This window comes from Gymnoscopelus microlampas, assembly GCF_963454915.1.
Source record: "Gymnoscopelus microlampas genome assembly, chromosome: 14".
Classification (NCBI taxonomy): Eukaryota; Metazoa; Chordata; class Actinopteri; order Myctophiformes; family Myctophidae; genus Gymnoscopelus; species Gymnoscopelus microlampas.
Genome location: NC_139951.1, coordinates 9,407,730 through 9,479,818, shown reverse-complemented (window position 1 = coordinate 9,479,818; position 72,089 = coordinate 9,407,730). Strand labels below are relative to the sequence as shown.

Below are 72,089 nucleotides of genomic sequence, written 5' to 3'. Positions count from 1 at the left end.
TGACCCAGTGACCCATGTGGGATTTTTAGACCAATAGAGATATAAGAAAGGGAAAAATTCACCAGCAACATGTCATCCTTCACTGAAATAGCAAACATCAGCCTGATGATATACTGTATCGGTCGGGCTCTAGTTTAAATACATTTTCTTCCGTACTTAGAGCTGATTATTTTACTATATAACATATAGAAATATATACATGATAAAATAAATGTATACATATCTTTTTTAGCGGCGCTAGCCGCGGATATTAGCCCTCTATACCTGGCTTTTGTGTCAACGTTCTGATTGGTCAGGCTCGCCAAGGTTCTGATTGGTCAGGTCCGTCAACGTTCTGATTGGTCAGGCTCGCCAAGGTTCTGATTGGTCAGGTCCGTCAACGTTCTGATTGGTCAGGCTCGCCAAGGTTCTGATTGGTCAGGTCCGTCAACGTTCTGATTGGTCAGGCTCGCCAAGGTTCTGATTGGTCAGGTCCGTCAACGTTCTGATTGGTCAGGCTCGCCAAGGTTCTGATTGGTCAGGTCCGTCAACGTTCTGATTGGTCAGGCTCGCCAAGGTTCTGATTGGTCAGGTCCGTCAACGTTCTGATTGGTCAGGTCCGTCAACGTTCTGATTGGTCACTATTCATGACATCACTATGTTACTATTCATGACATCACTATGATGTCAAAATTAGATGGTTTATATAAACTGTAAAAGTCCGGAACATAAACACTCTGGGTACGGCTTATAAATTGTATAGATTATTTCATAACACATACATATCTTTCTGGTACCACATTTATACACACGCACACACAAAGTTTATTTTTTAGGTACCCACTCTATCAGCTATGACAGATCAGTTTTTGCCACTTACCTTGGAATGCATTTGGTGATTCGCTTCCAATGGCACTATTTAGTGCCACTGGAAGCCTTGAAATAAACAGAGATTTAATATTGTTTCTCTAGTAGAAACACATATCTATGACAAAATATATCAAAGGCGCCGCTACCTTCACACAGGTGTGATTTTTTAAAGAAACAAATAGAAAAACAAAGAGAAAACAAAGGTGTTAGTCATCAGCAGATACATCAAGATATCAGAAAGGCCCAAATCAACATGAACCAGACAGACGTCCCTGTCTCTGCTCCACCACCCAGAGATGTTCCAGGATGAAAGGAGTGAAACATCAGTGAAGGCTGATGACCCTGCAGCACCATGGCACTGGAGGAGGTGTGTCAGGCAGCAATGCCCAGCAAGTGGTCCTACTTGTGCTTACATCTAATTTATTATTATTATTATATACACCAACCAATGTAGACATATGTTCTTATCAACCCATTAAGACCTGAGGCCGATTCTATAAATGTCTTCTAAATCCTAACAGTTTTCTGACAAAGAATGTCATGTCAAGGAACCCCCAAAATTATATTATATTTGACCAAATACCGCCAGCTCAAAATATTTTGTTTCCAGGGACCCCCCTGATTCGACAGAATCAATAAACCGAGAAGAACAACAATGCACATGACATAGTGTAAGCTTGTAGATCCACAATTTTGGCATGTGACCCTGGCGTGCATTAAAGGATAAATCAAGCCTAAAGTTTCATCTATGAAACATCTTCATCTCCCACACTCATCACATCAGTGTCTGCCTAGCTGGGAGCTATACTCATGGTGTCATATCCTGAAGAGGGCGCTGTTGGACCAGGTCTCTTCAGCCAATCAGAGACCTTGGCAGGTGACCAGCAGTATAAACTTAAGACAACAGACAGCAAGACATTTACAATGATAATAAAAACACACCTGGATGTGAAAACCCTGCAGCCCAGCACAACATCTCTACATGTCTCTGTTCCTCACATATGAACCATGATGTCATTTTGACCTTTGACCCTTTACACCCAAAAGTTCATCATCTCTTTCAAGGCAGCCTACTGCCAAAATGATTTGGAAAATAGCAGAGCTTGTGGAACCACTGTTATAATTGGGGTGTTGTATTAATAATAAGAATCTACAAAGTTAATAGTAACTTAAGTTTTCAAATATTTGTAGTCGGGTAAGGTGTTGAAGAATTAAGTAAAGTAAAATAACCAAAAAAATACAAATAAATAACCTCAAAATGTATCTTAAGTACAGTACTTGAGTAAATATAATTGTTATTGATGTTACTTTCCACCTTTGATCTTGACCTACCACAGATGGTTCCTATATAGTAGGCACAGGGCAGCAGGAGAAGATTCATCTCTGGAGAGAACCAACAGGAGCCAGCTCATACCACAGTCACTGTTACTGCTGTTAATGCTGTCACTGCTGTTGCTGCTGTTGCTGCTCACACTGATGTCACAGCAGTCACAGTTGCAGACACGGTCACCAAGGTCATTAAGAGAATGATCTGTTCATAAGGGATGGATAATGACACATGGTACAGTACTTGTATTTCTACCACAGTCTAGTCCACTGGTTCTATTAACATGGTTAATAATGTTGTCACGGGGGTCCCGCTCCTCAGAGCACAGGTCTCAGCCAGGTCAGGTAGGTTATTGTGGGCCAGCAATGTTGATGGAATATGATGAATCGGACAGATCTGTCTTGAACACATGACTATAGAGATACCTATTTGCGTGATGTTTGGACAAAATCTGTATAGGAGTAATAGAAAAACATTTTGAAGAAAATGGGCCTCCTGGTGGCGCTATAATAGGGCAATGTTAAAAGGGTGGCAATCGGACGCTGCGTTCATGATTTGAGACATTTTGTTCAAAACGGGCCACTCCTGCTCACTTTAGATGTCAATCTTGGTCAATCAGGATGGAATATGAAAAATCAAACAGATTTGTCTTGAACACATAACTAGTGATCATGTGTACCGATTTGTGTGAAATTTGGATAAAATCTGAATGATTAATATCACTTTTTTTTTTTTTTACATAAGTCGGCCTCCTGGTGGCGCTATAAAAGGCAGAGTGAAAATGTTTTTCCTAGGCCTCAATGGAGTGTACGTGCACAGTTTCGCTGCGTCCGCCCAACGGTGCCGGAGATTAGCTGCTCACAGACGGACGGACGGGAGGACAGACAGACGGATGGACAGACGGACGGACAGGAAAAACATAGAGACAAAAATACTTTTCAGGTCCCTACTCTTTTGGATACAACCTCAGGATATAAGTGACCAGGTTTAGTATCCTACTATAATTCTAGTAACCTCTGTAGTGGTGAGTACGTGAGTGAAGATACCCGGTTCTCCTCACTGGCTGGACCAATTGCTCTGATTTTGCACAAAGCCATTGACCATTACCATCTGAACACAACTGTGAAGCCCGTTTTTCAATTTCATCAAATCTCAGCTTCTTATTAGCGTTTTTGTGTCAAACACCGTCGCATGGTTACGGGGCTGCCCAGCTATGGGACGAACTGCCTCCCGGATTGCCAGATCATGTGAGCATATCCCCCCATGGATGCGTCGACCGGGTATGGTCTAGTTGTAATAATTACCCCATGTCAATATAATATTGGGAATACAGTATGAGTTTAAAAATATAAACACTGTGTTGTCTTGTCTGCAACCATACATTAATTATTTTATTAGTTTATTAGTTATTAGTACTTTCTGGGACTCATTCCACATACACACAAGCACAATAACAACATGGGACGGAGTGTGGGGACACACAAGGATCCTCTAAGCCAGTGGTTCTCAACCTTTTTAGGCAGCAACCCCCCTCAACAATCATATTTGAACTGGGGACCCCCCACCCTGACAAGTACTTGGAATTGTAGTTGTTGAGGCATTTCATTTAGTTTGACCCGCTTCCACAGATAAATATTGTGAAAATAGCCGATCTACAAGCTCACAACTCCTCGCAATGCGAGACAAAAAATCATGTGTGGACCCCCCTAGTGGTCCCGACCGACAGGTTGAGAACCACTGCAGCACCGTCGGAGGTGCGACAGGCAGCAACAATGCTTTAATAACAGAAATACCCACCTGTGCTTACACCGGACATTACACTTCTGCACCGGAGCTCCCGGAGATTGTAAATATTAATGAATAAATATAAGCAATCGTAGCAGAATACAGTACTTACTGAATGAAATCCTTGTGGTGATGTTGTCATATTTGTAGAATGGTGTAACTTTTTCCTCCGCTAACAAATGCTCCTTGGTTCCACAGAAGTAGAGACCAAGGTCAGAATCAGCAACATTTTCTATCAGCAGATCATAGGGTTCAGTGGATTTGTTATACTTTAGATTAGAAGGGGGATTTTGTTCATTAATTTCAAGAGTAGGTTGGTTTTTATGAGAGCAGTTCCTGAACCACACTATGTCAGCTCCAGGTGATTTTCTGCAATCACAGGAGAGAGTGATGTTGTCTCCTGGTCTGACTGTCAACTCCACTTCTAATCCAAAGACCCTGATAGAGCTGTTATTTTTCCTTATCAACCATATGTATAGATACTTATGCATGGCAAAAACATCACATCAGTATGTATATAAGTACCGGTAACTTTCATCAAAGGCGACAAGAAAAAACCAGACTCAGGACACAGGCAGCCATTGGATGTAATGAAAGTCTATTATTCAGAGAGAGAGTAATGGAAGGTTACAGTATCAGCAGGTTCACGCATCATCGGTCGTCGCCTCTCTCTGCCGTTAAACAGAGAAAGCCCTGGACTTTAACAGCGTCCAGTAACATAAACATATGACATCATTGAAGATACATCGAGCGTCCAGCCGTCAGAGGTGTTATCCTGCTATTGGTGGATAGTGATGATTACGTCGTCGTCAGATGAGGATGATGATGGTAGATGATGAAGATGATGAAGATGGTGTGACAGTTTATCTTTGAATAAACAGCGTCCACATGTCTCGAATAACACGTTGACCCCAGGTCTGACCTGTCACTGGTCAGTGATGACTTCAGTGGCGCTGAAGGAATTGTTAGCGCAGAGGAGAACATCGAGATACAGTGTTCTTAAAACAAAGATAACCACAGAGAGGCCTGTAACTGTTTGACCTCGCATAGACAGAGACAGGAGAAAATAGGAGACATGACAGAATTAGGCCAATATGAGCAGCTATTATATTAATTTGACATTTAAAGCAGGTATATGACACTAGACAAATTATGATCAATCAAAATGACTCTATCAGACCCCATCCTGACTGATGCAATAAGCAGTTAAATAAACTGCATCATAAAGTTCCACAAAGTGTAACACAGTCAATGAAGATGCAACCCATTCAAAATAATACACTAAAAAAATAACAACCTAAGAATGATAATACTTTACTTTATAATGATAATAATTCATATCAAAACACAATAAAAAGACTTAAAGGTTACCTAGAAGAGCTAAAATCAGATGCAGCTTTGCCATGTCTGATGGTGAAATGAAGTTGACAGTGACTAAAGCTCTTTGACACTGATGTCAAATATGTTAAGCAGATAGACTTCTACTAGCCTAAAGGATAAACAAAAAGTTATTGGTCAGCTGAGTGAAATGTTTTCATGGTGTTGGTTCTTTTCTGTGACACTTGAGCTGTATGACGCCTTGTCACATTTTGTGGTCAGTGTTTTAACATGCAATAAAAGAAACCAAAACTGTCCTCCCCTCCCTACTGTAACTCAATACCACATGTTCGTTTGTACATAGAAATATGGTCCAAATGAGAGCCTGACCAAAAAGACCACACATTTCATGATTTATTCAAGAAGGTCAGACTTTTCTGCTCAGGGTTTTCTGCTCAACAGTCTCAACTATCATTTCTACTCATGAAAGTCTAAATATTTAGTCCTGCTGCCCTTTCTGACCTTTTTGGGAATGAGATCTATACTCGGCAGTTTTTCAAGACTGGTGGTGAGATCTACATTCACCAGACAGTCACATGGTTTGAGGTTTGTCCGTAAGTGTCTTTCCAAGTTCCCTTTCTTCACGTCTTCTTCTTTCATATATCGTCACATGGTCAGCTCAGTGTCGTGCAGCCATGAGCTCGTCTCTGGTCTTACGTCGAAGAGGCCGGCTTGGTCATATTCTGCAGTCTGCTCAGACACGCTGCAATCACACGCTGCGCTATGTGCCAAGCCCCACTTCTTCATACATGATTTGAGATGATATCTTCACTATCACCGATGAGACAAATACGTACTTAAAATAATAACAGTACTTGATCGAGTTTCATGTAAAGTACATACAACGATTCAGTTCATTATAGTTTTTCATTTAATAGTCAAGGAAAAAGGGTGTTTTTTTTCCATTAAGTATCTTTCCAAGTCCCCTTTCTTCACCATTGCTGCACAGGTGTTGCTGATTAAACAAAAATATTCTCCAACAAATAGTAGTAGCTTAAATGCCTACTAAACAGGTAACGCACCTATATACATTTATATGCTGCCAGCCGCCAGGGTCATTTCTGGGTTAATTCACACTGTACCCCTGATATGATTTGTTGGGGTTTACATTCAAACCAGCAAACCTGAGCATGATTGGACGATGGACTCTATGAATGGATTTGGGTTTTCAAATTGCTCCATGATCTACCAAAAAGACCCTCAAGATCAAACGGTTAATCTTAAATTGCCCACTCCTGCCCTAGAACAACTGGTTGCAGGTTAGCCTGGCATGGCCAGACAAATATCACTGCGTAGATATTAGTTGGAATCTCTGTTTGGAACCTGCATTTCCAAGGCGCAAATTAAAAAAAATGCCTCAGGTGATAAACCCGCCCCATATTTGCATACTGGGCCCTGATTGGTCCCTCACAACTTCGGAGGGAGAGAAATCAGATCTCTGTTGAGAGGGGCCAGACCTAATCTGCAGAGGGCATTTTTTTTTTGCAATGGCAGATTCGTCTCGAACCAGGCTAGTTACAGGTCAGGTCACTTCAGTCAGGCTGGATGAACATACAGGTTGTACTGTTCATCCAGCCTAGTTGAACATGTGTCAGACTTTAAGCACAGCTCATGTCATTATTGTTAACCCTGTTGACCCTATGGGCATGAGGCAGTCTCAGCATCAGGATCTGGCCCTGACTTCTGCTAACAGCTGAGTCCTTTGTAATGAGAGGGTAGGGCGTAGGGCTCCCCCTGTTGGCAGAAGCTTGGCTAGGTCAGTTTAAGAAGAAAATTCAAAACTCAAAAGTATTCAGATGACCCAAAAGGTAAAAACTAACTCATCAACATTCACAAACACTGGTTTATCACATGGCCAACACCTCTATTTCATGCAATTTGTTTGTTTGATTGATTGATTGAATACTTTATTAACATGGTTATTAACAGTACAGGTAGTACAGTCAAAGGTTATGCTAAAAGGACAATTGTCTCAATTCATCAGTAATACATAATACATACAGTATACAATACAATACAAAGGTCATAAGGTATATTTTTATAGAGAAAGGTGGGGGCGGGGGTCAGAGGATTCTACTCTCAAGGTGTTCAAGGAGTTAAACCATGTACACTTGTATTTTAAGGACTTTTAAGGAATAATTTTAGGTTAGTTTTGAGTTTGTATAGGGAATTGAGAACCTTTATGTCTTTTGGTACTGTAGGTCATTCCAATGCCTCCAAGCTTGGTACTCAGCATCAAGGGTTGGAATGGGGGGGTAAGTCCCTGCAACATACGAGCGTCAAGTCCAGGGGATGTACTTGGACATCCAGCTGCCTCATGCTAAAGAAACAGGAGATAGGCTCCTAATCCTGCCCTATGGGCTCTGCAAGGCTTACTTACCCGGGGATGTGTGCATCCAACCCAAACTATTTGCGATAAAAATGCATGAGAACGGCCACATAACTGCATACATGTCCCTGTCTTTAAAAGCGTTTACACTGTATTGACTATACATGCCTACATGAACAACAACACAGAATATCATCCTGCTGCTTGCCATTCCTTCCCAGGTGTCCAAATAACTTTGCACCATTGAGCCAGCTCTCTCTCTCTCTCTCTCTCTGCCAGTGTTGTGTCTGTAAGCCCGAGACTATATATATATTTTTCCAGGTTGACTGTTTTATTCTTACAAAAGTACAAAAATACACTTACAAACAAATCCATACAAATATACATACATCCCAGACTCTTCAGAATAAATATTCACATCTTTATCAATTCATTTATGGCAATAAAAAGACCAATCTATTATTAAAAGTGTAGAAAGTGCCAAGGTGTTACTTTTCTTCTATTTTTATCTAGAGTACGAGCCCTTTTAAGGCTGGTCAGAATCTGGTTAAAAAACACGTTATGTGGAATTATTTGAACTTGACCTAATGACATTTTACATCGTGTTTTCCAAAGTTTTGCCACAACTACACACATGATCCACCAAAAAAATCATGTTTTTCCTTGTCCATTGTCTCTCTGAAGATACCAAATCTGCAAGAATTGTTACTTATTTCAGCATTAAAACCAATTCCCACCATACTGGCCCATACTTTTCTAGATCTATCACATTCAAACAAGAAGTGTTGTAAGGTTTCGGGGTAAGAGCAATTGGGTATAGGACATTCAGTTGTGTTGACTCTGTTACACCATCTCAGTATATGTCTAACTGGAAGCTTATTTTGGGAAATAAGAAAAGCTCTATCTTGCATTTCATATGATATATTTCTTGCATAGATGTTCTTCACACATGTGTCATTTTCTTCCTCATTTAACCCTTCATATTGAGTCATACCTCCATTTACTTCCTCATTAATCATAGAATATAACATTTTACTTGATAATGTGCTCCAGTCAATATTCAAGTGTTCATATTTCTTTATAAAATCACCATAGAGCAATTTGTAGTCAGGTATACCATTCCGACTTCTACCGTATCTTTTTTTCCATGAATTTGGATCCCCAACCCAGATTGCTCTCCTCTTAATGCCATCAGCTATATTTTTGATCTTTCTCTTGGTGATTTCATAGTTGGTTCCCCAGATGAAGTTCACACACATTTTATTCATTTTTGTTAAAAATGTTCTTGGGGGGGGGAATATCGTACCCAAGAACATAAGAGTTGATATTAAGTAGCATTTCTGTATTTCCACTTTGGACCTATAAGAGGCTTTCATTCTATCATATTTACTTATTTCTTCTTTTAATTTTATGATTCTCTTCTCCCAATTTTTTTCACAACATTTTTCCTTATTTATATAAAGACCCAAGACTTTGATTTCATCTTTTACAATTACGTTAATTTCTGGTTTATTTTCATCAATACCCATCCAAACTCCTTCTGTTTTATCTTGATTGAGTTTGGCTCCAGCTACTTCTTCATATAATTCAAAGTGTTTGTTTACAAAATTCATTTCAGCTTGGTTTCTTATTATGATAGATACATCATCTGCGTAGGCCAAAGCTGTTACTGTCTGACCTGCACTGATGGTTATTCCTTGTATATTCACGTCTCTATTTATTCTTTTTATTAGTGGATTAATAGCGAGAATGTACAAGGCTGCACTGACCGGACAGCCTTGCTTAACTCCCTTCTCAATTTCAAATGGGTCTGTTAGGACTCCATTGACATTGATTTTCACTGTAGATCTTGCATATAGCAGTTTAACCATATCTATAAAACTATTTGGAATACCATATTTTTTCATCACTAACCAGAGGTAATCACGGGAAATCAAGTCAAAGGCTTGTTTTTGATCCAGTCCTATAATATAAAAGTCTTTCACAGCATCCGAAGTTATAATGTCTCTAAATATACAGAGGTTATCCCACATCACTCTACCTTTTATAGCGCATGTTTGCTCTTGTTCAATAATTTGGTCTAAAATGTTCATCAATCTATTCATTATTACTTTGGCCAATATTTTGTAATCTGTATTCATCAAAGTCAAGTGTCTATAGTTATCTAAATTGCTTCTATCTCCTTTTTTGTGTAACATTGTCATCACTCCTAGGTAAAAAGAGTCACTCAATCTGCCTTCTTTAATCCCTTCGTTGAAGGCTGCAGTAAGGGTAATAAGTATTGGTTCAAAGAGTAACAAATAGAGTTCAGCTGACAGACCATCAGGCCCAGGACTTTTATTTACGCTAAGTTGTTTTATGGCAATTTTTACTTCTTCTTTTGTAATTTCACCTAATAATGCTACTGTTTTCTCCTTAGACAAAGGTTGAATATCTTCTAAAAATTCTGATATTTTATCAAAATTGGTCTCAGATCTTTTATATTTCTCAGAACACATTTCTTGTATCACTCTTCTTTTCTCTTTTTCCTCGGAGACTACACAGCCTTCTTTGTCTAAAACTGATTCGAGGAAACGTTTTTCCCTTCTTTTTTTACATAACGTCAGAGCTTTAGGAACCAGAACTCCTGAATCAGAAGTAGTGTTAAACCCCGCCTCCTTTTTTATATTGAACAAAAACTCATTATTATAGCTGTTCAATTCTTTTTTTAGGTCATGTAGATCTTTCTGTTCGTTCTCACTCAATATGTTTTTTTAATTTTAGAACTAAGACTTGTTTTGTTAGCTGATCATATCTATGATTTCGTTCAATGTTAATCTCTTTAGACATACATTTAAAATAGTCGCAAATTCTACATTTCATTATTTCCCACAGTTCTATATAAGACTTTGTAAAACATTTCAATTCAAACATTTCCTGATTTCTTTTTCAAGATCCTTTGTGAGTTCAACATTTTCTAGGCATTTAACATTCAATTTCCAGTAACCTCTTTTTTCGTTTTTCCCAACTGAAAGCAAGGACACAATTATCAAATGATCAGATGTATCTGTAAGAATAGTATTATAGTTAATAGGGTTAACTATATATCGTTTTTGAAGTATACATTCTGTCAATTCTTGTTTTACAAGAGCTGTCAAATCTAGTGAAGCCTTCACCATTTGGGTTACGTTTACGAAATATATCTACTAAATCCACATTGTGTGTTACTTCTTTCAAACATTTTCCTTCTGGGCTAAGTCTAAAAGGTGTATTTGAGATTTTGTCATTGCTTTCAGTAGTAGTATTAAAGTCTCCACAAACAATCACATGGTGTCCTGTAAACGTTATCTCTTGTAGTTTCCTGAAGAGTTGCATTTTCTCGTTTGCTTTCTGAGATGTATATACATTAATTATCCTTATTTTAATTCCGTTAATAACACAATCAACCATTAAAAGTCTACCTGGTATTATGTCTCTCCTTTTATGGATCTGAACATCTTTTGATTTAAATAAAATACCTACTCCATCTGCCAAATCATTACCAATAGAAATAATTGCTTTCTCCCAAAGACTAATCACATCATTTACATCTTCACTTTTCAGTCTCAATTCTTGAATGCATAATATATCAAAGTTTGTTCCTAATAGATAATTTATTTTTTCTTCTCTATATTTCTTTGACTGTATACCTCGTAAATTCCATGATCCTACAAAAAAAGCAGTCATAGTAAAAGTGTGTGGAGTCTACTACACAGACGGACTACTTGGGAGCTTTCTTTCGTGGTCGAGATGTACCTATCTCATGTTGCGCTCGCGCTGTGTTAATAGCTGGGTGGTCTTCAGAGGAGTCAAGGGGTAGAGATCTTTTGCGTGTAGTCGAGGGGGTACTGGTTGATGGTCCTCGACGATGTGTTAGTGCAGGTGAAAAAGGTGTTGCATCTGGGAGTTTATAAAAAGTTATGGAGGGGTCTCTGTCATCGTAGTCCTGTTCATCCACTTGTTCGGCCCAGCTACGGGCTTGCTGGTGTGAATGTGAATTAGAATCGTTTCCATGATTTTGTGCCTCTTCCATGTTACTTTCCTGCGCTCTGATGATGTTATCTTCTTCTCGTGCGTCTTCCAGTGCTGTCGTTTCTCTCCTCTCGTCTTCAGATGCTGTCGATTCTCTCCTCTCCTCTTCCAGCGCTGCCGGTTCCTCCGCCTCGGTCACGCCGGGGTGCGGCGTCGCTGCAGCAGGTAGTACGTCTCTCTCTCTCGGTGGTAAAGGTGCCCGTTGTTCTGTCATCTGGGCGAGTGGGTTTTCATTTGGAGCTGCTGGGCTTGTGGTCGGAATATCACCCTTGTTGGTCTGTGTTCTGTTTCTTTTGGCTTTGTTTGCATAGGAATCTGGACACTCAGAGAATATATGTCCTTCCATTCCGCACAGATTACACACCGGGCTGTTTTGGCAGGTTAAAGCTGTGTGCCCAAAAGAGCCACACTTCCTGCATTTAATCTGTGGGCATAAACGGGCTTGATGATTTGGATCTTGACATATATAACATTGGGGCTCTTGGCCTGCATACGTGATGGTCGCACGAAATGGGCCGAGAGTTAAACAGTTCGGTATTGTTATAAACTGTCCGTCGTCATCTCGTCGTTGTTTAATGCGATATTTTCGCACCCCGTACCAGAATCCAAACTTATCACGAGGCTTAAAGACTGGTTGTTGAATTACTCCATATCGTTGTAAAAAGCAGTCCACGTCCTCATCATGCACTCGCCCAGAGTTTAACTTCACATTGTCTTCTCGTCCAGTTCAATCGATGAGTCGATATTCCACATTTTCCATTTATTTTCAGTTGACGCCAGCCTTTGTGCTTCTAAGAATCTCCTCAGGCTTGATTCAGTAGTAAAGCAAACCTCAAATTCCGTTTTGTTTGGCATACCAATAAACGAGTGGATGTCCTGCACTCGAATGCCAGAGCTAAGCAACAGGTGTTCTGCTACATAGTCCCGGTTGGGTGGATTCTCTGCTCCTGTATATCTTAATTTCACCCACCAATTCTGGAAACGGGCAGCATATCTATTGTTATAGGTAGCCATGGTGGATTAAACGTTTGCGTTTAGATTCTGACCATGTCTGAGGCTGAGTCTGTGCTCAATTGTTTGGGGAGCGGCTCCTCACGGCTCCGCTACCTCCTCCCCCGCTACTCTACAAGCTCTACAAGCTCGCTTGTAGATCTCAGACTACTGAGATCTACAAGACTATAGGTCCAGAACTACAGTATAACCCTTGACACCCGCTGCACATTTTGAATGTGCCATTTTGTAATCCATGTTTTACCTAGCATTAAAATTGATGTACAAGCATTTACATGCAATTAGGCCTACCTGTAGATGTCATGACAGTTAGGGTAATGGCATAATGTTTTAGTCAAATATCAGCGCCTTTTAAAGTCTTTTCTCAAGTTTTGACTAAGGAAATCAGTTGAACTGAACTGTTAGTCAACTGTAAAGTGGGGACAAGCTCTGTTATCTCCCACAGGCACTCTTCAGTCCATAGTATTAAGGATAACTTGTTACAAGTCACCCGTTTCACAGTAGTAGAGTGGAATGCCAGCTAATCTCTGAAGATGTCACGGGCTGAGTCAGGGCAGGATTGTAGGACTCAAGTGCAGGAGAGACAGAAGCCAACAGGCCGGTTTAAAGTATTTATTAACTAAAAGAACAGGAATACAAACTAAAAGGAGCAGAAACCAAGGCATACTACATGTAACAATAGACACAATGAACAAGCAAGGACACAGGTGAACTCAACAGACAATCAACACTGGGATAGGCTGAGGGACTAAGAGGACACAGGAGGAGAACATGACTAATCAACAGGGAGGTGAGACAAGACAGGTAACAATAACTAAGCAGAACAGGAAACAAGACTACAAAATAATAAGGTACAGAACAAAAGCAGGGCAACAACAACAGAGTAACAGAATAACAAGACTAGATACAGAACAGAACAAAGGCCTAATAAGTCCAAGACCTTATAAGGGCAGGAAGGTCTAAATAATAAAGTCAGAGTCCACGGCCCGCGGAGCGGAGCGGACCGCGACAGAAGATCCATATAATGTAGTTGCCTTGGGTTTAAAGCAGCCAGCACGCCACTGAGCTCACTACTGCAGTCTCCAAAACGTGCATCCATCAGTCCTTGCACAATATCGATATGTTAACACAGTATAATAATCTCATTGACTCCGTCTTTTCATCTGTCGCTCTGTGACTGTCCAAACGTTTCATAGACTGCAAATGCACAAAGGTTCTTGTCGGGTGTGCGCCTTCTCTTGCTTGGACAGCTGGGACCTCCTGTCACGGGCAACGTACATTGTACAGTAAGTGTAGATTAAACAAGGACGTATTTATGATTTTCTTCAAAGGACCAGGAGAGCATCTGGGGTAAGTTTCAGTGACACCTGCATACAAACAGCTTACACTATACAGATATATTTGGTCACACTTCATAACACAAAACGGGAGTAGAATGGCAGGACCTGTTGCTAGTTTGACTCTTCTGGGGCCGACTGCTTGATCATTGATGCTCTCTGATTAATTAACGTGACTTTCAACACTTGTTTAGTCAGAAATATATGTTTTTAATATAGTTCAGTATAGTGTTCAAAATGGTACATTTTGAGGCATTAGCAGCCATTTTATAAATGGGCATACAGCAGATTTGGATTCAGCACCCCTTAATACCCCTACACCAGGTTTAAACCCTAAAACATGCATGCCCTAAAACATGCATGCCTTCAGCACTTAGGGCACGGTCACACCGCACTTTAATTCTACTTATGAGGGTGGATTCTGCCAATGCTTTTCAATGGGTAAATGGCAAATAAATGGTAAATGGTGCATTTATATAGCGCTTCTATCCGAAGCGCTTTACATTGATAGTGCCATTAACCCATTCACACACACATTCATACACCGATGGCGGAGGAAACCATGCAAGGCACCAACCTGCTCATCGGGAGCAATTAGGGGTTCAGCATCTTGCTCAAGGACACTTCGACACTAACTCTAGGGGAGCGCCCCAGTCCGGGATCGAACTGGGAACCTTGCGGTTTTCCAGCTCACACTACCCGGCCACTCTACCCCTGAGCCACTGCCGCCCCTATGGGAATGGTGTGGTTTGATGGTCCTGCACATCTTTCTGTGTGTCGCGCACACCTTGCGTTTATGCGTTCTATACGCCATGTCTACTTGAAGCAGATAAATGCTCGAGACAGATGCTGCTTTACCCCCTCTGTCCAATCAGGTGAGTCGAAGGTGGACAGTGCCAAGACTCAGGAAGCGACATGGTGCTTTTGGCGCGATTGAGCAACTGCGGGCTACGGGGAGGGTCCTGAAAGTGAGTGACAGGTGCATCATTGGTTATTGCGAGATAATGTGCTGCAAGCTACTCCGTTTTTTAGAATGCGCTGGCCGCACTCACAACCTGAGTTAATCAGCCGGCAGCCATAGTTTGGTGTGACCGTGCCCTTAAAGCACATTTTCTGAAATTCTGCCTAGACTAAAACGGCTAAAAAGCGTTTTTGTTAGGGTCATACTTAGGCCATTTTCAAAACTTTCCCCTCATACAATTCCTTGAAACTTCTTTACTGTCATTCATACTCAGCTGAGTTTGGTTTTGTACAAGCTCACAATGCGTTGCGATGCAATGCATTGTGAGCTTGTAGATCTGCTAATCACAAAAGATTTTTTATGCATTTGAAAACTTGAAATGGGACATTTTGTATAATGAGCACTGTTACTTTTGGTACTTTAAGTACATTTTGATGCCAATACTTTTGTACTTTTACTCAAGTACATTTTGAATTCCAAACTTTTCCTTGTAACAGAGTATCTCTACATTGCAGTATTGATACTTTTACTCAAGTAAAAAATGTTTAGTACTTATTCCACCACTGACCATGAGATTTCCCAGAATTCCTCACATAGTTTTCTCCCAGGAAATCCATCATGAGCGACTCCTCATACTTGAGAAGGGCGTTGAACAGGGCCTCTTTTAATGCAGTGCTGGTCATACAGTCAATGACCTTCCTCATGCATTCTTCCGTTGGCTTCGTACCGCAGACGGAGGCCATTTCTGGATGGAACCCCATAGCACGCAGATCATCAAGGATGGGCCCCACGTTCTTGACTTTACCGACTAAATCCGCCCGCTTCTTCTTAAAGAACTGCTCTATTTCTTTATGCAAATCAAAAGATCAAATCAAATCAAATGTATAGCACATTTACAACAGCTCAAAGCCGACCAAAGTGCTGAACATGGTTAAAATAAGGTAATTAGACACAAAGAAGCATCAACAAAGGATATATACACAGGGCCAAAAACAAAAGAAAAACAAAAGAGAAACAAAACAATGCAAAGTTGGGACAGAGCAGGATAGCTAGGTGCGACTAAAAGCAAGAGAGAATAAATTAGTTTTTAGTACATTTTTAAAAGCCCCAATCGACTGGGCAGATCTAATGGGGAGGGGCAACGAATTCCAGAGCCTGGGGCCCGCAGCCGCAAAAGCACGGTCACCCCTACTCCTCAAATTGGTCATATGAGGGACCAGCAGTAGCTTATCCGCAGACCTCAAGGCCCTGGTTGGAATATGGGGCTCAATTAGGTCAGAGAGATAGGAGGGGGACAGGCCGTGAATGGTTTTAAATACAAATAAAAGAACCTTAAATTCTATTCTAAAATGAACAGGGAGCCAATGAAGAGTGGCCAGGACTGGTGTTATTTGGTCGCGTTTTTTAGTGCCGGTGAGGAGGCGGGCGGCTGCGTTCTGGACCAGCTGTAGGCGCCTAAGTGAAGCCTGATCAATGCCAGTGTAGAGTGAGTTGCAGTAGTCTAATCTGGAGGTGATAAAGGCATGTATGACCATCTCCATCTGTTTTTGTGGGAGATACGCTTTGACTTTAGCTATGAGTCTTAACTGGAAGAAGCTTGACTTGACGACAGAGCTGATATGTTTGTCAAGTTTAAAATTGTTGTCAAAAATAAAACCTAGATTTTTGGCAGAGGAATGGATATTTGAATTTAAAATGCCCAGGGAGTTGGAGGGTGGGACAGGATGGTGGCCAAAAATTAAGATTTCTGTTTTATTTTCATTGAGGGTGAGAAAATTGGTGTCCATCCAGGCCTTAACATCGTGGAAACAGGTGAGAAATGGGTGGAATGGATCATTGGAGTCGGTTTTTAGCGGAAAATAGATCTGTACGTCATCTGCATAGCAATGAAAGGGCATATTGTGCTTTGCAAAAATTGATCCTAGCGGTAGTACGTAAAGGAGGAATAAAATCGGACCTAGTATGGAGCCTTGGGGCACTCCACAAGAGAGGGGAGTCGCAGGTGACGCAAATTCCCCTATGTGCACGGAGAAGGTTCTATCTGAGAGGTAGGACTGGAACCAAGTGAGGACAGTGCCGGAGATGCCAACAAGGTGTTCAAGGCGTGATAATAAAATATTGTGGTCTACCGTGTCAAAGGCCGCCGAAAGGTCGAGGAGCACCAGTGCAGCAGGGGACCTGTTATCAGCAGTTAAAATTAGGTCATTAAAAACTCTAAGAAGGGCTGTCTCTGTGCTGTGGCCAGGTTTAAAGCCAGACTGGACCTTTTCATGGAGACCATGAGATAATAAAAATGACTGAAGTTGTGAGTACACGACTTTCTCAAGGACTTTGGATAAAAAGGGGAGCTGTGAAATGGGCCTAAAGTTGGAGAGGATGGAAACGTCGAGATTTTTCTTCTTCAGTAGTGGGTGTACAACAGCATGTTTAAAGGCGGGGGGGACAAAACCAGATGTGAGGCAAGAATTTATTAGTAAGAGGACACTAGGACCAACCGCACCAAAAACCTCTTTGAGAAGGCGGGGGGGAATGCAGTCAGAGGGACAATTTGACGGGCGTAGGAGCATGACTATGTCAGTAAGGGCAGAGAGTGAAATAGGCTCAAACTGAGAGAGAGTTGCAGGACAAGGAGAAGAGGTGGGATCTAAGGCTGTGAGTGAATGTGCTGCCCTAAGGTCAGAAATTTTGTCAATAAAAAAGTTTTGAAACTTGATGCAGAGGGCGATGGATGGGACAATGGGAGGGGCTTCGCGGGGGTTAGTGAGGGAGTTGAAAATATTAAAGAGAACCTGGGGTTTATGGCTGTTAGTGGAGACAAGATTGGAGATGTAGGATGATTTTGCAACTTTTACTGCTCTCTGGTAGTCGAGGGGCGGCAGTGGCTCAGGGGTAGAGTGGCCGGGTAGAGTGAACTGGAAAACCGCAAGGTTCCCAGTTCGATCCCGGGCTGGGGCGCTCCCCTAGAGTTAGTGTCGAAGTGTCCTTGAGCAAGACGCTGAACCCCTAATTGCTCCCGATGAGCAGGTTGGTGCCTTGCATGGTTTCCTCCGCCATTGGTGTATGAATGTGTGTGTGAATGGGTTAATGGCACAATCAATGTAAAGCGCTTCGGATAGAAGCGCTATATAAATGCACCATTTACCATTTAGTCGAGGAGGGAGCCCCGTAAAATGTCCAAGGAGACGTGGAGCCTGTCTTTGCGCCATTTTCGCTCTGCACACCTGCTGAGGCGTCTGAGGGCGCGGGTTGAGTCATTTAACCAGGGCTCGTGTGGTGATTTAGTACGTTTGTTGTGGCGAAAGGGAGCAATAGAATCCAGAATATCAGTACAGGTGGAGTTGAGAAGGGCGAGAAGAGCTTCAGCACTGAGAGCACAGGGAGAGGCCAGGGTGTTAAGCAATGATTGGTTGAAGATAAGGGAGAACTGGGGGGCAGTTAAGGGGTTAATGGAGCGTGTGCGGCGTGCAGGGGGACCAGCATTAACCACTGAGCAAGGGATGGAGGTGGTGAATAATATAGGAAAGTGGTCTGAGATGCATGGAATAGGAAAAACGTCAAAAACAGAGATAGTGAGGCCAAAAGACAGAACAAGGCCCAGTGTGTGGCCCTTTTCATGAGTGGGGCCGGTAATAGATCTGGTGAGATTAAAAGACTCAATGAGATTTAAAAAGTCTTTAACTAGGGGACGAGATTCACAACAGACATGAATATTCATGTCCCCGCAAATTATGATGTGATCGTACTTTATCATTATCCCGGATAGAAAGTCTCCAAATTCATTAATAAAATCCTTGGATTTTGGGGGGCGATAGACCAGGGCAAAGAGCACGGGGGAGGATAGATTCAGCTCAAACAGTTGGAGTTCAAAGCTGGAATAGCCTATAGCTGGAGTCAATCGACATGATAGATGGGATTTATAGACAGTAGCTAGGCCACCACCTATGCCTAGGGGCCTCGGGGAATTAAAAAAAGGAGCAATGGGGGGGAGGAGATCAGGAAAGAGTGTGCAGTCACCAGGCTGAACCCATGTTTCTGTGAGAAACAAAAAATCAAGGGAGCGGGCGGTGAAAAGGTCGTTCAGCCAACTGGTTTTAAGATTCAGGGATCTCGTATTAAAGAGAGCCATCGTGAGATTAGTGAAGTCTGGACTGGGGGGTGAAATAGACCGTCTCAGGGGTCTGAGAAGGGCGTGATCCACGCAACGTCTAGTACTGGTGTGTATGGGTTGTCTGGAGGTGATTAGAATTGGGATGTGTGATAGATGAGTATCAGGGTTTACAGAAGCAGAAATAGCCATGAGATTACAAATGGGAGATGAGATTTGTGGTCCGAGCCCAGAAGCCAGTGGACTGGAGAGCGGGGCGGAACTAAAGTGCTGGGAGCAAGGACCAGGGGGATGTCAATAGCTGACGGACTGGTCAGTAGTCAGGGCTGTGTAGTGACGTACATTGAGAGCTAGATTAGCAGCTAACGTTAAACTTCCATATTTATTTGGATGGAGACCACCGTAGTTAAAAAAGGAGGCGTGGCCCCAAAACAAGTTAAAATTATCTACGAAATTAAGATCATGGAGCCGACACAGCCTGATGAGCCAAGTGTTTAGACTGGCGATACGGCTGAAGCGCTCGTCGCTACCAGTGAGCGTTGGAATGGGGCCGGAAATAAAAAATATCATTCCACTACTAGTTAAAAAATCAATGAGGCGTAAAAAGTGTTGTTTTGTCACCTCGGAAGTGTGACGGGCTGAATCGTTCGTGCCAATATGCACCAGGACCTTTGTGATGGACGATGGGATTGAATTGAGGACACCAGGGAGTTTTTCCAAGAGAATCGGGACGGTCGCTCCGGGAAAACAGCGCGTAATTGCATTGGGAAAGTGGATGTGTTTAATGATGGAGTCGCCGACAATTAGCAGTGAAGGGGGAATAAGTGGAGGAATAATGACTGGAGTAACTATGATGTCATTATTAGATAGCATACTGTAATACATGTCTTAAGATTGGTTGAAGCTGAAGGAAATAAATCAATACATTTAAATGAAAATATACTGTGTAGGAACAGTGAAGAGAATGGATCTGTACCTTCAACAGAAAGGCTGCTGTTCATTTCAACAGAAAGGCTGCTGTGGCAGCTGTTCATTCTCTTTTGCTCAGATGGTCCTGTGGATGACAGAAGTGAAAGCCTTATTGCAGTATGTACTAATTGATATTTCATAGTTAAATATTAAACTATATGAAATAATTATAGTTATTAAAGTAGTAGCTGAATGAATGATTATAGATAATTCTGATAATTCAGTTTAATAATGTCCTTGGGTATTAATCAGATTATTATCTCTGCCAGGCCGGAGATTATTGTTTTCGCCCATCTGTTTGTGTGTCTGTGTGTCTGCTTGTGTGTCTGTGAACGGTTAATATCTGGCACAGCTGGACCAATCAATAATCAAAATTCTATCATAAACAAATGCATTATTTTCAATTCATTGGTTATCCACAGTATTCTCACCAGAATGAGGTGTATTGTTCCATGGGCCATTTGGTATTTTAACCCGGCGTTCCCACACAATTTCAGGGTTCTGGGACTGTTTGTTTCCTGAACCTTTCATTTCAGTCAGCCTCATTTGCAGGCATTTACATTTGTCTGTCAACGTCACCACAAATTTGGGGGCACAACAGTTGTTGTGATCCTCATAGAATTCTGCTTCCTGTGTCAAACAAATAGACATACGTGTTTTTATTAACATATTAAATAAATAACTATTATATTCTACAGGGGCCCCAGCAGCTAAACTCTGTCTGTATTTCTCTCAGAATTAAGAACTGCAGAAAACATGAGTAGAGCTATACTGTTTTGTTTGGAAGCACAACAATGACTTGCTTGCATTTAATGATATTGACATCGCAGTATAGCGAATAGCGATAACAGAAATGTCTCTATTATCGTGGCCCGCTGACATCATATGCTATATTATAAGTGGCTGACCCCCCCCCCCCCCCCCCCCCCCCGTGGCTAATTTCCCCACAACGTGCCTGACTGTAGTAAAAGTGATACCCTAGCCCCCTGGACCATGGCCTGAGGTTCGCAATCGGTAGCAGGGAGGAGGCACTGGGGTCGCGTTGGTCCCGAGGAAGACTAAGCGAGTACATCCCATCATGATTACCGACCTCGACTACGTAGATGACATTGCTCTGGTTGCAGACTCAGTAGGGAAAGGAAAATAACTACTGGCAATAGTAAAGGAGTCCTACAGGAAGATTGGCCCCAAAATCAATGCCAAGTTACATTATTGGAGGATTTTACATTGTCGGCTGCTACGTAACTTTATCTTCAACATAGAGAATACAGTCATTTATTTTACCTTAGGTTCCAATTCATATTCTGGATGAACAGTCAGGCAGTAGTTCTGTTCAGGGATCAGTTTACACTGCGGAGACACGCTGATTAAAGTTTCTTTAAGACGACACATCGACTCCCTGTCAGCTATAACCTAGAGAAGATTGATCACATTTAGGGTAGGGGACATTCACATTAATTAATGTTCATTTGTTTTTGTGTTTATATTCCCCTAAATTAGTATTTTTTTATTTATTTTTTTATGTTCAGAACAGCTCACCTCCTTGATGGCAACTTGAGCCGTCAGCATCAACACATTAATAGTGGATTCCTCATCATCAGGGTCATACTGGTACAGCAGATACACCAGAGCTCTAACAGGGTTGATGGGAGCATCCTTGTCCTTGACCAGACCACATTCACAGAACCCCATGATGTTGATTATAACGTGCGTCTCTGTTAACATGTTGGGCCGTATGAATGTCACACGTCCCTTTTTGGTTATGTGAGCGACATGAAATAACTGCTGCCTGTACTCTATGGGGGGGGAGACAAATAAAAAGATTTGTTTTGGATTAGCAACCATTAACCAGGGCTTGTGTTAGACTGCCAATAAACTCTGTGCATAACTGTAGATCCCTTTTCCAGAAGGTGGCATTCCCATTTCTTGTTCCGGTTCAGTTTACCGTCGTTTAATTTGATTGGCTCAGCAGCAGATTTGAACAGAAAACCCATATGACACCTCCATGTGTTCAAATCTGCTGCTGAGCCAATCAGCAGCAACTGTGAACTGTGATCCTCTTTACAAAGTTTAACTGTAGCCCTTACGTTCTCTGACAGAAAAATATATGACTTACTTGAGAGTATATCTAAGAATTCACAGTGAGGGAGGTGCAGTTGATAGGCAGAGCCTCTCACACAGGTAATCTGATAGAGCGGCCCAGCAGGCCTCTTTCCTGTGTGATGTAGAAAGCCTGGGTTCCAGTGAGCTGTCTTATAGAGCACCTCTCCCTCCCCCTCCATCCCAAACACCAAGTTTGTCTCCTTGCAATGGAACAGGCCAGCCTGGTGGTGGCATCTGAACCGGAACAGGACATAATTGAAAAGGAGTTTTAAGTGATTTTATTGTAAGAAATAAAGATTTTTTTTGTAAATAAGAAAGAAAGAAAGAAAGAAAGAAAGAAAGAAAGAAAGAAAGAAAGAAAGAAATATATTAGTGTAATAATAATAATAATAATAATAATAAAAAAGCTGAAGCTCTCATCTACATTATAAGATGAACATTAGGGGGAAAAAATGGTTGATACCGGTATCTTTTCTCTCTCTCGTCTTCACAGATTTCTGGTGCAAATTCTGTAATGGGCTTAAAATAGAAAACAATAAAGATATTGATTAGTTATAATTGTTAATTGTTAAATATTGCAACATTGTAATCTTAGGGGGGGGGGGGGTCGAAGTAAAGGTTGCTCCTCAAAATAAAGCGTACCTCTAAAACCAAGTGAGGTGAGCTGAGAGACCGAGTGAATCCTCTATGAGTCTTTTCTCTCTCCTTACTGGTGATGTCAATAACACTGTGGGAACGAGGCAGGGGTCTGTGGTCTCCTCTGTGTTTCAAAGAGGCCCCAGGACAATGACTGGATTCCTGAGCATTAGATTCTTGGATGCAAGGATAATATAGACAAATGAGATTGGGGTTTGGGACAGATAGTCAACATTTTTGTTTTTATCACTGTGTGCGTGTGCGTGTGCGTGTGCGTGCGTGCGTGCGTGCGTGCGTGCGAGCTAAATGCCAGCCGCTCCTCCATACCATCACAGAGCTAGATTATAGGTACAATCTACTTGTCTTTATCTTTGGCAGCCTAGGACATGTACATACTGTAGGTTGGTTGTAAGAGGCGTCCAACAACTTGGGATGCCAAAAAAGTAGCTAAACGGCTTGAAAAATCTGGTGCAACCTCTTATATCATTGGTAGCCGCCAAATATCCCAAGACTTAGAGTCCATTGTATAATTGATTAAGTGTGTGTGTATGTGTATGTGTGTGTGTGTGTGTGTGTGTGTGTGTGTGTGTGTGCGTGCGTGCGTGCGTGCGTGCGTGCGTGTGTGTTTACCTTCCTCACCACTTTCTATCTTCATCATCTCCACCCACTGCACCAAGGCGTCTGTGAAGAAAAAATCGCACCCTGTGTGAAGGAAGCGGTGCCTTTGATGAGTGGCCTCCTGGTGGCGCTATAATAGGGCGGGGCTTCAGCAATTAATGCTCGTCCCTATTGGTGGTGTAAGTCCACAAACCAAATTCGGACTGGGTGGCATGCTGCTAACTGGAGTTATGGCTGTTTGTAGCCCAGCCAATGACAATACAGAGGGGGTGGGGCTTCAGCAATTAAAGAATGTCCCTATTGGTGGTCTAAGTTCACGTGGTAAATGTGTATTTGGTAGCATGCTGCAAAGTGGACTTATGGCTGTTTAAAGCCCAGCCAATAGGAATACAGAGGGGGCGGGGCTTACTACATTTCAGTTCGTCCCTATTGGTGGTCTGAGTCCACGTACCAAATTTGTACTCAGTAGCATGCTGTGAACTGGAGTTATGGCTGTTTAAAGCCCAGCCAATGGGAAGACAGAGGGGGCGGGGCTTATGTAATTACAGTTGGTCCCTATTGGTGGTATTAGTTGGACTTGGTGGCATATGCTGCAAACTGGAGTTATAGCTGTTTAAAGCCAGTGGCCTCCTGGTGGCGCTATAATAGGGCGGGGCGGGGCTTCAGCAATCAATGCTCGTCCCTATTGGTGGTCTAAGTCCACATACCAAATTTGGACTTGCTGGCATGCTGCGAACTGGAGTTATAGCTATGTAAAGCGCTGTTTAAAGCCAGTGGCCTCCTGGTGGCGCTATAATAGGGCGGGGCGGGGCTTCAGCAATCAATGCTCGTCCCAATTGGTGGTGTAAGTCCACATACCAAATTTGGACTTGCTGGCATGCGAACTGGAGTTATAGCTGTGTAAAGCGCTGTTTAAAGCCAGTGGCCTCCTGGTGGCGCTATAATAGGGCGGGGCGGGGCTTCAGCAATCAATGCTCGTCCCAATTGGTGGTGTAAGTCCACATACCAAATTTGGACTTGCTGGCATGCTGCCAACTGGAGTTATAGCTGTTTAAAGCCCGTGCTCAAACGGACATCCGGGCTCAAACGGACATAACGGACAAACGGACATACGGACGGACATAGTCAAGTGTAGTGGCCTCCTGGTGGCGCTATAATAGGGCAGGGCGGGGCTGCAGCAATCAATGCTCATCCCAATTGGTGGTGTAAGTCCACATACCAAATTTGGACTTGCTGCCATGCTGCGAACTGGAGTTATAGCAACGGACATCCGGGCTCAAACGGACATACGGACGGACATAGTCAGGTGTAGAGCGGCTGGCACCGCTAAAAATCCCACCCTGTGTGAAGGAAGCGGTGCCTTTGATGAGTGGCCTCCTGGTGGCGCTATAATAGGGCGGGGCGGGGCTTCAGCAATTAATGCTCGTCCCTATTGGTGGTGTAAGTCCACATACCAAATTTGGACTTGGTGGCATGCTGCAAACTGGAGTTATGGCTGTTTGTAGCCCAGCCAATGACAATACAGAGGGGGCGGGGCTTCAGCAATTACAGCTTGTCCCTATTGGTGGTCTAAGTTCACGTGGTAAATGTGTATTTGGTAGCATGCTGCAAAGTGGACTTATGGCTGTTTAAAGCCCAGCCAATAGGAAGACAGAGGGGGCGGGGCTTACTACATTTCAGTTCGTCCCTATTGGTGGTCTGAGTCCACGTACCAAATTTGTACTCAGTAGCATGCTGTGAACTGGAGTTCTGGCTGTTTAAAGCCCAGCCAATGGGAAGACAGAGGGGGCGGGGCTTATGTAATTACAGTTGGTCCCTATTGGTGGTATTAGTTGGACTTGGTGGCATATGCTGCAAGCTGGAGTTATAGCTGTTTAAAGCCAGTGGCCTCCTGGTGGCGCTATAATAGGGCGGGGCGGGGCTTCAGCAATCAATGCTCGTCCCTATTGGTGGTCTAAGTCCACATACCAAATTGGGACTTGCTGGCATGCTGCGAACTGGAGTTATAGCTGTGTAAAGCGCTGTTTAAAGCCAGTGGCCTCCTGGTGGCGCTATAATAGGGCGGGGCGGGGCTTCAGCAATCAATGCTCGTCCCAATTGGTGGTGTAAGTCCACATACCAAATTTGGACTTGCTGGCATGCTGCGAACTGGAGTTATAGCTGTTTAAAGCCCGTGCTGAAACGGACACAGTGGCCTCCTGGTGGCGCTATAATAGGGCGGGGCGGGGCTTCAGCAATCAATGCTCGTCCCAATTAGTGGTGTAAGTCCACATACCAAATTTGGACTTGCTGGCATGCTGCGAACTGGAGTTATAGCTGTTTAAAGCCCGTGCTGAAACGGACATAACGGACAAACGGACATACGGACGGACATAGTCAAGAGTAGAGCGGCTGGCACCGCTAAAAATGTTAGCGAGAAATGCATATTGACATGTCGGGAGTCGGCCGGGCGCTCAATAGCACAACATGCAAAGGCTCTCTCTCCTAATTCTCAACAAATCTCTGTGATTCTAATTTTCCTATAATCAGCAGAAGTGAGAGTGTCAATTCCTTGTGTCAACTGTGTTTATATAAGATGATAGATGATGATCAAAGCAGACAATGATTTGTGCCTTCCATCGCACGATGCCATTCGTTACGTTCAGTTTCATTAATCCACTGCCCAGGAAATAATGAACGGATCACAATAATATAAAATTATCTATAATCAGCAACATGTGGGTGATAATTATGTCGATCAAATATGGTTTTATTCAAAGGCAATCAAAGGCTACAGCGTATGAAGCAAATGTCAGATATAGTGTCCAATGCTTTCGGAGTTAAGAAGAGTATAGATTAATCCAGAACACAAGCAGATTGCTGTAATTTAAAGTTCTCTACAACCAGCAATGTGTGAGTGATAATTCTGTGTATCAAATATAAATTTATTCCAAGGCAACGTCTCTCTTTCAATGGCAGAGAGCAGATTTTGAGAGGAATGAGCAACCAGGTCTATGAAAACAAGCCCAAAAGAAGCAACTATAGGCCACATGAGCACTTCAAACATATATGTCAGCTATTTTAAAATAATAAATCGCAATGGCTCGCAATGGCTTAATAAGCAGACCTGGCAACACTGGCAGAGAGGGAGAGAGCATACGGTTGCATTGGGGATAATGGCTTGCACAGTCTTCTCTTAAAGGGACTACACCATGAATTTTAACTTGTCCTTTTTTGTGTGTTTTTTGTCTCCCCTACCTCTTCTATCCCCAAAAATACCCCAGTTTGAGCACTCAGGCTTTCACAGCATATTTGGGGTTTTACTATGTAAAACAGGCCAAACTGATTTGCCCCCGCACGTGACGTCACAAGCGATACAATCCTTCCCGTTTCTCAGTTCCAACATAAAACATAAAACAAATAAAGATATATATTATTTTTTCTTTTTGTACTTTGCCAAATCAGGACAATGTGGTATTGCAGGTGAAAGTGCTTTATAAGCCAGAGAGAAGTTAGTTGGAATGAGTATATCTGAGGCTTGATTTAGACTCAAACCCGTTGAAAAACGTTTGAGGGACATAAACAATATGATATTAAATATACATATATTTGTTTAAATTCATGGTGTAGATCATTTAACTCATCCAGTACCATTGACGTGTTTTACGTGTTTTTTCCAAAGGCTCAACGTGCCAAAGACGTGTTTGACAAGTTTTGGTGTTTTCGGTGTTTTCAGTGTTTTTCCATCAGATGGCGCTGTTTTGCAAACCAGCGATCACCATCTGAGTCCTTCAGAGGCACAGAGGCAGCAAACCACGTGATCACAAAAAAAAACACCACGTCGACTTCCTGTTGTTGTGGGGGAAAACCACCCCTCATTCAACTGCCCATATCTATGGAATGGATGATCGTGGCTGGACATTTTTTTTCTCCCCGAGTGCACAAGACCCCCCTAGTTCCTAGTTTGATTTCAGGATCAAATACACAGGTCAGAGATAAATTAAGGTTTTACCTGTTGTTTGGGTAATTTGAGGTTCTTCCACACCAGAGGCATCTGAGAGAAAAACATATTTGGTCATTTGATGATCGTGTTCAGCTACAGTATAACATACCCAGAGTAACTTTTCCCTCTCACTAGCAGCTGTGTGATTAGTAGCCTGAACCAGAACCCGTGAGGTGGGGTCCCAAGAAGCTCTTATCATTGTGAAGGGAGGACTGCTCAAAAAATGTCTCAAAAGACAAATATCCCTTTTTTTAAATCAAACTAATACTTGTTTGTGATAACATACAACCAATCATGGCAATGTAAGGCGTATCCAGAACAACAAACAACAAACAACAGTCATACTCTAAATGACTTTTCAAGAGCATTGTCACAGAAAAAAATCCCAATGTTGGAATAAAAGTTTTGCTAGAGTCATGGCACACTACAGTCATCGCGATCATGGTGTTGGTGGTTAAAAAACTCAATCCAATTAAACAAACAAGCATACACGTACAGTACATAGGTGGAGAGTCCACTGTACTCCACAGACAGTCAGAGGCACTCTGCTAACACTCCTGATTTTAGAAGGAGACTCCTGAGTTTTCTCTCTCCTTCTTGGCTCCTGAATTGAAATGTATCCTGAATTTGTCCTGTTTTTTGGGCAATCAAACTCCCTGTTAAAATGAATACAGGAAATTACATAGCCTATACTGTGTAAAAAGTTTCTGGGAGAGGACCCCCCCCCATGGGCTCTGGTGGGCTGTGCTGGGCTCTGTTAGGTTGCCGTGCCCTCTTTTAGCCAGTGGATGTGTAAAGTGCATCCGTTCTTTCTTAGGCGATGACCATCCCTGCTACAAAGTTTTGTGGCGTTATGTGAAGCCATTTGGGAGTTGGGTGTATTTTAGCGATTGACCACGCCCATTGCCCCGACCCCTTATGGCCGAGGGGCATGGGAAGTTAATTTGGTTCATCATCAGCCCATGCTACACCCTTCCACCAAGTTTCATAAAAGTTGGCGCAGTAGTTTTTCCGTAATCCTGCTTACAAACAGACGCTCAGACAAACAAGTGGTGGTGAAACCATATCTTCTTTGGCGGAGGAATAAAAAAAACTGGGACCCTTATTTCACTGGCATCCGGTGGATTCTTATTGGGGACACATTGAACTTTGAAAAAATGCTGGATGCCAACTTTTACTCAAAAATGCCTACATGGTTACAGAATTTTCCATTTTCGGCCCTGTCTACACTTTCTTTTCTGTATGAACTCTAGACTCAGACCGGATCAGTAAACTGATCTCAGTCTATATTGTTCAGTAGGGAGCACTGCCATGCCCATCCCAGTGAAACAGCTGATATGACTTTACAAACGGCTTTCAATAGACTTTACATTTTTGTATTTAACAGGGTCCCCACACATTTTTAGCAATGAATTTCCAAAACTTTTCCAAAACTTTTCCAGAATATTTAGCCCAATTTCCAGGCCTATATACCCTTCGCTAGGGGTCTTGTGGTTAACTGATGTTCCCCGGGGCCAGTCGTCCTGACAATCCAATGACCTTCAAAAATATCTCAAGTTTTCAAATAGCAGCAAGCTAAATTATTTCTGTGTGCACTTTTCAGGCCATGACCCCCCAAAATAAGGCCTAACAAAAAAATATGTTGGTTTCCGGTTGGCGACCGACCCTATTAAATACGTGCGACCCAGATGATTTTATTGGCATTTGGAGTGACAATAAAAAAAAAAAAAAAATTAAGTCAAAATCCGACCGAGTCGATCAAAAACGTCTTCCAAAAAATATATTTGGTGCGACCACATTCGCGAAGTTTAATCAAAGTTTTCTTTCGTCTAAAATATCATGTGCGCAAATGTTTTGTTTTACTATTCATGCGTCATTGCGTCATCGCGAGGACACGGCGGCGCACACAACAACAGCACATGCACGTCCTCCTCCAGCCATGGACCTGTGTACAGTGTCTGTCGTCTGCCCGTGCAAACCACCTCCTAAAATAATTCGATTGACTACTAAAACGTTTGCAGACATAATTAAGGAGGTGAAACAGTGCCGATGTCATGACCGAGCGGATACATGGACCCACATCTCAGTTGCAAAGAAAAATCACCTGTTCAATTTTGTAGCAAATCGCACTTTCTGCGTTTGATGCAGCTAAGCTACAATCGCTAGACCCATTGAAAGGGTTTAAGAGGAGTGGAGAGAGTTGTAAGCACATTACTCAAACCTGGTGTCTTTGATGGTTTTTATTTACTATACAAACATTACAAACATAATCTAGTCTACAACTTAGTTATCAGTTAGCAACGGTTAGCTCTTTAGGCACCGGTTAGTGGATAAATAACCAACGGTTAGTTTATCAACTAGTGGTTAGTTAACCTACGGTTAGGTAATAAAACCTGAGAGAGAGAGAATAAGCACATAACACACAGAGTATTAAGGATATGACTTCACATCAGACGCACACATCACAAGTACAAAATTACAATGTTACTCACTATTGGTCTCTCCACTCTCTTCCAGGATCTCAGTAAGTTACTTTAAAACCCATATTTCAGAGCAACCCACGGCACAGTTCCTTCCGAATCTGAGGTCCTGTGCTCAGGCAGCCTATTATATCAACTTCACACATAAGGTCCGCCTTTAGGGCATATCTTAAGCAACAGGAAGTTCTGGTTACCCACAAGGCATTACTCTTGGTACTGTACTGCTTCTTGCCACACAAAGCCTTTGTCCCTTATCCACCCTATTTACTTCGTCTCACACCTTCCCCCGCTGGTATGCAAGGAGAACCCTTTGAGGCTGCTTGCTTAGCAGGGGGTCTATGGGCTTGCTAGACTCAACTTGAAGGGACATTAAATTACTCCAACAGGACAGTTGAACTAAAGTACATTACTATATCATTAATAATAATCCACAATTATCTTTCATAATCATAGATTATTCCACACCTGCCACCTGTGTGTCTGATCTAGGATCCAGGACACACACAGTACATTCCTCGTGAGCTTTTTGGCTCTTTAGATAACGGCTCGGTAAAACAATTGTTTAGTATGGCTCTCTGTAAACTGCTCTGATCCCATACTCATACAGATTACATTTCAACACACATTTCATAAGTGGCTCCAAACCCATATTTTGAAACAATTAACAGTTCAACTTAATGTTCTCAATTTGTTTGAAATACTTTTTGGACATTGTGGCTAATATTTGATCTCAAATTGACTTTACTTCATAGTAAATCATGACCAATTTAATTTAGCAACAATTCTTTTCCACTAGTTTATCCCTGAGATTTTTCCTAAATCCCAGGACAAATTAACTTTAATTGTAGTTATTATCTACATGCAAGCATGAACCCTCCAAGGCCCATTTGTTTGACACCCACGTGTCTTGTCTTTTCTTCTCTCCTCCCACTAAGTCAATGTCCTATTTTAGGGCATGTTGCCATGGTAACTGACATTGTAATTTGGGCAAAAGGGTTAAAAGATTATTAAAATAGTTGATCTACAATTTCACCTTAAGAAACCTTAACTTAAACTTCAAGCGCACATACAAAAATGCTTCTTATACAATCAACAAATAATAATTCAAACGGTTTGGTTACTCAGATCATGAGTCAAACATCAGTAAAGAATACATTTTGTTGGGCGGAAGAACCTTCCAACCATTGTTTGCATTTTGGACTTAGTGGCATAGTTTTGGAAGTTACAAGTAGCTTAATACATTTCATTATGCGTTAAGTTATTTCTTCTGTGGTAATATTGCAAATCCTAGAAATGATACATTCATTTACAAAGTATATCTCGAAAATTCCTATGTACACAGTCGCTCAAATAAGACATTTCGATTTTTTAGACACCGCGCTGGCCTCTTTTCGCTTCTCGTCCGCACTGCTCCCTTACTTTGAGGGTGGCAGCGCAAGTGTCAGTTCGTTCGCCAGTGTCACGTTGCTGGCACCACCAGCCGCCAGTGGGACTGCTTTTTTAGCAGCTCCCTCCTGGGGCCTCTTCTCAGCTGTTGCCAAGAAAGAGCGTGGGGCTTTGCTCCCCTCCGCAGAGGGTGAAGAAGGCTTATCTTTTATCTTCACCTTCTTTTTTCTAATTATTCCAGCCCCACCAGGACGAAGCATTCTCTCTGCCTGGATCCTGGCGGTAAGAACTGAAGCGACCTGACGTAGCACCCTGCCTCTCTTTTCTTTCCGCAATTTCCTCATGACCCACCGGACTGGAGCGAAGAGGTCAGGAGGCTTGCATATTTCACACTCGCATTTTTTTAAGAGGTCAGGAGGTTTGCAGTTCGCACATTCGCATAATTTTACCTCGACTGGCCTGCAAACCAAGGTTTGCCTCCTGCCACCGTTGTGAACTGGAGGCTCAGAGGAAACGCCGCTTTCAGCTGGTAGCCTGCCACCGCATAATTTTACCTCGACTGGTCTGCAAACCAAGGTTTGCCTCCTGCCACCGTTGTGAACTGGAGGCTCAGAGGAAACGCCGCTTTCAGCAGGTAGCCTGCCACCGTGGTTACCCGGGGGCTCCGTAGGACCACCCAGCTGGCTGGCCATGGCTCCTTCTCCAGCAGCTACTCCCTGGACCTCCTCCGCGATGAGTGGATCAATGTAGACGTCCTCTGACGCCCTCGCCAGCGCCTCTCCTGGTGCAGCATTTCCAGTTGCGACATCCAGTGGCTGGCACCCCTCAGCGTTGATTGGTTCGGTGGCGACGTCCTCTGACGCCCTCGCGGCTCCATCGACCATCTCCTCTGCAGCTTCTCTCGCGATCTCCAGAGGCAGCTCCACCGTACCCGCAGCTTGGTCTGCAGGAGCAGCAACGCCGTCTGATGGCACCTCCTTCTTAGCCGTCAACGGCTCCTCTCCTCCAGCTGTCACGCCCTCCCCGGCTATGAGTAGGTCGGTGACGACGTCCTCTGACGCCCTCGCCGGCGCCTCTCCTTCGGCCTCTGGTGGATGGTATCCCTCTGCGTTGAGTGGGTCCTCCTCCGTGGCTGTCACGATTGACGCCTCTGCCTCGACCGCCACGTCACCCGTGGCCTTGTCCCCAGGAGCAGTACCAACTGCGATCTCCAGTGGCACCTTCTCAGCGTGGTCCCCTGGAGCTGGTTCGACCTCCGATGGCACTCCCTCCGGATGGTCTTCCTTCTCAACGTGGTCCCCTGGAGCTGGTTCGACCTCCGATGGCACTCCCTCCGGATGGCCCTCTGGATGGTCTTCCGGCACGGCTCCCTCTGGAACCTTCTCAGCGTCGTCTCCTGGTGCAGTAGTGGAAGCATCTAGAACGACTTCCATGGCAGCAGCGATGGCTGCTTGTACAGTGGGAGTAATCTTCTCACCTCCCTCTGCAGCGTAGAATGGGACCCCCGGGCAGGACCCTGCGTTCCTCCCTCGAGTGGTGCCATCTGGGTTGACTCTGAGAACTCCTGGCCCAGTTGATCCGGCTGTAGGTGTGACATTCCGACCCCCCTTTGCAGCGACCGGCTTATCTGTAGGACTGGTGACATCCTCACCTCCTCCAGTTGCTCTGTCCTTTACGACCGGCTCATCTGTAGGACTGGTGATTCCAACCCCCTCTCCAGGTACAACGGGCTTAGCTGCTATCTCTGTGGGGGAGGTAATTTGCTCTTCCCTCACAGCAGGGGGGTGTTCACTCACTTCGGCTTTTGACCATCTGGTCAAAGTTGCCTCCTTGATTCTCTGCAAAGTCTCGTCATACTCAAGGCAACAGACATCCTGTATCCTGCAGATCACAGATGAATCGATGCCAACAATTTCCAGTATGGCGATAGAATATGTAACAACCTCCAGGAATCTATCTAAATCAGCTTTTAGCTCCCATGCCAGCCTTTCGCTTGGTAGACCACAAAGAGCAAACTCTGCATCTCTCCTAAAACCTGCTTGAGCTGCTTCACACCTCTCTAGTAACTCAGCTAACACTTCCATTCCCCTTTTTTACCTGGCCTTCTTGGCTTCTACGGGACTTAGGTAGGCCTTTTTTAGTTCGTCTTAATTCAATAGGCTGTGAAAGCAATCGTCAGTTCTTTTAGCAAGTAGTAGTGTTGTTCAGCCTTTAGCTAATAACAACAATAATTAATTAACACTGTGTTTAACCTGTAATAGCACTCACCCTGTAGCATTCTATGCAAGAAGCCTGTTAATGGTCTATTCACATTTAGTTATTTTGTTCATTAATACTGGCAGGATTTATTTAGCTCTTTAACCCACAATGATGACTTAATCCACTGCTATCGTAACTAATCATCTAGTTGCTCACAGTTTTAGTCTATCATAAAGTCTGGTTCAACATGGTATTACACTAGTGGTAGAAAAACCTCCCCCACCCCTTATCAGTAAACAATGGCCTTTTAACTCCCAAGGAGAAGATCACCTCATATTCACTGTCTTTCAGTCTAATTTTTAGCTATATTGCAGTGTCTGGTCTCTCATAAAGCCTGGTTGAACCATGAATACTATTTTAAGGTTTGTCTAATCAGCTTAAAGCAAGCATCTATGATTAGATTATTAACCAAACCTAACTACTTCTCCTCTCAAGGCGTGTTAGAATTTGGCGGTTAGCTTAGCACTGTCTTGTAAGTGAACAAAGACGATGCTAATTTTACTCCCCCACCACCCAACAGTGGCAGTTAGCTAGCAGCTAGCACTTTATGCTAGACAATAGAGCTACTTAGCTTGCTGTAAACTAGTGACGCTAAAGAAGGTAGCTCTCAGGACAGATAACCCACCCCTGGTTTAACGCTAAACACCTTTAACGGTAGCCTATAGCTACAAACCCTGTGGTTAGCTTGCTGCTAAACCTCCTGGCTCCTATCTTAGCTCAGACAATAGAATAGTTAGCACGCAGCGTTTCACTCTAAAGTCTTTGTTCTCCACGGTCTTCACAAACTGTGGGGCTTTGTTTCATAGCAACCTGATAGTGAGTCTCTTCCCGGTAGGCCTGTATACGGTCTCAATGCCTCGGTCCTCTTTTGTAGGCCGCAAGCTGCTCCGTGTATCCTCTTCGCCTCCGTGGTTCAGATGACTCCTCTCGGTTGTTGCTGTGTTAGTTCACACACTACTAGCACTGGTTCATTAAGCCAGCGTTAGTTCTGTGAGCCTGTCCCATGACCAGGCCAACTAGTATTACTTTGTTACCACTAACTACTCATCTTAAAGAGACGGTGTAGGTATACGATCCGCTTCAAGGGCCTAATACTACCACGGCTTTATCTGTGTCATATTTTTACAACAACACAGCATCACTCAATTATATCATCCGCTTCCAGGGCCTAATACTTTCATAGGCTACCACGGGTTATAACTTTTCAAGTGATTCATTCAACACTAGTTGTCCCTTTTAGACACACTAGTGGTTTAATTTAATTACTGTGAACATTTAAACGCTGTTAAACGACTATGTAATCAATCCTTGCAACTAGTTGGCACACTAGCGATCAATTACTGTGAACATTTAAACTCTATTAAATGACTGTGTAATCAATCCTTAAAACTAGGTGGCACACTAGCGATTAATTACTATGAACATTTAAACTCTGATAAATGACTGTATAATCAAATACTCACAACTAGTTGTCCCTCTCAGACAAACTAGTACTGTGTTATGCCTCTGTATAACACAAGGTTTATTACTTTAGTAATACACAACTCTGAAGGCCTTATTAAAGGCCAGCACAGTTTAATACTGTGTTATACCCTCTGTATAACACGGTTAAGCTGCTTACGACTCAGTTGAAAGTCCCCTCCGGGGACTGCTAGAGTTTAATAACTTCATAATTCAATGCTTAAAACTCAAATATGCCTCCTCCGGAGGCATCAATAGTTTTATTACTGTTCAATTTTGTAGCAAATCGCACTTTCTGCGTTTGATGCAGCTAAGCTACAATCGCTAGACCCATTGAAAGGGTTTAAGAAGAGTGGAGAGAGTTGTAAGCACATTACTCAAACCTGGTGTCTTTGATGGTTTTTATTTACTATACAAACATTACAAACATAATCTAGTCTACAACTTAGTTATCAGTTAGCAACGGTTAGCTCTTTAGGCACCGGTTAGTGGATAAATAACCAACGGTTAGTTTATCAACTAGTGGTTAGTTAACCTACGGTTAGGTAATAAAACCTGAGAGAGAGAGAATAAGCACATAACACACAGAGTATTAAGGATATGACTTCACATCAGACGCACACATCACAAGTACAAAATTACAATGTTACTCACTATTGGTCTCTCCACTCTCTTCCAGGATCTCAGTAAGTTACTTTAAAACCCATATTTCAGAGCAACCCACGGCACAGTTCCTTCCGAATCTGAGGTCCTGTGCTCAGGCAGCCTATTATATCAACTTCACACATAAGGTCCGCCTTTAGGGCATATCTTAAGCAACAGGAAGTTCTGGTTACCCACAAGGCATTACTCTTGGTACTGTACTGCTTCTTGCCACACAAAGCCTTTGTCCCTTATCCACCCTATTTACTTCGTCTCACACCTTCCCCCGCTGGTATGCAAGGAGAACCCTTTGAGGCTGCTTGCTTAGCAGGGGGTCTATGGGCTTGCTAGACTCAACTTGAAGGGACATTAAATTACTCCAACAGGACAGTTGAACTAAAGTACATTACTATATCATTAATAATAATCCACAATTATCTTTCATAATCATAGATTATTCCACATCACCCCTTGACTCTCGTTGCATATGCTGTTGAAAAGACAACTTTGGCATGGACGGGTGGTGTGTGTGTGTGTGTGTGTGTGTGTGTGTGTGTGTGTGTGTGTGTGTGTGTGTGTGTGTGTGTGTGTGTGTGTGTGTGTGTGTGTGTGTGTGTGTGTGTGTGTGTGTGTGTGTGTGTGCGTGCGATGCGATACGTGTGCGCGCACTTCTCTCACACAGACAGTAGCTGCTCATTCCGCCTACCTGTAGGGTTGCCTCTGATTCCAAATTGTTTCAGTTGTCTGAGTCAGAATGCAGGGATGCTTTGGCAGTGTTTCTGACAAGATGGTTTTGAACCTCCCTGAAGCCGAATATACTGCATGCATAAATGCAATGGATGTGCAATGATAGCGTTTTAAGCAGTAAAGCTGTATACTGTATATCAGTAATAGAATGGGCTTCAATGTTAAAGCTCTTAGTTCTGAATTGAGCTCATCTCATACCCTGGGGTAAAATGTTTTGTTTTCAAATCCTGGTTTAATTCATTCACCAGTCAGTATTCTTGGTTTTCCAGCTCCTCAGGCCATTGGTTAGCCACTATAGCCAGTTTGATCCAGGGATAGCCAGTAGCTAAAATATCTGCTTCAAAACACTTTATTACTTGAAGATGTTTGTTTTGTATTAATATTTTTGGTATGTGAGTGATACAGCACTTTACTTTGGTACTTTACTTAGAGTTTAATTAAAACTCAAAAGTATTCAACCAGTGTGTGGACATTCTATTCAAAGTTTTCAATTGTTTATTGTTTTCAGACACTATTTTGTAAGTGCAGTGTACATGGACCATTTAATGATTTAGAAATTGGTAACTCAGGAAAACATAGAATATATTAAAAAAGAAGCATTATCGATCATTGCCATAGGGGAAAAAAAAAAACAACTACCTACCCATCCTTCCCATGAGGAAATAAAATAACATTTCTTGCTACCCATAATTACCACAAAAAAATAAAAAAATAAATAAAATAAATTCCCTACCTACTCAGCCCTAAAATGACAGCCAACCGGAAACCAAAGTTTTTTTTTGTTAGGCCTAATCATATTTGAACTGGGGACCTCGCAAAATAATCATATTTGAACTGGGGACCACACAAAATAATCATATTTGAACTGGGGACCTCGCAAAATCAATCATATTTGAACTGGGGACCACGCAAAATAATCATATTTGAACTGGGGACCCCGCAAAATAATCATATTTGAACTGGGGACCCCGCAAAATAATCATATTTGAACTGGGGACCCCGCAAAATCAATCTACAAGCTCACAACACGAGGCGTTGTGAGCTTGTATATCTGCTATTTTCACAAGTTTTGCCTCTTTCTTATATTATTTCACAACTTGGCCAATGTTTTAATCAGTCAGTTTGTCGATTACTTTCGATGCAGTAATGGTCTTTTTCTTTGCTTTCCTTTTTGTTGTTGTAGGTATTAAAAAGGTCTTTTAAATTGTCACTTCACTGTCATCTGGGGACTCCCCTGGGGGTACCGACCCACAGATTGAGAACCACAGCTGTAAACAACTTCCCATTTGCCAATTCCTTAAAAAAAAAATCAATAAGCACTTACACACCCTGACCAGCTAAAAGAAAAAACACATTAATGCCAGTCGTACACCCTTGCCTTAAGCTTATCAGCGTCATGCATATTTAATATGAGCAGAGTGAAGGAGAATACATTAGACATCAAGAGGACAGACTATCCCTTTTCTTCCATATTCAATTACAAGTACAGTACGGCTTCATTATCCCGTGTCTCAGCAACACTTTGGGGAATTTGTTTTGACCAGCGTCGGTCGTATTGATCTTGTGAAGACAGCTATCGTTTTTCAAAGTGCCTTCCAAGTCTGACTGTGGGGAGGGGAACGCGGAGTGAAGGAGGAAGGTCTCATTTGCATGCAAGCCCACATCATTAGACGTAGAACTCCCGTGTTGGTTCAGAATACTTTTTTTGGGGGGGGGGGGGAAATGATACTTTCCGCTGGTTCAAGTTTACTTTTTAAAAGGGCAATCAAAGCCGACGCGGCAAGTTCTAATTATCGTCCTCCGTAAAGTACTCACGACTTACATCTCGAAACTCAAACACCCATTAATAATGCATGACGCTTTGTTGGTCGGCTTTTTCACTGTACTACCAATTTGGCTGCGAAAAGGAACAATCTAACACTCCCCCCCCCTGCGCACGTGCACACACACACACACACACACACACACACACACACACACACACACACACACACACACACACACACACACACACACACACACACACACACACACACACACACACACACACACACACACACACACACACACACACACACCTTCTCCATTGTTGCGCTCTGTCTCATTACTCCCAGACAAATGAACAAGTTGAGCAAAGGGTTATGCGGTTTAGCTGTGTGAATGTAAGTTGTTTAGTTTCCAGTTTAGCTGTGTAGAAGTAAGTTGTGTTAGTTTCCAGTTAAGAATTCAAAGTGACAGAGACGGGACAGAAGAAGAGACAGACAGACACAAACAGACAAACGAGTGGACCTTCAAACATGGCTCGTCGTGGGACCACCTGGCTAAAGCAGACTTAGAATGCAACTAGGGTTGGGATTCCTTTAGGATTTTCACCATTCCGGTTCCTTAACGATCCCGATTTCATAACGGTTCACTTTAACGATTCCTATAGGGCAGTGGTTCTCAACCAGTGGTCCTTGAGGGGGTTCCAGGTGCTCCCCAGCTAAATGATGGAGAGTTGGTAACAAAATCAACCCTTATAGATCTTTAACTCTTGAGAGCGTAAAATGAAACCAAATGGACCCTTACGGGTGCATTTGGTTTCATTTTACGCTCTCAAGAGTAAAGCTCCTTACACACCGGGGGCGAATTTTTCATGCAAATAATAACGTTTTTTTTTTAAACTTATAAAGTCAATGCAAGCTTCCATGGAGCGAAAAAGCGCCTTTTAGTTATTCGGAACAAGTCCGAATTTTGCGTATATTCGCATAGTCGCCGGTGTGTAATGACCTTTATTGTTAAACCTCTGCATTACTTAAATGAATAATTGTTATTTTGATAAACTTTTGCCTGTTATGTCTCCTATTGGTACCACATCAATACAGCATGGAATTGTAGACAAAATCTTATCCAACGATAACAAAATATTCTAAGTCTCGGGTCCGAGAGTCCAAATCTCATCAAATGGTGGTTCCGTGGCTCAAATGCGGAATTATATGAAAAGGGTTGAAAAGCACTGCTATAGGGGGGGGTTCCAAATGGACCCTTACAGGTCTGTAACTCAGAGTGTACAGCAGCGGCGGTGGCTGTGGCTGCTGGGGCGGCGGAGCAGCAGCGGCGGCGGCCGCGTTGTTGTGGCCCGCCTGGGTTAGAGCTGGGATTGGGAGGGGCGGCTGCGAGGAGCGAGAGAGCGACCCCGTAGAGGACCCTACGCTACTAGACGACTCTGAACCTGGGGGGGAAGGAGGGGTGGGGGGAGGAGGTATAAGGAGGAACAAGAAGGAAGGCCTTAACCACTTCGGACTAATTTATACTTTTTTTTTTTGTACGAGGAAGTGTGTCGCTGGACGAAATTTAACCCCCGTTAAGAACCGGGGAAACTCATCTGTCATTTTTTTTTATTTTAACCACTTTAACCGTTATTTTATACTTTGGGCTATTCAAAAATAGCAGACCTACAAGCTCATAGCGCGGCACCGAGTGCCGCGCTATGAGCTTGTAGATCTGCTATTTTTGAAAAATCTTGGAAGATTTTGTGCAAATCTTTGAATATTTTTTTTTTTTTAAAGATCATTTGTTAACTCAAATCTTTGCTTCTGGGGGTCCCTGGAACTAAATATTTTGAGATGGTTGTCCCGAGGCCAAATACATATAACTTTGGGGGTACTTGAAAAAGTTTGAGAACCACTGATATTATAGCAGCAGTTTTTTTTTTAAATGAGGCTATTTATAGAATCCCCCAGATGCAAAGATTTGAGTCAGACAAATGTTCGCTTAAAAAAAATATATACATATATATATATACACACATCAAAAGATTTGCACACATTTTCATGATTTTTCAAAGAAAATAGCCAAAGAAATCTTAAAATGACACAGATGCGTTTCCGGTCTTAATGGATTAAGATATAATGTATTGCTTTTTTTTGAGAAAATGTGTTTCATCGAGCGACACGCTCGTAGTATAAATTAGGCTTTAGGGCACAGCAAAGACACGGCATGCTCTTTTAGTTGTAAAGTAGAAAAGACAGGACAGTCAGGCATGCGATGGAGGGGTTTAGGTGGAGGAGGCAATGTTGGTGGTGTTGGTGGAAGAGAGACAAACTCACCGGCTATCAACAATAGCCGTCAGTGAATACAACTGCGACGTCGGCATAGCTTTGTACCGACAAACAAACTCAAAGAAATACTTTGAGGGGTCAAAAATCAAATTCCAAAAGTATATAACTCATTATCTATTCTAATTACCTGTGGGAGAGTTGCCGCCATAAACTGGGGGAAAAAAGATAATGATATTACCATCTCTACATGACATGTTAATTAATTTTTTGATTAATGTCTTCATTTCGGGTTTTTTTCACGTTGTTTTTATATGTGCCACAACCACCGTGTTGAGGGGAACACTGTGACACCCCAATATAATTAGCTCATTAAATGATCGGGATCTTCCGAGTAAGCCTGATTGAAGGGAGGATATTTGCTTGAGGTGAAACAAAATAGCACGGCTCTTGTTATGCGGACAAGATCCCATCAACTTTTTCCTGGCGGCAGTCGAACTCATTTGAATTCACACATTTCGGATATTCTCCTGCCAATAATATAACAACCAATATATTAAAGGGTGAAAGAGGGGTTGAGAGGAGGGAGCTCTCATACCAAGAGAGGTTTTTTTTGGAGGACTGTGTGGAGACACGCTGGGGCAGAAAGCCTCGGACAGAGCCCGCTGTCAAAGACAAGACGGAGTGGGGATGAGCGAGTGGTGGAGAAATCCGCGGCACACACAGCTACTCTAACTACAAAGAGCTCAGTCTGCTACTGCCGAGCAACGGCAGGAAAGTGCTTCGTCAATGTCACCTACTTTGTTGGAAACTGAGAAATCAAATCAAATTAAATCGATGGCAGGGGGAAAAAAAGGGAGATTAAAAATGCATGGCTTGTTTTTTCCTCCAGCCTGGCCTGTGCCTGGTGTCACCGGGCGCTTGGGAATGTGAACGACGAAGCGCTCCGATTTAACATCTAGTCTGAGCTTCGTGGCCGATGTCTCATAGGCTCTATTCACAGCAGCCATATTATCACTTCCTTCACAGGTGTTACCAATGATACTAATGAAGGCTCTGTTCCATTCTGGTCAAACAGTCAGGGTGCTGATATTGTGCATTTGGAAGCCCCCTCATGGGCTTCATGTAACTCTGAGAGTGTACAAATGGAACCAAATGGACCCGTAAGGGTCCATTTGGTTCCATTTGTACACTCTCAGAGTTATGGGGGTCGTGGAAACCACTGTGCTAGACTAAATGGAACAGAGCCTTCATTAGTATCATTGGTAACACCTGTGAATGTCTTCATAATATGGCTGCTGTGCATAGAGCCTGTTCTAAGAGTGGAAATAACAAAGGAGTGGTGGGGATGAGGGTGGTTCACAACGTTTGTCTTTGTCGGATTCTTTTGAGAGTATGGCTCAAAAAGGCAGGTCACGAGCATGTGACTAGAGTTGTTCCGATACCGGAAATGCCCGATACTGCCCAAAATGGGTGGTATCGGCGAGTACGCCGGTCTATGCACCGATCCGATACCACCCAATACATCACATGACGATAGCTTGTTTATGCTACACAGATGAACAACAACACGTGTGGCGTTAGCAGTCAATGTGAGGTTAAGACTGTCAAACTACGACCGTGGCATTCAATCTCTGCTCTTCTTTTCATGTTTTACTAGGGATGTGGATCGACACCCGGTTCGAAATTTCTCAAAAAAACTGAGAATAAATGAGGTCTAAGCTTGACTGAGATTTGCTGGGTTATGGTTATGTCTTCAGAGACAGGAGTGATGTCATTTCAATCAAACTGCTGGTGCACAAACATTGACCGTCATCGAGTTTTTTTTTAATACAATTGAATTTCCTGCCAAGTGCCAACTGGCGTTAAAACGCTATGCAATGGCGTGTGCAAGCCAACTACATTATTTTACCATTGTGCTTACTGCTACCGAGCTGAAAAGCTAAGCGACTTGCAAGTCGCCTAGAAATGACATAATTGAAACTGCCATCTCTGCATAAATAAATAAATTATAAATAATAATAAAAAAAAAAAAATAATATAATAAATAATAAATAAAAAAAAAAAAAAAATAAAAAATATAAATTTCATTTGTCAAATATTTTGTTCCAGGGACCCCCAGAAGGTAAGATTTGAGTTACAAATGTTCACTTTTAAAAAAAAAAAAAAAAAAAAAAACATATATATATATATATATTCAAAGATTTGCACACATTTTCACGATTTTTACAAAAATAGCAGATCTACAAGCTCATAGTGTGGCCCTCTGTGCCGCGCTATGAGCTTGTAGATCTGCTATTTTTGAATAGCCCAAAGACATCTAAAATGACACAGATGCGTTCCCGGATTGAACGAGTTAAAGTACTCTGTATACGCCGAAACTCAAGTTCAGGTTATCGGAAATCGGGAGGAGAGGGGGAAAAAAATGGTATCGGAACATCTCCAGCCGTGACGTGCTGCACTACTGACCAAGCCAGTGGATGGGGTGCATGGGCTGCTGGGTGGTGGGGGGGGGTCAAAAACCCGACATGTGTGGTAGATGATGGATGGGTATCTAAAGGGCATGAAACCAACTACTTCATCAACCGGGCCCACAGTGGCATGCGGATTCACACAATAGGCTCTATTCACAGCAGTCATATTCTCACTTCCTTCACAGGTGTTACCAATGTTACTAATGAAGGCTCCGTTCCATTTAGTGTAGCACAGTGGTTCTCAGATTGTTCAATTTCCACCACCCCCATAACTCTGAGAGCGTACAAATGGAACCAAATGAACCCTTACGGGTCCATTTGGTTACATTTGTACACTCTCAGAGTTACACACCCGCAAGGAGGCCATTTGGAACCCCCTCAAGGAACCATGAGGGTCCCTGGGCCCCAATTTTAGACCCACGGAGTGGGTCTAAAACACAGAGTGTTTCCAGTGAGCCAACATGCAACAATAGACCATATTCACACGGCGGCCATGTTTCTATGAAGTCAATGAAAGTAGCCACCCCGGGTGGCAGCACTTTCAATGTTAAATTCCAATATGGCCGCCGTGTGAATATGGTCTATATCAGCACCCCGACTCTGTTTGACCAGAATGGAACAGAGCCTTCATTAGCATCGTTGGCAACACCTGTGAATTTCTTCACTATACGGCTGCTGTGCATAGAGCCTATTGGGACGCTAGGTTCAAGTGGTTCATTTAAATGAACACCGATTTTTTTTTGTTATTGTTGTTGCTGTTGAACGTTAAGGTGTTGATTCCAGGCCCCCTGGATGTGTTTATGGACAAAGGGGCAGGGGACAGCACTTACCGGTCTTGGAGAGGCGGCCCATGCTCTTGCTGCTGCCTGAGCTGTCTCCTCGGATGAGGACAGAGATGCCACTGAAGCTGATGGCCGGCCGCAGGTTGCGGATGGAGCTGTCCGAGTCCGTGCTGCTCCACGGCCGTGGGTCGGTGTACTTTGGCTCGTTCTCGGAGCTGCTCTGGCGGCTGTTGGTCGAGCGGCCGTCTTTTAAGCTGGAACGGCCCCCCGGTTTTTCAAAAGCAAAGCGCAAGTGAGGGGAAAATGTTAATGCACGGAAAACGGCCTGGCAGTACTGCCGGGAACTGACTGCTTATATGCAAATTATGACAATTGTGTAGGTACACCGTGTTACTAAGGTTAACATGGTGATATCCGATTAGTAAATGGCTGTTTATTAGTCGCCGAAAGGCAGAAACCTTGTTATCTCCATATTTCAACGTATTTTTTTTTTTTGTAAATGATTGCCCTACTTCGTCGTATGACAGTGCTGTGCAAAGGTAGCGACAGGGCACCGTGAGGGAGGTCTAAAATGTTGAAAGTTAAAGTAATACTAGGTAAGTTTTTCAATAAAACTAAAGTTAAATTGTATATCTTTTGTGAGTGGCAAATGTTTCACAACACCCACTCCATGAATTTCACCCCCGAAAGCCTTTTATTTATATATTCTCTATTGAACAGTGTCGGGGGAGACTTTCCCGCGAAAATGGCGTCATCTGGCCAGAAAACGGAAGCGGAAATGCACCGGTTTCCTGTTTGGCCAGGAACTACCGCGCTAATAACAAAAAGGAAACTCACGCTGATTTTAAGAGATTGTATGATTTGAAGATGGAAAAACAACAGAAAAAGAAAAAAACAGCTCACGGTAACTAAAGCTCCACTGGCTAAGAGAAACGATCCACAGATCGTATAAAACAATTAAAAGAACTTTTTTTTTAAACGCTTCCGTCTTCCGGTGAAAAGAAATGGAATTCTGGGTAACAGAGGAATAAGTGAACGGCCTGCAGTGACGCTAATGACCAGCAAAGGCTGCTAAAAATCGTTATTTGTGGACCTGCATTGTATAACTTTAAGTACTTAAGTCAGTCTGTCCGTTTTATAACCAATAAAAAGTACTACATTTGTTCCATTGGAACACAGGTTATTTTTTCTCCATATGCTATGAACAAAGTAACGTTTTTTGGACATCCAAGGTTTTCAACTGACAATGACGATATTATGCTTCATGATCTGTTTAATGTCTCAATTGATCCCCTGGCACTAGAGTTCCAATCACTCTATTATCACCACATAACCCATTAAGACCTGGAACGCATCTGTGTCACTTTAGACTTCTTTGGCTACTTTTGAAAAATCTTGAAAAAAAAGATGTTTAGATTTATTTTCCATAAACTGTTAGGATTTAGATTTTTTTTAAGAATCGCCTCAGGTCTTAATGGGATAAAGTAGCATGGCAGTCCCATTATGGAAAAAAGAGACAATTCACCTAAATATCTGCCGCCTTTGCTGAGTGCTGTTGCAGGCGTCATCTTCTTGTATCCTGTGGACGCAGAAGATGGCATTTTGTAATGAGACAACCTTGCAGGCATAATTCATTATCATGCAAATTAATGGTTCACCTTAACCCTTTTAGATCGGGAACGCGTCTGCGTCATTTTTTGATTTCTTTGGCTATTCAAAAAGAGCAGATATACAAGCTCATAGCGCGGCACCGAAGCTTGAAGATTTGCTATTTTTGAGAAAAATAAATCGTGAAAATCTTTGGCTTTTTAACTCAAACCTTTGCTTCTGGGGGAAAAAAACTATGTTGTTATAATCAGTTCTCAAACTTTTTCATGTCAAGGGCCCCCAAAATCATATGTATTTGGGCGCGGACCCCCCATCTTAAAATATGTTGTTCCAGGGACCCCTCAGAAGCAAAGATTTGAGTTAAAGATTGTCGCATTAAAAATATATTTATATTCAGATTCAATATTTGCACAAAATGTTCAAGATTTTCAAAAAAAATAGCAGATCTGCAAGCTCATAGCGTGACACAGAGCTTGTATATCTGCAATTTTTGAATAGCCAAATAAATCCTAGAAATGACACAAATGCTTTCCCGGTCTGAATGGGTTAAAACAGGCAAGAGAGAGAAGAAGGCAAACCTTTTTTCGAGAGCATAGCCATCTGGACCCTGTAAGAAAAAATACAGAAGCATTGCTTACTTTTCAGACACAAAACGTACACATACACACTTATAGAACAGCAAAAGTATTTCTGCTTCGTGGTAAAAAAAAGAGAAACATTCTCACGTCTTGAGCGAATATCCTGTCTCTGGCTCGCTGGTACTCCTCCTCTCGCTCCTCTATGGACTTGCTCCGTCTGTCGTCCTTCAACCGCATTCGCATCTGAAAACGTGGAAAAACCAACAAGCCGGTTTTAACCACGTACACCATACGTGGGCAACTGGCGGCCCGGGGGCCACACACGGCCCGCACCTTCACTTAATGCGGCTCGCAGGTTAATATCAGAACACTGATATATTATTTATTTCAGCTGTTACAAATCCACTAACATGCAAACATGACCCGCTTTAATTCCTTCAGTCTATATTAGTAGCTTAATGACTAGTATTACAATTCTATTGTCTTTTTTATGTCCAATGTATTTGTATTTAAGTTCATAAAGTTAACATAGTATAAATAAATGCATTTGAAATTAAATTAAAAAAGATACTTTTCAGCATTCCAATTAAATAGAAAAAAATATCTGGAGTCCAATTCAAAAAATAGCAAAAATAGCAGATCTACAAGCTCAAAAACGCTGCGCTTGTAGATCAGCTATTCTTGCTACTTTTGTGTGAGAGACTGGCGGAAAAAAACTACATATGCAATGTGGCCCTCTGGAGTGAGTGTGGAAATATCGTGGCCCTCTCCATCATCAATGTTGCCCAACCCCCTGCACTACACTGTACATAAGTCACCCGTTTGTTTTGCCTATAATGAAATGTCACCAAGATGACAGTGGTTACCAACTACTAGTCAAACTGTGTCAAATGGCATTCATAAAATCACTGCCCTAAAATGTTGATGTGCTCAAAAGCATAGTAATGCAAACGTGTGTGTGTGTGTGTGTGTGTGTGTGTGTGTGTGTGTGTGTGTGTGTGTGTGTGTGTGTGTGTGTGTGTGTGTGTGTGTGTGTGTGTGTGTGTGTGTGTGTGTGTGTGTTAATAGCTCCTGCACAGGCACATTCCATTATCGAAAAAATGTCTCGTTAAAATTTTCGCATTCATCAAAAACAATGGGCAGCTATTGGTTTCGATGAAGAACGCTGACGATGCTTATATATGCACCCCACCCACACATTATGTTGTGTGGCTTGTTATAAAAGACAGCAAAACGTTCAGGTATCTCGTCCAAAGCTTGCCAACCCCACCAACTCCACTGTAAACAGGTGCATATACTTGGCAATTAGTGTTAAGGGACTAATTAAAACGTTTGACACGTTTGTCCCAAAATAGGGACACCAGGGTTAATCTGGTTAACGTGCATTCTTTTATGAAATCGTGGTATTATCAAACATAAACATCAAACATATCATTAAGATCTGAAGCCGATTCGACAAATGTCTTCTAAATCCCAACAGTATTCCGAAAAAAACGTATGTTTCTATATCAGTGGTGCTCAAACTTTTTCAGGTCAAGGACCCCCAAAATTATATGTATTTGGCCGCCGACCCCCATCTCAAAATATGTTGTTCCAGGGACCCCCCAGAAGCAAAGATTCGAGTTAAAAATGTTCGCTTTAAAACGATATATAGTCAACAGATTTGCACACATCTTCACGATTTTTCAAAAATAGCAGATCTACAAGCTCATAGCGCAGCATTCGGTGCCGCGCTATGAGCTTGTATATCTGCTATTTTTGAATAGCCCAAAGTATAAAATAATGGTTTAAGTGGTTACAAAGAAATCCAACCCAGGCTGTGTGTCCATAACTTCAACTTAACGCTAGTGGATCTGATCTAACAACTTGAAAAGGGGTAAACCGTTACCATGTTGTCATCTTTGTCCGAGCTGGAGTTGTCCCTTTTGAGAATGAACCGCTTCTGGAAGTCGTCCGTCTTGACGTCTTTGATGTGTTCTGAGAACTTCTGATCAGGTCTGCAGAGAGGGGCAAGGAGGAGGAGGAGAGGAGGGCGGTGGGGGGAAAGGAACAAAATGAAAAACCTGGAGCACTCATGAGGGGGCGTGCTTCAAGAAAACCCGAGATGTTTACACCAACCTCTTTACGTCTTATAAGCCCGACGTAGGCCTACCCTCACCCTCTGAGCCGCCTCCCTCCCAACCTCCCCCCCACACACTCCGCGATATTGAAAAATGCAGATAATTAGGTTTTCCCCCCAAAAAACTCATTTCGGGGCGGACCGCACAGGAAAATCTGTTTTGCCCCCGTATTGAAGATACAGAGTCAGTAATTTCTGCAAGCCTAAGCCGTTTGAATTAAAGCAGGGCCCCGAGAAAATTCAATTCTTGGGGACGCGGAGAGAGAGAGAGGATTGGAGGGCTCTGTGAAGAGTGTGAGGGTGAGAGAGTGTGTGTGTGTGTGTGTGTGTGTGTGTGTGTGTGTGTGTGTGTGTGTGTGTGTGTGTGTGTGTGTGTGTGTGTGTGTGTGTGTGTAAGCAAAGAGATTACTCACATTCTTGTATTGCTAGTTTTGTTGATGATTACAGATTTCCCGGTTGGATCGACGTTGTGGTCTAGGCCAAAGTAGGCAGCCACGTGGTGCAGCAGCATTCTGTGGTATGAGGTCATCGGGGGGAACTTTCTCTTCTGGCTTCTGTGGGGGGGGGGGGGGGGGGGGCGTTAAAAGGGACGGAGGGAGGGAGGGAGGGAGGGAGAGAGAGAGAGGGGGGGGGGGGGCGGGGGGGTGAGGGATGAAGAGTGAGAGGGACAGAGTGAGAGAGAGAGAGAGGGCAGAGGAAACAAATCAATAATTCAGCGGGGACCAAGGGGGGACAATTAGAAACACGTTTTTTTTTTTTTTTTTTAAACAGCGCTGCTTCCAACATAGCCCGGAGTCAAATCTCATTAGCGCTCCCCGGGGCGACGTGCGGAACCGTCAATGGGTGGAAATTATGCGGACTTTAATAGAAATGACAAGGAACGGGGCTTATTGGCTTGAAACGTAAACCCAAAAGCATTAACCCGTTAAGGCCCGGGAAGGCATCCGTGTCATTCTTTTTTTTTGTATTTCTTTGGGCTATTCAAAAATAGCAGATCTACAAGCTCGTCGTAGTGCAGAGTGCCGCGCTATGAGCTATTTTTGAAAAAATCTTGAAAATTTGTGGAAATCGTTGAATATATATATTTTTAAAGCAAACATTTTTAACTCAAATCTTTGCTTCTTGGAGATACTACAAATGTCTTCTAAATCCTAACTGTTTTTTTTTATTTGAGTTGCTATATACATCAGTGGTTCTCAAACTTTCCCCCCCCCATCTGAAAATATTTTGTTCCAGGGACCCCCAGAAGCAAAGATTTGAGTGAAAAATGTGTGTGTGTGTGTGTGTGTGTGTGTGTGTGTGTGTGTGTGTGTGTGTGTGTGTGTGTGTGTGTGTGTGTGTCTATTTTTGAATAGCCCAAAGAAATCTAAAAATGACGCACGGACGCGTTTCCCGGTCTCAATGGGTTAAGTGGGCCAAAGGGAGCGTGGCACTCACTCGTTATTACTGATAAAGTCGAGGATGTCCTGTTCCAACTTCAGCAGCATCATTCTGTCCCTGTGAATGTTAAAGGCACGGCAACAACAACAACAAAAAAAAGAACAGCAATTAGGAAATCTTCATGGCAATGTCAAGTGTTGAAAATGTAACCTTTTGGAGAGCAGGTCTTTTTCTTTTTTCTCATGCTTAAAATCGTCAGTGGAAGATAACAGCTGGCAAAACGCCTCTGGAAGTGGCTGCCGCGTCAACGCTAAGGGTTGTCATCACTCTCTCAACATGATTTGTGTGCATGGGGATCTCATCTTAAACAAGCTAAGTGCTTAATGAGCTATCCAGTTTAGTAGACCTTGTATTGCGAATTTGTACTTCCATGTACTGTTATGTACTGTCATGTACTGTTCTCATGTCTTACTAAATAAAGTACATCAATCAATCAATCATGACAGTGACATTTTAGCTGATGATTAATTGACGCATAAATAATTGCGAGTAATAATTTAATTGTGTTTTTTTTTGGCATTAAACGTTGGAATATCTAAATAAAAATGACATTTCTATTTGGCTTTTAGGCTTTGCAAAAACGGGGGGCCAAAACAGGCCATGATTTTAATACATTTATACTTTCAAGCATTTTTCTTTTAATTGCGGAAATAGCACATCTACAAGCTCACAACACGTGAGCTTGTAGATCGGCTATTTTCACTAATTTTCCCCAACACGTCAATTCATACAGATGAATGGAAACGATTCCCGACGATTATGCAGAAATATCTTGAATGATCCCGATCAGGTGCTAATGCAATTAATAACTGTGACAGGTCTAACGTCTCAACACACCTGGGGTTGTTCTTCAGGGTGTTTACTAGGAACTCGTGGAGATCGATCCCAGTGGAGTCTGTGTATTCCTGACTGGAATCTGATGAGGACAAACAAACAAAAGGACAAGGTAAAACAAACAGACACACAACAGGGACCGTTTAGTCTTTCACGTCTAAACCAATTAAACCTCATATTATTTGATACCCTGCATTTTTCCCCCTTATTTTAACTCATTGAGTGCCATTAACGTGTTTCACGTGTTTTTACCGCTATGGCGCTGGGTGCCATTAACGTGTTTGACATGTTTTTGAAAAATTAGCATTAATAGAACTCACCTCTGATGGAAGCTGAGGTTCCACTGGCCATCCTGTCTACAGCTGTTGTTTGAACTGTAAAACAGTAACATACAGTAAGTCACAATAATCTGCTGTTATTATAGTTTTGTTGTCATTACTGTTATATCACACATTTGACAATATAATGAATACTATTTGACCAGTGGTTCTCAAAGTGGGGTCCAGGGACCCTCTGGGTTCCTTGAGAGGTTCTAAATGGACCCTTACAGTTCTGTAACTCTGAGAGTGTATGCTAATGGAACCAAATGGACCCTTGTGGGTCCATTTGGTTCCATTTTTACACTCTCAGGGTTATAGGGGTCCTTAAATTTAAACGTTTGATAACACATTGCTTCTCAAACTTGTTTTGTCTCAGGACAACCCTGTAAATAACTTTTTCATCCACGGCACCCCTGAATTACATTGTTACTTTAGATCACCTTACTGTACATTTATGTGATATTACAGTACGTAAATAAAGTAGGCAAATATGTAAATCTTTCCCCCTAAGATACAGTATGTCACGAGGTGAACTTGAGATATTAGGACAAATTGTAAATGACTTTATTCAACCTTGTTTAACCACTTGAACCCCAGCATCCCTATTCTGGATGGAACATTCACCAAAAATAACCGATCTACAAGCTCACAACACGTCCCACTCCCAACGGGACACGTTGTGAGCTTGTAGATCGGCTATTTTTGGCGAAGAGATTTGATGTAGATCAAAAAAGAATGTACAAAGTACAGTTTTACAAAGTATAGAGCAGTGTTAGGCAACAGCTGACCTGTGGGCCCGTGTATCATTACTTTACAATATCTGATAGTCCACATATGCTAGTGATTGTCAAAGTGGGGTGACCCCCAGGGGTCATTGAAGGGCTTCCAGGGGGTCCCCAGCTAAATTGTAGTTTGTAACTAAATGGACCCTTAAAAGGTCTGTACCTCCGTCTCAGAGAGAGACACTCTCAGAGTTATGGGGGTCTGTTGCCTAAACTTGCACCAAACTGTAGATCCTTTTAATTAAAACGTTTGAGAGGCATTCTACTATCATATCAAAATAGACAATCTACACCCACCGTAAGAATGTTTTTATCAATGTTAGGAGTGCTTCACAGGCATGTGTTTCATAAAGTCTCTCTCCATATCTAAATAAAGACCTTAGAGCTCCTATTCAATGAATGAGCTTGTTTATCTCTGTTCAAAAGGGAGTCTGTCTGTCTGTCTCCCAGGTGTTCTTTTTGTACTTAATCCATTAAGACTGGGAATGCATCTGTGTCATTTTAAGATTTATTTGGTTATTCAAAAATAGCAGATATAGAAGCTCATAGCGCAGCACCGAGTGCCGCGCTATGAGCTTAGATCTTCAATATATTGCAAAATATCTGAAGATTTGTGCAAATCTTTCAATATATATATATATATATGTTTTAAAGCAAACATTTTTAACTCCGATCTGTGCTTCTGGGGGTCCCTGGAACAACATATTTTAAGATGGGGGTCCGTGGCCAAGAACATATCTATTTCGGGGTCCTTGACATGGAAAAGTTGGAGCAACACTGCATATAGCAACATACTGTTAGGATTTAGAAAACATTTTTAGATATGTATTTGGCCGCGGACCCCCATCTCAAAATGTTTTGTTCCAGGGACCCCCCAGAAACAAAGATTTGAGTTACAAATGTTCACTTTAAAGATATATATATATATATTCAGATATTCAGAATATTTGCACACATTTTCAAGATCTTTCAAAAAATAGCAGATCTACAAGCTCATAGCGCTGCACTCTGCACTATGAGCTTGTAGATCTGCTATTTTTGAATAGCCAAATATACTACAATGACACAGATGTGTTCCTGGATTGAATGGGTTAATTAGCTAAACATCATTCATTGGTGTGTCCTTCACAAAATGATTACCGCAAGTATTTCTATCTGTACCTTTGATTAGAAATACTCTGTTACAAGTAAAAGTCTGGTAATCAAAATGTACTTAAGTAAAAGTACAAAAGTATTTGCATCAAAATATAAGTAATAAATACGTTCAAAATGTATAAAAAGATTATAACAAATATTTTGAAAATATCACAAGCTCACAATGCGTCATGATGCGACGCATTGTGAGCTTGTAGATCGGATATTTTCAAAAGGCCGAAACGTATTAAGGCTGAAGTGGTTAATGTATGTTTTGTGATAATAATCTAAATCAGCAAAGTAACTAGTTACTAAAGTTGTCAAATAATTGTAGTGGAGTAAAAGTACAATATATGCCTCTGAGATGTAGTGAAGTAAAAGTATTGGAAATGGGAAATACTCTAGTAAGGTAAAAAAAAAAAAAGTGTACTTAAGTACAGTACTTGAGTAAATGTACTTAGTTACTTTACACCACTGCCAAGCTGGCCCGTTTGGAATCAGCTGACGCGCTTGTCGTGTGTGTGTCATCACTGAGCGTGTAACTTCCTCAAACAAAACTGGCCTGTTGGGCTGCAGTTAGTTTGTTGTCACTATGTATCAGTGCTGGTATGTCTTCTATCTTGTTGTTTAGTGAGCAGTCTGCAGTGCCTATAGTATGTTCTGGTCATGAACTTGACCGTTTGTTTTATGTTGTTTTAGTCCCTGTGTCCCTCTCCCTCAGGTTGTCTGTCTACCCCTGGCTGTGTGTGTGTGACTGGACCACGCAGAGAAGTGTGTCCGCGGGCATTAACTGTGTGTTTTGCCGTTGAATGTTGCGGTGGGTTTAAATCTGTCTGTCTCTGTTTTGCCTCATTGATCTTAAGCACTATTGAATAGTGGGCTGATACTGCTGCTTGTGTTTCCAGGGCTTGGTGAAGAGGAACACAACGCTGCTGCTTTGCCTGGGTGTAGTTTCACCTCCTGACCGTCAGCCCTGATTTTGGGTTTAATTTTGGTTCTTTTATTATGTTGTGTGAAACCCCCGGTCGCCTACTGTATATCACAGTCTATTACCTGTGATAATAAGAAATGTATTTTAATTAGTGCTGTCAAACGATTAAAATGTTTAATTGCGATTAATCTCATGCTTTGGCATAGTTAATCGCGCGATTAATCGCAAATAAGTAATCCGCTTTTATCTGTTCACAATGTACCCTAGAGGTATATTTTATACCCCTATTAACATGGGAGTGGAAAATATGCTTAGCATATACAAAAGTATGTTTATTTATTATTGGAAAAAAATAAAAAAGCCAAAAAAAAACATCATGGTACTGCATTGGCATAAAAATAGGCTGCAGCAGATGGGTATTATGATCTGCTTAATTTACTAATAAGAGTACTGTAGTGTCCACCTTTATGTTTATATATATATATATTTTTACATTAACATTAAATGATGGACCTCATATACAGGATTCTACAAAATAAAACAAACATAAATTGAGCAGAGGATATTGTGGCCTCCCTGTTACACTGTAGCATTTAGCTCCCTGTTTAAAGCAGCTGAAGAAATACATGTAATGCCTAATGAGTTGTGGGGTAACAACAGTAAAGGTACTGTAACATCTACTGTACAATGACCATGGAAATCCACAACACATAACAGCAAAACATAAGGAGCATGCTCACAGACATAGAGAGCTGTGTCCTAAACTACGGATGTAATCCAAATGGAAATATGCATAAAATAATTAATCGAGATTAACATAATGGTGAATTAATTGTGATTAATCAAGTTAACTTTGACAGCCCTAATTATAATTCAATGTATTGTGCCTGCGCCGCACTAATGTATTGTTTCCCACTCTGTTTAGTTCTGGTGCTGAGGCCCCAAGTCAGGACCTGGTGATGCCCACTCCAGTGGTGGTGGAATCCCCTTTTCTTTTGTGTTCTGATTAGAATATTTTACAATGTTCTTTGTGTGTGCTGTGGCTTGGGGTGCCACTGCCCTGGGCTGGTTTGCCAGTTCTCTCTTCCCCTTGGCAAGCCTCAGCATCGACCCATTGTAGAGGTGCAATGTATATTATTGTTGAACCACAGTCATTGTCATACCACTTTTAACCTATTGTTGCAGCATCCACTGTTGCTATTCCCTTTTGTACTTTGAATAAAAGTGAATTATATTATGGTGCCATATCCACATATCTGCCGTATTAAGTATAATAAACTGTGTGAGGAGTTATAATGTGTTCTCAGGTGGTTTACTTTAGATTACTAAAACTATTTCCTACTAGACCATACCCGGTCGACGCATCCGTGGGGGGATATGCGCACATGATCTGGCAACCCGGGAGGCAGTTCGTCCCATAGCTGGGCAGCCCCGTAACCATGGCGACAGTGTTTGACACAAAAACGCTAATAAAAAGCTGAGATTTGATGAAATTGAAAAACGGGCTTCACAGTTGCGTTCAGATGGTAATGGTCAATGGCTGTGTGCAAAATCAGAGCAATTGGTCCAGCCAGTGAGGAGAACCGGGTAGCTTCACTCACGTACTCACGTACTCACCTACGCACCACTACAGACAGAGGTTACTAGAATTATAGTAGGATTATAGTAGGATAGGGCACAATCCCCTAGGTGGCGTAGTTGGCTACCCTAATCATTACCGCCCTGCTACACACACACGCACGCACGCACGCACGCACACACGCACACACGCACACACACACACACACACACACACACACACACAGGTTACCTATCCCTGCCACCACAGGCACATAGCGAAAACAAAAAGTTTCACCCATGGACTGCCCAGGGAACCGCCCCTCACAAAAAGTTATGTGCATTCCCATTGACTCTTATTGATCCTTCTCGTCAAGCTAAGAAGCTAAGTTAGCTCCATTGAATCATGTTGATGTTTTTGAATCAAAAATACTATATATTCAAAAGTTATATTATAACTGATTCCGTCCACCCATCAGTATGTAACTCAGACAGCATCTCACTGGGTTGTGCCTCACAGGCCTCAAGGCCTCGATGTCTGCCTTGTTACCTCATGTCACCAGGCTTTCTGCAGTGTTGTGGAAAGACTAGTTTCTATTTACTGTTCAGAGCTCTGATCCGGTCTAGAGCCCGCCTACTGTATCCTGTCATTTGCGCGCGCGCACACACACACACACACACACACACACACACACACACACACACACACACACACACACACACACACACACACACACACACACACACACACACACACACACACACACACACACAGACACACACACACACACACACACACACAGTACATGCATCACTGTTTCCCTATCCGTTCTACAGACCCAGAGTGGATCATCTCCCTGCAGAGCAAACTGATCCCAGTCTATATTATTCAGTATCACACACTGCCACACCCATCCCAGTGAAACACCTGATATATATTATTTGTCTTCACAAACTGCTTTCAATAGATTTTAAATTTGTATTTAATGAACACATTTTAAAATATTTCATCAGCATCGTCTTAAACTACTATAATGTACAATCATATACAGTTCTATTGTACAATGTAACATGTGTTAGATTATCTGGTACAGTTCTTACCTTTTAATGGGTTCTGTCTGTCAACGGTCCTTGTCTGTAGATTGAGATTTAGTCTAGTTGTTTAGTAGATTAATTTAACTGTAGTCACACAGCATCAGATACACGTTTCCTGTTCAGAAAAAGTGGCAGAGCGAGAGAGAGCGAGAGCGAGAGAGAGAGAGAGAGAGAGAGAGAGAGAGATGGTTAACCACACATGCTGAGCTGATGTTGCAAAGACTCTACAGAACAGGGAAGTTGTCATTGAAAGAGGAAACGTCACATAGAAGGTGATACAGGGACATTAACCCATTAAGACCTGAGGCCTTTTCTACAAATTCCTTCCAAACCAGTAGATATCAAACATTTTCAGCCAACAACCCCCAAAATGATCAAAATGATTCAACATTTTTCAAACATTTTCAAATTTTTCTTGTAGCGCGGCATGAAGCGACACGCTGTGAGCTTGTAGATCTGCTATTTTTTTAGAACCACTGTTCTAAACCATTGTTCTAAATCCTTTTTTGAGAAACGTATGTAGATATACAGCAGTATATAGCTAAAATCTAAAATGAAACGAATGCTTTCCCGGTTTTAATAGATTAAGTTGGATATTATTAAGACATTAAGATGGAGAGGCCTTTTATGCTAGCAGCAGAAAGCATAAACACAATTATGAGAACAGTTCATGAAGCTACATTCCATAAGTGTTATGCTGTTGTCTTTCTCCTGATTAGAGAGAGATAATTACAACAATGTCTGAAATACAATAGAGACACATCTTGTCCTAATCAGTGCTCTGTCTTCTTCAAATAACTTTATTGACATTGTCAACCAGTAGGTGTCCTACCAGACACCAAGGTCTAAATGTCTCAATAGAAGAGTAGAGAGACCACCTCCAACCACTGTAAATGTACAAGTTATACTGTATATTAACATACTCTCTACATGTTGGTTTAAACATTTCCCAGTATGGAATAAACACATATTGATCAAATCAACACTTCATACATGATTCTGATCACTTGTACATTCAGTGTACCATCCTACTTTATTTACATTTAATAAAACAGTGACATATAAGTAAGTCACAATAATCTGCTGATGTCATTACTGTTACTAGACCATACCCGGTCGACGCATCCGTGGGGGGATATACGCACATGATCTGGCAACCCGGGAGGCGACATTGTTTGACACATAAACGCTAATAAGAAGCTGAGATTTGATGATATTGAAAAACGGGCTTCAAAGTTAAGTTCAGATGGTAATGGTCAATGGCTGTGTGCAAAATCAGAGCAATTGCTCCAGCCACTGAGGAGAACCGGTAGTGACAAACGGTGGTGACACCACTACAAACGGGGACACAGAGGTTACTAGAATTATAGTAGGATATCACATATTAGACAATATAATGAATACTATTAGACCAGTGGTTCTTAAAGTGGGGTCCAGGGACCCTCTGGGTTCCTTAAGGGGCTTCCAAATGGACCCTTACAGATATTTAACACTGGTAACCAAATGGACCCTTGTGTGTGTGTGTGTGTGTGTGTGTGTGTGTGTGTGTGTGTGTGTGTGTGTGTGTGTGTGCGTGCGTGCGTGCGTGCGTGCGTGCGTGCGTGCGTGCGTGCGTGCGTGCGTGCGTGCGTGCGTGCGTGCGTGCGTGCAACATTAAAAAAGCACTATCCCTGTAAAAAAGAATCCCCACTACACCACTGGTTGTGATATAGAACTGTACAGGGACTTCATAGATGTGATAATTCTTAGAACTTAACCCTTCCATGACATTTAAACATATGTTAATAATACTTTCATTCTCATCTCCTTCCATGTTGCTCAAGAAGCTCAAGAGGTTTAAGAATACCAACATGAATGTCAGCTCATTATAATAAACCTAACAGCCTTATATAGATGACACAATATGTTTACCCAGGTCTGGGGTGTGGAAACTAAACTAGGCCTACTTCAAATTACAGGTAGAGAATCAAAATACAACGTATATCATAATTTATAAACTACACATTTGCTTGACATACAGTAGGGCCTATGCCCCAAAGCTCAGATGTACAAATAAACTGTGTGTGTGTGTGTGTGTGTGTGTGTGTGTGTGTGTGTGTGTGTGTGTGCGTGCGTGCGTGCGTGCGTGCGTGCGTGCGTGCGTGCGTGCGTGCGTGCGTGCGTGCGTGTGTGACGTCATTGAAATAGTGCTGCCCTGTGAAAATCCCCACTACACCACTGGTTGTGATATAGAATCATAAATGATTATAATACACCAATCAGATTAATCACATTTGATACAAGTAGACAATACGTCAAAGTGGTTACATTTAGAACAGAAATTAGACCTTCCTTGATATATACACATATTATTTAATATTTTCACTGTTTTATCATTTTTAATCCAGCACTTATCTTTTACTGTTTTTTTTTTTTTCTTAATAAAGTTGGTTCCTTCCTTTTCTTTAAGTGAAGTGCTTTGGGTACTATATAAATCTGAGCTATCTATTATTATTATTACTGTCATCTCCTTCCATATTGCTTAAGAATCTCAAGAAGTTTATCAATAGCAATATGAATGGCAGCTTATTATAATTAATGTAATAGCATGTGTGTTGTATTTGTGTAGATAATAAAATGTGTTTACCCTAGGCCTGGGGTGTGGAAACTAAACTACTTATAATATTCATAAAATGTATCATATTTATAATGTACACATTTGCTTGTAACAAACAGTGTAGGAGACAATTCTTTAGTTTATATTCAATAATAATATTGTATTTATTTATTGTCCTTCTTGTAATGCCTTGATGTCATATTCGACCATAGGCCTGATGATGCCTATTATTTTGTTATTAACCTGCTGTAGTCTAGGGGATATTTATCATATTATTTTAACAGGCTTAAAAACATTTCTTGCAGGAAAAGAGACAATAGTCTGCTTTACAAGTGGAAAGCCAACTATTAGGAGGATAGGTCCAAAATGCAACAATTACATTGTTTCAACAATCTTGTAAATAACTGTGTGTTCTAGCTTGATTCTGTAGTAGACTACTCCTATTTTGCTTGTGTTTAGATCAACGATGATGCAGCAGTTCCTTTGAACATTGTCTCTCAACTAAATAAATCTGTCCGTGACCGCGTCAATAAAAGCATAGCCTACCCTATCATTTTTTCACGTGCTGCTTGAGCAGTGCTGTGTCCAGTCTAGTTTGTTGTGTGCTCATGTTAAGAGCTTCAGCAACAATCAGCTCACCTCTCAACACCTGCACATTGATTTATTACTGTACACTGGAGCCTGCCAGTCACAATGTGGGACAGTGTCTCAATGTGTGTGATGCCTGAAAGGTAACGGAAATGTGGGACTGTCCCAGTGTGTCCCACGCAAAGGGAGACATCTGGTCTCCCGATAGCGCACACACACAGTAGGCATACTACGGGTCTTCTCGGATCCACTCAGGCATTACACATAATGATGGACAGACCCGAGTTCCGAGGTAATAACGCCGATTCCGACCCGGTACCGAGTGATTATGATAAAACACGGTTCCGACCCGTGCGGGTCTCGGGTCCTGTCGGGTATTTTCGGAATCGGGGGCCCGTGAAGAGCTCTAGCGTGCACTGCCATGAACCCCAGAGAAACACCTGATATATATTATTTGTCAACTCTACACCAGCTGCTTTCAAGAGGCTACATTTGTACTTAAAGAAGACATTTTGAAAGATTTTATCAGCATCATCTTATACTAGTATAATATACAGTCATATACAGTTCTATTGTACAATGTAACACCAATAAACATGTTTGATTTGCTGGTTCCTTACCTGTCAATGAGCTCAGTCTGTCAACGGTCGTTGTCTGTAGATTGAGATGTAGTCTAGTTGTTTTGTAGTTTAACTGTAGTCACATGGCATCATACAAGTTTCATTTCCCTGTTCAGAAAAAGTGTCGGTTTGGGCGGAGAGAGAGAGAGAGAGAGAGAGAGAGAGAGGGTAATCACATGCTGCACTACTGATGTTCAAGTTGTGACAGCACACACACACACACACACACACACACACACACACACACACACACACACGTGCGTGCATATACAGTACGTTACATACGTGTTTTTTTTTCATACATTGTTTTAAAGTTCAGCTTGACTTCAATTCCAAGTATGATGAAAGAGGGTTTGGAATGATTTGGATTTATGTATATGAAATTTAGCTAATAATTATCAAATTAATTATGAATACCTAACTGTTCTATTATTATTATTATTGAAGCCAAACCTTTTGCCAGTAAAGACAAAAGTCAGAGTCATCATTCTCAACAGTATACAGAGATACATCCTTCCAAAACGTGTTAGTGTGGGTACAATTCCAAAATAAGTGCAGCATTGTCTCTGGGTACATTTCACACAATGAACAGTTCACATAGATGTCTTTCTTGAACTTAAGATAATTACTTGTACTGTAGGATAAAACCTATGCAGGATTTTAAACGAAACCTCCCTCACTTTATTGATAAGAACATATTTATATGGAATATTCCAAATCAAGCCATCAACAAATCTGGACCAATACAGTAGGATACTATATAAGGTATACTAATAATATTTTTCTGGAATAAAGCCTGTATGTTACGGTTGGCATTTTTTACAGGTAGGTATAAAGTTCCAAATCAAAGTAGGATTATTTAGGAACTGCTTAATCCCATTAACTTTGAAGGTATTATCAAGAGAAGTAAAATCAAGAAAATTAAGTGTGGTTAAAAATATTAATAATTGCGCTGCAGCCGAATACAATAGACTATTTGACTCTGCGTGTGTGTGTGCCTGTGAATGTGTGTGTCTGACGTCACTAAAATAGAGACTTGTCTGTGAAAAGAATCCCCACTACACCATGGCTGTGATATAGAACTGCACAGAGACTTCATAGATGTGATTACTGTTAGTTCATAGATGATTATCATACCACACCAATCAGGTTGATTATGTTTGATAAGAGTTAACAGCATGTCAAAGACATTACATTTTAGAACTGTGATTAATACTTATATTTACAGTAATATTGTTTTCTACTAAACACATTCACAGTCATCTCCTTTCATGTTGCTCAAGAAGTTTAACAATATGCACATTTATAGCTGTGGAAAAAATAATGAAATCTGCATGCTAATATAATGCTCCCATTTGCAGAATTTATTAGACCTAATACCACCCTTCACACACAGTGATGTGCATTCCCATCGGCTCCCATTGATCCATCTTGTATATGTATATATATTATTTTCGTATGAATCGTGTTTGCAAACACTGTACCTATTTCTTATTTATTTCCTTTTGCAAACTGAGCCAGGGGAAGGGCTCGATAAGCATTATGCTTCTCCCTGTCCCCTTTTCCAGCTTCTTGGACACTTTATGTACACAAACTTGTGCCTTGGACCTCCTTTTTTCTTGTCATTATGATTTTCACATTTGCATAAATGCACTTGTATATATGTGTCTTTCTGTTGTACAAAAGAGCTGGAAATAAACTGAACTGAACTTGTCAAGCTAAGCTAAGAAGCTAAGTTAGCTTCATTGAATAATGTTGATGTTTTTGAACCAAACATATATATTTTTTTTATTAACAATAGCATTAGCCTACAGCATGATGCAATTTCAAAACTTTAACTGATGCAACTCTGACGGCAGCTCAGATGGACATCCCTCATAATCCTCAAGGCCTCGCTGTCGGCCAGCCTGCCTTGTTTTTCTAACCTTGTGTCACCAGGGATGGCCTGCTGGGCCTCAGCCCAGTGGCCCCAGGATCTCACTGGGCCCCTAACAGTGTACCAGTCAGTCAGTGAGGGGGTATTTTAAAAGCCTGTGCCCACTGCCCAGGGGCCCATTGTCTCATAATGTAACTACGATGGGTGTCACCAGGCTCTTCACAGTACCACAGTACCTGTGGAAAGACTAGTTTCTTTCTATCAGAAAATACCATAAACTACAGTAGAGCCTACAGTATCTACTGTATCTGGTCATTTGCACGCACACGCACACACACACACACACACACACACACACACACACACACACACACACACACACACACACACACACACACACACACACACACACACACACACACACACACACAAACACTGCACCGTTTCTGGATGAACTGATATACTGTATATTATGTCTTCACAAACTGACTTTAGACTTTACATTTGTATTTAATGAATTATAGTATTAAAAGATCATATACAGTTCTATTGTACAATGTAACACCATCAAACGTGTGTTTGATTTTGTGGTTCAGTCCTTACCTGTCAATGAGTTCTGTCTGTCCACACCACCGTCCTTGTCTGTAGATTGAGATTTAGTCTAGTTGTTGTTTGTTATGAACTGTAGTCACACAGCATCAGATACAAGTTTCATTTCCCTGTTCGTGCAGTCTGGGTGGTGAGGGAGAGGGAGAGGGAGAGGGAGAGGGAGAGAGAGAGAGAGAGAGAGAGAGAGAGAGAGAGAGAGAGAGAGAGAGAGAGAGAGAGATCATTGCAAGCTGAAGTGTCACATAGAAGGTGATACAGGGACATTAAGTTGGATATTATTAGGACTTTAAGATGGAGGCCTTTTATGCTAGCAGCAGAAGGCATGAACACAATTATGAGAACAGTTCATAAAGCGCCCATAAATGATCCAGATAGAGAGAGATAATTGCAACAATGTCTGAAATACAATAGAGACACTTACATCTAGTGTCCTAATCAGTGCTCTGTCTGCTTCGCTGTGTACTTACATCTACTGATGCCTCTGGACGGTAGCAGGATAGGTGGGCACTAGGGACATCTGGGCACCTCGGTGTAAAATTGGCTATTTTGTCCAAAATGTAAAAAAATAGAATCTTTGAAAAATGGTCTTAAGTAAAGTAAAGTATACATATTTAGAACATGCTTAAATTGCTGCAAATTGCTACAAAACCTGTTGTTACGACCCCCTTTGTCTAAGGCAAGGGATCATAACATAATCAAAGGAGGACAACAGCTTTTGCACAAATAAGTACATTTATAAACAGAAATAATTAACATACATCATTAGAGAATTTATATAGAATTGGTACAAACTTAAATCAGGCTAAAAAAATGAAAATAAACGAACTAAACAAAAGTAAGATTCCCCAAAAGGATCTTTTATCGCATCATAACTTGAATACAGTCACTGGTTGGGATTAGAGGTTGTTTATGAGAAAGAGGAACCGAGACTCAAAAGTGTTGTTTCAGTTCCAGACTGAACTTTATAGTGGTGAGCTGTGGCCTGCCAGCCCACCGTTGCCATGGTTACAGAGGGAAGTGAGTCCAGGAGACCGATCCGCAGGGCTGATCAATTCCCCACGTGTGGAATAGTCAAATAATCTACATTACTTACCATTATTCAAATATTTAACATTTTGGACAAAATAGCCAATTTTACATTGATGTGCCCAGATGTCCCTAGTGCCCACCTATCCTGTATCCCTCTGGACACATCTTCAGAAATAACTTTATTGATATTGTGTCCTACCTGACACCAGAGTCTAAATGTCTCAATAGAAGAGTAGAGAGACCTTCAACCACTGTACATGTGCTAGTTACATTAACATACAGTAGTCTCTACAGATTGGTTAAAATATCATTTAATTCATTAGGAATCATAGGTAGAGTAAGTCATATTTCTTTGTTCAAATAAGTGTTTAAAGGCCCTATATTCTCTATATTATAGTAATCATTTCTATAGAGTGTTTGTCCAGCTCTTACACAGCAGACACACACTTACTCCCTTAAATATCTGGGGTCTGCCTGAGGAATGCCCTCCCACAATCATTTCTTTTCATGCAGTGTGAAGTGAACTATTTACACCGAACTGACCACATAGATGCGTGTGTGTGTGCGTGTGTGTGTGTGTGTGTGTGTGTGTGTGTGTGTGTGTGTGTGTGTGTGTGTGTGTGTGTGTGTGTGTGTGTGTGTGTGTGTGTGTGTGTGTCATCACTAAAATAGCGCTGTTAGTTCATACAGTAGATTATTATTATACCGCACCAATCAAGTTGATTACGTTTGATGAAAGTAAACAATATGTCAAAGAGACTACATGTAAAACTGTGATTAAAACTTATCATACTATAATTCTAGTAAGGGCGTAGTGGTGAGTAGGTGAAGCTACCCGGTTCTCCTCAGTGGCTGGAGCAATTGCTCTGATTTTGCACACAGCCATTGACATAGGCGGCGGGTAATGAAGGCTAGGGTAGGCTAAGCCTTCCCAAATGTTATCCTGGAAAAATTTTGAAATTGAGCAAATTATATATAATAAATGTGCGCAGCATTATATATTGTGTGTGCTGTCGCTGCAGCCCCCTGGTGACAATCACGCCTACCCGCCGATCAAAGGAGCACCCTCTCCGCCCCCTCCCTTCAGCAGAAAATAACGTGCATTACTGCGTTCACATCAGCGCAGGCTGCGCAGCACTGCTTGTCACCCTATAACCGAAATAAACTTAATAAAGTAACCAAAAAAGTAACTTTATCCACGGGAAACCCGAAAAAAATCGCGCGCGCGCGCGGGGGGGGGGGGGGGGGGGGAAACGTGTCCCGTACTAGCCTTCCCAAATGTCGGACTCACCCGCCGCCTATGGCCATTGACCATTACCATCTGAACTTAACTGTGAAGCCCGTTTTTCAATTTCACCAAATCTCAGCTTCTTATTAGCGTTTTTGTGTCAAACACTGTCGCCATGGTTACGGGGCTGCCCAGCTATGGGACGAACTGCCTCCCGGGTTGCCAGATCATGTGCGCATATCCCCCCACGGATGCGTCGACCGGGTATGGTCTAGTATTTATAATAGCATTAAATAAGTAGGTCGGGGGGGCTTATTGTCAGTATCAGCCGAGAACACAGGAGTCTATCCCCGTTACAAAGCACTAGAGCTCTGGGAGATGGAATGCTAAGGTGGAGCGCAACACCTACCATCAGCTCCCAGTACTTGCCGCACGACTGACCACACCCTAGCCGTGCTATTCATATACTGAGTTAGTGGTGCCGAGATTGAACCTATGACCTTTTCGTCCAAAGGCCAGAGGTCTACCGACTGAGCTACCTGGACACTATTAATATTATTTTCTATTAAATACATTCACTGTCATGTCCTTCCATGTTGCTCAAGAAGCTAAGTTAGCTCCATTGAATCATGTTGACATTTAACCCAAAAAAAAACATTTATTATCAATAGTTAAGTATTAGCCTACAGTATGATGCAATTTCTACATTTTAACTGATACAACTCTGACGGCAGCTCAGTTGGGCATGCCTCATAATCCTCAAGGCCTCACTGGGCCCATAACAGTGTACCAGCCAGTCACTGAGGGTGTATTTTAAAAGCCTGTGCCCCTGCCCAGGGGCCCATTGTCTCATAATGTAACTACTACGGGTGTCACCATGGCTCTTCACAGTACCACAGTGCCTGTGGAAAGACTAGTTTCTTTCTATCAGAAAATACTAGAAACTACAGTAGAGCCTATCTACTGTATCTGGTCATTTGCACGCACACATACTGTAGATGCTGCACCGTTTCTGGATGAACTGATATACTGTATATTATGTCTTCACAAACTGCTTTCAATAGACTTTATATTTCTATTTAATGAATACATTTTAAAAGATCATATACAGTTCTATTGTACAATGTAACACCATCTAACGTGTGTTTGATTTTCTGGCTCAGTCCTTACCTGTCAATGAGTTCTGATGAGTTTCATTTCCCTGTTCGTGCAGTCTGGGTGGTGGGGGGGAGAGAGAGAGAGAGAGAGAGAGAGAGAGAGAGAGAGAGAGAGAGACATTGTCATGTCAATGTCATTGCAAGCTGAAGTGTCACATAGAAGGTGATACAGGGATATTAAGTTGGATATTATTAGGACTTTAAGATGGAGAGGCCTTTTATGCTAGCAGCAGAAGGCATGAACACAATTATGAGAACAGTTCATAAAGCGCCCATAAATGATCCAGATAGAGAGAGATAATTGCAACAATGTCTGAAATACAATAGAGACACTTACATCTAGTGTCCTAATCAGTGCTCTGTCTGCTTCGCTGTGTACTTACATCTACTGATGCCTCTGGACGGTAACAGGATAGGTGGGCACTAGGGACATCTGGGCACCTCGATGTAAAATTGGCTATTTAGTCCAAAATGTAAAAAAAAAAATTTTTTGAAAAATAAGTAAAGTAAAGTAGCCTATACATGATTAGAACATGCTTAAACATTCGACAATTAAGGTGTAATATTTCTACAATTGCTGCAAATTACAAAACCTGATGTTACGGTCACCTTTGTCTAGTGCAAAGGATCATAACATAATCAAAGGAGGACAACAGCTTTTGCATACCTAAGTACATGTATTAACAGAAATAATTGCATTTACAGAAATTAAATAGAATTGGTACAAACTTAAATCAAGCTAACTAACAGGAAATAAACTAACTAAACAAAAGTAAGATTCCCCTAAAGGATCTTTTAACACATGATAACTTGAATACAGTCAATGGTTGGGATTAGAGGTTGTTTAGGAGAAAGAGGAACCGAGACTCCGCTGCACAAAGTGTTGTTTCAGTTCCAGACTGAATGTCATATAAATGGTAAATGGTGCATGTATATAGCGCTTCTATCCGAGGCGCTTTACATTGATTGTGCCATTAACCCATTCACACACACATTCGTACACCGATGGCAGAGGAAACCATGCAAGGCACCAACCTGCTCATCGGGAGCAATTAGGGGTTCAGCGTCTTGCTCAAGGACACTTCGACACTAACTCTAGGGGAGCGCCACTAACGTCATAGTGGTGAGCTGCGGACCCGGCGTTGCCATGGTTACAGAGGGAAGTGAGTCCAGGCGACCAAGCCGCGGAACTGTTGCCAATATGTTACAGGATAAACACGTGAAACTGATTTTTAGGTGTTAAACGAGGGTGAACACAAAGTGAAGACTTATTTCCATTGTGGTCCTTGGTTTTCAAACAGGCAATACAAACAAAACAAGAAATAATGGGGAAAATGCATACAAAGACACAACGGCGTCAATATGGGCCGTATAATGTATTCACGTGCTGCTTGAGCAGTGCTGTGTCCTGTGTGGTTCAGTCTAGTTTGCTGTGCGCTCATGTTAAGAGATTCAGCAACAATCAGCGCAGCTCTCAACACCTGCGCATTGATTTATTGCTGTACACTGGAGCCTGCCAGTGACAATGTGGGACAGCGTCTCAATTTGTGGGACACCTGAAAAGTCATGGAAATGTGGGACTGTCCAACACAAAGGGGGACATCTGGTGACTCACAGGCCACTTCTGCAGCTCCAACAAGGCATTCAGGAGGATTAGCCTGGGCTTCTGTCTGCTTCAGTCTGTGCACAACCTGTGGAGTTAAAATAACACGTTAACATTCATTTAGCAGCTGGTCGGAGAACACAAACCAGTTGGTTTGGGAATCAGTTACAGAATCCAAGGAGTAAAAAATGTAAAAATAGTCACTACACATTCTAAGAATTCTTCCTTTACACTGGGAGGCAAAAGAAGCAATGCAATACAAAAAATACTGTCATTAAAAAAATATGAATTAAAAAAAGGTGGCCTGTATTCAAAATTGTACTTGATTAAAGTACAAAAGTATTGGCATCAAAATATACTCAAAAGTAAAAGTAATCTTTTTTGGAAAATGTGCAATTTAGGAATAGTCACCGGGACATTCAGCAAACCCAGGCAGATAGCACAGCAAAACTGTTACTTGTCCAGTTCAACTCGCTGTGTAATTGTTCTGCTGTCTTGTCTTGATAAATGCTGTGTAATAATCATTGTTTTATTGTTGAATTGGAAAGTGGTTGTACTCTATTTTATGACATAACGCGCACGTCACTTAACACCTACACTACAGGTCACACAATGGACAACTGATATGCATCTAGGCTCATTCCTATGTTAATTCATGCTGGTGTGACAACCGGCGGTCGGCAGCTTTTGTTAACTTTGTTGAGGTGTGAATTTAAAGTTGTTTTAAATCTATGTGTAATCATACAGGAGTGATCAAATACTCCAATTACACTGTAGACAACGCCACTCTCAATTACAGGGTGAGAGACCCGGAATACTTGGTAAGTGTTCAGTTTGACTGAACAATAAAGGTCAGTTTTGAAGTAAAAAAGTAGTTTTATTCACGATAATGGAGAATCGTACAAAGCATTGGTATATTAAAAACACATGGTCATATCAAATAGATCGCATTAGGGCTAATGAGGCTAGACAGTTCAGTCTGGAATGGATTTGTTGTACTGAGTTAATAATCATTAGTTTAACCCCAATCACATCTATAAAAACACTGCAAACGTAGAAAAGCAAGGAATAATACCAAGCACGCTTGGTCTTGAAACACACTGCAAAAGATCACTGCAAATATACTGGAACCATAAAAGGCATGCACATCACACTATAAGGGCCGTTTCAGACTACGGTTTCGGGTGCGCACTCCAGACCGCTCCGTTTCCGAGTGCGCTTGGCTGGCCCGCATTCACACTGGCCAAGGCTCTAACGCGCCCGAGAACACTTGCATATATACCCCCGATCCTATAGGTGGCGGCATGCACATAATGCTTCGCCAGTGGACACAGACGTCATCAACTATGCGACAATGTTTGTGCTGGTCGCGCATAAATATAGGGTTGCCGCGCCGCCTGGAGAGAGTCAGGAGCGCAGAGCGCACAGCGACGCGAGCGCACAGAAGTCAAGGCACAGACTGCTGTGTTGTTGGCGCGCGTGTTGTTGACAGACAACGGATGCACGCTTATGAGAAACAACACAAATAAAACCTGGTGAAACACTTGTGTGCATTAGCGCAAGATGAGGATACAGGAAACATTCAGTCTAAATGTCCAGTTTGCTAACCTTCACAACTACTACTACTTTTGTATTTGAAACTTTACATTTCTCTAAATATTATAAACTTTCACGACAGCTTAAGTACAAAATATATCATTTATGAAAAGGCAACTAGCCTATACAGTGAAGTCGGACTGAATGACTGAAACCTTGTATTGTGAAATGTACTTCCATGTACTGTTTCTCATGTCTTACTAAATAAAGTAACGTCTTTTCTTTTTTTACTCTCTTTGTGTGGGGATTATCTGGCACATGTATGCATCTGTTATGAAAGAGAAATTGCATCATGAGTGAAACGGCTATAGTCCTTGGGAAACCATAAACCTACGTAGGCCTACATCTAAATGAGTTACCATATTTACTTACAAATTACAAAGCCTTATAAGCTATATATTTCTGGGATGCATAGTAGCTGAAACTCCACAAGATATCCACAAGATATACTATATATATATATATATATATATATATATATATATATATATATATATATATATATATATATATATATATATATATATATATATATATATTGTTGCTGTCATTATATGGTCATGACACGGCCTCTCTTTCTATCTCGCGCTCTCATTCTATTTCTGTATGTAATGTTTTATATATAAATAATGCGGGTTTTAGCGCATCATCCCGCAGGTTCATTTGGTCATTTAATGATAACATTAACCCGCGGGATGATGCGGTACTAAATCTTTCATCATCCCGTGGGTTCATTTTATAATTTAATGATGAAATTAACCCGCGGGATCCGGCCATGGTTGAACCCCTGTGGATTTACCTGCGACGTCTTTTTGTTGACTGTTTTTGTCGAGTTTATATACCGTCACCTATTCCAAATAGCGGGCCACTTCCGTCAAACAGTACGCTTGCTTTCACACTGCAGCGTACCGTCTCCGAGGACGCATGATTCGGATCCGAGACTGCCTCCGGAGGTGGTTTCGGGAACGGAACGGGGATCCGTTTCGGGGAACGATACGCAACGTTCACACTACCACAACATCAGCCAAGTGGCCCAGGGTGCGCACCCGAAACCATAGTCTGAAACCGCTCTAAAACAAAAGGGTGTATTCAATGATGTGCAAAACTGCAGCGTAACTTTAGCAAACCAGAGTGGTTCTGTCTTAAGGTATAGCCCCAAATAACCATCCACTAAATCAATATGATATTGAAATACTCCTTTAAAGTCACAGTGACTGTCACCTCATTCATGTAACACTAGAGCAGCATAGAGTAAAATAAAATATACAAAAAAACAGGTAAAAAGAACAGCGGTTCAACAGATTGGAGTCTGTAAAACAAGAACAAAATATAGCTGCAAGCAGCGATAATACGGGGCCAGTGAATAGAGAGAGAGAGAGACATGGAAACGGAATAGATTGAAGAGAGAGAGAGTGACATGGAAACAATAGATTGATGAGAGAGAGAGATGGAAACATAATGGTTTGATTGGACATCTCAACCTACTGCCATTAACAGGATTCGAACTCTCAACCTTCAGACTAATAGGCTGCAACACTACCTATAGTGCTATAGCTTTGTCCAGGCTGATATTGTCTGTTGAAGATCATAAACTCTTGCCTTCTTTCATGAACCAAGCCCCTGTTTCACTAACACTAAGATCACTCGTTCACAAGCCATTTACCAATGAAGAAATTGTACATCTCCTCAGAACCAAAATTAATGAAAGTAGCCGATCTACAAGCTCACAAACCATGAAAAGTTGTGAGATTGTAGATCAGCTATTTTCAGAATGAAGTATGTCATACGTAAAAAACGTACTCTCAAATAAGCATTTCAGGTTATCTTTATCATTTGCACATGTATTCATTGATACAGTCATGTTGTTTGCAATTCAACTTAAATTAAGTCTACATCAAGTGAGGCTTGAACTGGCGACCTTGAGATTGTGAGGCATTCATTTAAGGGAGACGCCATTGGCCCAACAGACAAGTAACTGTGAAAAAGGAGATCACACAGATGATACAGTTTCACGCAAATAGCTGAAAAATCCTGGGTTTAAGTGTTTTTCAAACTGCTCAAAATTGCGGACAATCTAAGGGCGGAGCTTAATGGTCAAATCGATACGTGTGTTCCTCATGAGTCAAGGCACATGTGTAAGCAAGTTTCACGACTTTCGGCCAAACGAGGCATGACTTATGCCTGTTTAAAGTCTGCATTTTCAAAAAATTGCTATAGCACCCCCTTTTGGCCAATTGGAGTAAGATTGGTTTCAGTGATATTTGGAATGACCCTGTACATTTCTGCAAAGTTTCAAAGAAATGTGAGTCTGCATGTCGATGGCCAAAACGCAAAACCTCCTATCTGAAAAATGTTCATTGTTGGGAAAATGAAAAAGAAAACTACAAAATGTTGTATTTTTTTTGCACAGTGCTATTTTTTTATGAAACCCATCACATAATACACTGTTTCTGGATGTCTGGACTATATTACATTATTATATGTTAATTACACTGATTTCATATTGTAAATGCAGATAGGAGGTTTTTCCCCACTTTTCCTGGATAATTCTGCAGATAGGAGCTTTTGCATTCAATGTAAAGTGATTGCTTAACTACATAATGACAAATAGTACTAGCTGCAAATACATACATTTACAGCTGAAAACAGTTGCATCAGTGGTGTGGTCTAGTTTTTTTTTTGTTGAGGTATACGATAATCATTCCCTGCACGAAATGCGCGTGGTTGTGGGTATACGCTAGTGCGTTTTCAATGGATGGAATGGTTAGTAGACTGTATACGCCTTCTTCCAAAAAGATCTGCACTGTATACAGCGTAACACGGTAGAACACACCACTGAGTTGCATTGAATGCTTTTTTATTTTATTCAAAAACAAAACAAAGTTTGCAGGGCAATGCTCACAACAAGAATCTAAAATGAAAGTGCTTACAAATAAAATGTACAAAAAGGACAACAGGAATACAATTAGGTGGACTAGAAAACAACTGGCCCAGGCACCCCTCGACATAATCCCCCCTATACCCTCTACCCCCAACTCCACCACCTGAAATACCCCCCCACTCCCACAACCCACATTCCCCC

At 41.8% G+C, this 72,089-nt stretch overlaps 1 protein-coding gene across 2 annotated transcripts; it reads right to left on the bottom strand.

Moving 5' to 3' along the window:
• Window positions 1-13,362: 13,362 nt before the first annotated feature.
• LOC311059742 (uncharacterized protein) lies at window positions 13,363-50,654 on the bottom strand. Of its 2 annotated transcripts, XM_084077780.1 has the most exons (20): window positions 50,607-50,654; window positions 50,290-50,368; window positions 49,450-49,509; window positions 48,426-48,566; window positions 47,782-47,890; window positions 46,041-46,136; window positions 45,894-45,922; window positions 45,233-45,286; window positions 43,756-43,961; window positions 27,449-27,490; window positions 23,470-23,520; window positions 22,846-23,015; window positions 22,667-22,722; window positions 22,217-22,437; window positions 21,640-21,896; window positions 21,385-21,513; window positions 20,532-20,730; window positions 20,108-20,185; window positions 15,595-15,873; window positions 13,363-13,988 (listed from the first exon to the last, which is right to left on the bottom strand). In XM_084077780.1, the coding sequence occupies exons 1-20, from the start codon at window positions 50,635-50,637 to the stop codon at window positions 13,888-13,890; spliced, it is 2,388 nt and encodes a 795-aa protein (XP_083933906.1). In that variant the 5' UTR covers window positions 50,638-50,654; the 3' UTR covers window positions 13,363-13,887. The 2 variants fall into 2 exon arrangements, with proteins under 2 accessions (XP_083933906.1, XP_083933907.1); XM_084077781.1 differs by lacking the exon at window positions 27,449-27,490.
• Between the last annotated feature and the right edge of the window lie 21,435 nt (window positions 50,655-72,089).

Excerpts from the sequence above, each read along its gene's own strand:
- LOC311059742 (XM_084077780.1), bottom strand. The coding sequence starts at position 50,637 with ATGGCCAGTGGAACCTCAGCTTCCATCAGAG. Across the intron at positions 45,923-46,040 it reads ACAGGATATTCGCTCAAGAC|GGTCCAGATGGCTATGCTCT; the intron begins GTGAGAATGTTT and ends TTTTTCTTACAG. Across the intron at positions 45,287-45,893 it reads GGCTATGCTCTCGAAAAAAG|GATACAAGAAGATGACGCCT; the intron begins GTTTGCCTTCTT and ends CTGCGTCCACAG.